Raw genomic sequence first — 69,549 nt, 5'->3', positions numbered from 1 at the left:
CAATATTTACTTCTCACTTGAACAATCCTAATGAACAAAAGACAGAGGAGCAAAAATGGGAGGAATTTTTTCCTTGGGGAGGGGGGGGGGGTATGGGGGCAATAAGAGGGAAGATGAGGAGAAAAACTAGATTGTGAATGGAAAATGATTTGAACAATGGTGAGTTGTTAATATATTACTGGTTTAAAAGTGTTCAAATCAGTAAGTTAAACATGATCTTTTATCCAATGGAAACTTCAGATTAAGAAGATATAAGAAAAACGCAAAATCAGATGGTGTGGTGGTGCTAGAACTGAGGTTGAGTATAGATGATAGGAAGGGGAATAACCGAATAAGTGCTGAAAGTTCAGCCAAATCAGGTTGTTGGAATAGTAAATAAAGGCAACTTCTAGGATTAGTGGTAAAACAGTAATTTAGCATATTGGAACTAGGGTTTGGAGATCACAATTAGAGTTCTGGTTTCGATGTTAACTAATCTTAGATCAGCAGCCTAGTTGGTTGAAGACAGAATTGAATTCATTTATCGATGAAGCAGCTTTAATGAAGGAAGGTACATTTTTTTACCAAAAAGAATTAAAGAAGATCTTTTACGAATATAAGTCTGAAGTTCTCTGTTTTTATTTTTAGTTCTAGTTAGGAAAACTTTATATTTTGTACAGCTTACTTGAACCTTCTCTCGTCTTCAATGGTAACCTCCATTAAAAGCCAAATGGAAGTTTATTTATTTTCAAAGCTATCATCCATGTTTCCATGCATTAGTTTCTTTTCTCGAAACATTGTGAATTCTTCATAGAATTTTCTCTTTATTGGCAGCTTAGAGTTATGGTACAATGCAGTGCTAGTTTTATTAGCGGGCTACATGAAAAATGCTACAGTTGAGATATCTGCCTTCTCTATCTGGTACAATTGACAAGCTATGTCTTCTCTTTTAATATTGTTTTCATTGTTCTCTAAGAATCTAGATTAACCTGGACACTGTCAAATAAATATCAACTTGCAGCCTCAACATCACTGCTTGGGAGTTCATGATACCCCTTGGTTTCTTGACTGGAGCCTGGTATGGCTTTTGTGACTATGACTGACTATATGTTGATTTCCTTGAATGCTCTTTCTTGGTTTCAAAAGTATTTCATGCATATGCTTTTGTTATTACAGTGTGCGTGTTGCAAATGAATTGGGGGGTGGAGATGCAAAAGCTGCAAAATTTGCCATTAAAGTCAACTTAAGTACTTCATTGTTTCTTGGTGTGTTATTTGCGGTTCTGTTTTTTGTATTTCGTCGCGTCTTAGCCTATGCATTTACAACCAGCACAGAGGTGGCCACAGCTATATCAAGCCTATCCATTTTAGTTGTTTTGTCTGTCTTGCTCAATAGCATACAGCCAGTACTTTCAGGCAAGCCTTACTTTCTCATTTTGCTAACTGTTGAAAATTTCTTTAATTTAGATAATTCAATGTTATGATATTCCTCCATTTTGTGTCCAGTCAATGGTTTGTATCACCAATCTATTGATACATCAAATTACCCCAAAAGAACCAACAATGACCAGTTTCAGTACTTCCATCAAATTCTGTAGCATGTGTCATGTTTGGATTATGCTTCATTTACTGCTTGGCAGACAATTGCTTTAGCTAAGAAATCAAATTGATTTGGGTTTTGAAAATGATAGTTGGCCATGTCAGGTAAGCGATTTTGCTCTATCTGATATACTTTCACTTCTTTCATAATTTTTGTGAACAGGGGTGGCTATTGGAGCTGGTTGGCAATCTGTGGTGGCATATGTCAACCTTGGTTGCTACTATCTAGTAGGGATTCCTGTTGGAGTTTTGCTTGGTTATGTTGCAAAACTTGAAGTTAGGGTAAGTAGCTATTATCTAGTTCTAAAGGTCAACAAATTTTCTTTCTGGTAATTGGTTCCGTGATGATCCAATTGAAAATCATGTTGTAATGGAGTCTCAAATACTTATTCTATCATGCTATTAATGATTTTAATAGGTTCCCCATGTTACTTCCCCTACAATAAATACCGTGGTACTCACTCACTCCTTTTTATCCTAGGGTATCTGGATTGGAATGACGTCTGGGGTTGCATTGCAAACTTTCGTGCTTCTTGTGATCACTTGGAAAACTGATTGGGATGCTCAGGTATGGAAGAACAAAGCACATGTCGAATTATAGAATGTTGAAGTTTGGGATGTGTATGCTACATACAGTATCTCAAATAGTGAGCCTCATTGCCTAGTGTACATGATGAAATGCAATCCAGTGATAAAAGATAATTTTGACATATAAACTTTACATATTCTATGTTCAGCTTGGCTTGGTCCATTACAATACTCTAATGTAGTTCTCTGTCTTCACATTTTTCTTTCTAAATATATTCATTTGCCATTCCATTTTGGTCATGCTGATTAGTGGATCCTACTCTGTATTTCTGCTGTTTGTTTTCTTTTAGTTTGTAGACAGCTAATAACATATGCTTGCAGGTGGAAAAGGCATCACAACGCATGAACAAATGGTTTTTGGCACCTTCTGATGAGAATGATGAGAACACAGGCTATGCTTGATGACAGTGAGCTTCCAATTCCCTGCATAGTGAATGCTTATTTAGCTGAGAAAAAAATTTTAAGTTAAAACTCTACTTTTCTATCCTACCATAGGCACCAACTGGAAGCTGTAGAGACACATGACTTGACATGAAGTTGTGGTATATTTGCCTAACTTAAGCATGTCTGTTTCACCCCATAAGGATTTAGCTGACTTCTGGACCATGTTCATTAGATTCTAACTCTTTTATCCACGCTATTTTGGTTCTTTAGCTGGTAGATTGATAACAACTTGTGGTTGCAGGTTGCAAACGCATCAGAATGTCTGAAGAGGCGGCTTTTTGGCACCTTCTCATGCGAATGATGAGGACACATGTCATGCTTAATGGAGATTGAGCTCCGTTTTTCTACATCATATGCAGAAAACATTTAGGTCAAAATTGTGACTCTCATTGTTTAGGTTTAATGTTTCTTTATGAAATTCTATTTTCATACTTCCACTACAAATTCAAATCCAATTCACTGCACTTGGGAATTCTATTTTTTTTCTCTCTGTCCCCCCCTTTGGGGTAGGGAGTCATTTCATAGGGTGCTAGCATACTTATCCCTCTCCTTCAAATTTAGTGTTTTTTTTTCTCCTAATTATAATACTTGTACTTGAAAAAATAAGCATTTGTTTTAAAGTTGATAAGTCATTCATACTTCATATGACAGCAAGAACAAGTCAGCCTTATCCTAACTAAATGGAGTCACCTATTAGATTCCTTCCTCTCCAATCAGCTCTATTTGAGGTCACTTGATCCAGGGTCTAAGCTATGTACTCTTTCCTCAGATCTCCTTGGGTCATTATAGGTCTGCCCTTGATTCTTTTAATTCCTTCTGTATGAATCAGATCACTCCTCTGTACTGGAGCTTCTCAAGGCCACTATTGAAAATCCAGTTGAATGAGCTGTTTTGCTGCACTGAACATGTAATCAACATGTCTGCCCACTACTTACAACCAGGAAATTTGGCATGAAGAAGGTTGATTAGACAGTTTAAATCCAAAATTATTGGCTTCCACTAGCTTGGTAGCACAACTCAGTGGACAGCCTATTTGTCTATTCATCATTATATCATAATACCTGTTACTCCATAGTTTCAGAAAGCCTTTTGGTTATCTCCTCCGTGAAGAATCCATGGAACACCATGATCAAAGAGAGTCCATATGCTGACCCAAGGTCTGTAAAGATCAGTGCTAAGCCTTACAGCTCTGGCAGCTTTCCTTATATTATTCAGCCCCATACAACCTGTACATTTCTCCACAAAATTGACAAATTCCAAGCCTTGTCTTGCGCTTCTAAACAACATTTTACCCTTTGTATTTTTGGGTGAGTAAAAAAATACATACTAAGCCCTCAAGTTGGAAGCAAGGAGAAAAAAAGGTTGGGGGGGGGGGTCGGGGGGTGGCCCGTGGGGTTGCCAGGACTAAGTTGCTGTTTCAGTTGTCAAGGAAATGTCCATGCGTTCGATGACAACAATGAGTCTATTCCTTGGGTGTTAACGAGGGCTTTTTGACAATTATATTCTTTGTTGGTTTGTGTATGGAGAAAAAAGGGGGGGGGGGGTTGCACCCTGGGGTCAAGCTAGCCTCTGAGCTATCAAGGAAATGTCCAAGACCTCCGTGATAACAATGAGCCTGTTCCTATAAGTATCAGCAAGGGTTTTCTAACAACTCCATTATTTATTGGTTTGGTTATGGAAGTGAATGGCAATGCCGGTGAGAGTCACTACAGTTGGAAGTTTTCTTGGTTATCTCATTCTACTTTTGTGGACACAGATGTTGGAAGAATTATCTTCTTCCCTTTGTTGAAAACATATTTTATATTTCATTGTTGTCAGTCTCGAGAGCACCCTTGGAAACTTCTGAAGATTTTTCTTCTAAAAGCTTGGTCATGTGTTTAGTAACTCATTTATTCACATCTCTCTAGTCTTAGCTTTCTCTTCTGAATGTAGCACATCATGAATGTGTGTGAACCAGGTAAAATTTGTGTAATATTTGCTCAGTTCCGTGTTTGATTATGTTTCGCTGATGCTTGTTTTAGCCTTCATATCCACACCTTGCATTTCATAATCAGCACCTTGATGAGAAGAACAGTAATTAAATTCAGTGAGAAACATTTGATGAGGATTTTCTTTTATTCTGGTTTTCTTTCTCCTTTTATTCATATACAAGTTAGATCGTTAAAGAATCCTTTCTCGCCTTTGGTTTTCTTCATTTTTTTTTTTGGTTTTCTTCATTTTGCAAGTAAGGTAGCGAAGAATAACATGAAATGTGATCTTCAATGCTAGGGGGAGAGTCTCATACAAAATGTTGACTCAACTCTTCCAGTTCCAGTCTTGATGAAAGAGAAACAAAGCAGTTGGATTCAATCTATTTGATTAATAATCAATCATAATCCCCGTTTATTAACGCTACTGTGGAATAAGAAATTTCTTTCCTAAGATACTTGTGAACACTTTCTCACCAGACCAATCTTTAAAAATGGCTTCTTACAGAACTCCCATGAGTTTAATTATCACTTTGGCAAAGCAGCTTTATGAAGAGGTAAAAATCGGATTTGCTCACCTAGTGATTAATGTTTGTTGGTGTTTATTTATTTATTTATAAATATATATTTTTGGGTAATTGATGTGAGTCCAAATCGCCTCTCCTGATGGCTGTTGATCACGAATTACAGGAGCTCCACAGGATTAGGGTGTTGGGGTTTATTTTTTTTAAATGTAGTTGGGACTATTACCATACGGTCAAGGTACCTCGTGAGAAATTCAAAATGCGCGGATGGGTGAAAAAAGAAAAAGAAAAAGAAAATTTGGATCTCCAACTACATGATTTGTTTGCAGAATAAAGAACGTGAGAAAAATAAACATATGATGTCTACTTGTAGTGGGAAGGAGTTCAGATCATCTCCTTGACGTTTTATGACAATGAAAATAAAATGACTTATAGGAAAAAATTATAAAAAATTTCAAAGGTGGGATCCAGAGTGTCTTCTGCCCCTCCACTATTTTTGTCCTCATAAGGCGTCGGGGAGCACTTTCGTCAGGGAGATGATCCTGACTCAGTGGGAAGGGAGGGTATTAGAAAGGGAAAAGAAAAATTTTGTGGAAAAATTGCAAATGACGTTGTACTTTTATTATAGAGCAAATTACACGGCACCTGCTATATTTGGGACAAAACTCTTGACCGCTTAAATAGCATTTACATGTAAATTATAAGTTACCCACGTTAACTTTACTGTTAAATAAATTATAAAATTAACCAAATGTCTTTATTTTCATTTCAAGCCAACCCTAGGTCACCCATCTTTTACCTATACCTCACCGGACAACCATTGCCGGAAACCACTCCCTCTCTGCCGGCGACCACTGCCCTCACCGTCCTGTCTTAAAATCCCCCCCTCTCTCTGCCATTGTACCATGCCTGGTTTAGGAGTGTGAATATAATATTCATTCAAAGTGAGTTCCAGTGGAATGCTTATTTCTGATACATAATTCATAATTTTTGTAGGAAAGCAAGCTGTCAGTGGTTTGTGAAAGAGTATTGGACAAGTGTTTGGTACCATCTACGGTTGGTGCAGACGGATGTGATAATATGACGATGTCTTGGTTCAGTTCAAGAAACCAGGTGAGCCTGTGGCACCCATAAAGGAGTCATTGCAATCTGAAGCGACATAATCGAGCCCAGCATCTGTGGAGGCTGATCCAAAGCCTGCAGAGAATGAAGCAATTTAGAGTTATGCTTACTGAACAGTTGGATGCTATTTCCAGTTGACAGGATCTCTGGTGGACTGGCGGCAAGGAAAGAAGGGTAGAGGGTGGGGAAGAGCAAGAGGAAGCTGGAGTTTTCTCTCTTGACATGTTAAGACTTTTTACTCTTACAAAGAGAGAAGGGGGGATTTTCTGGCGGGGACGGTGAGGGCGGTGGTTGCCGTCAGGGGAGGGTTGATGTAATTTTCGGCGGTAATGGTCTGGTAAGGTGTTGGTCTCCCTTCACTCATTTAAGGGATGACTTTAAATACTTCAAATAAAAATAAGAGGCATTTGATTCTCTCTTGACATATTAAGATTTTGATTTTACAAAGAAAAAGAGGGGGATTTTCTGGCAGGGACGATGAGGGCGGTGGTCGCCGTCAGGGGAGGGTTGGTGTAATTTTCTGTGGTAGTGGTCTATAAGGTGTTGGTCTCCCTTCACTCATTTAAGAATTGACTTTAAATATTTCAAATAAAAATAAGGGCATTTGATTCTCTCTTGACATGTTAAGATTTTTATTTTTACATAGAGAGAAGGGGGATTTTCTGGCAGGGATGGTGAGGGCGGTGGTTGACGTCAGGGGAGGGTTGGTGTGGTTTCGGCGGTAGTGGTTTGGTAAGGTGTTGGTCTCTCCTCACCCACTTAAGGCTGGCTTTAAATACATTAAATAAAATAAGGGCATTTAGATAATCATAATTTATTTTAACATTAAGGTTAATTGTGGGTAATTCATAATTTACATATAATTGTCATGTAATTATGAGACAATAGTGAGTGGTCTAAAATTTTGTCCTATTTTAATATAATAGGTGTGGTCTAATTTACCCTTTTATTATGCTGTTTACTTTTACAGAAAATCTAAGTAAGTGTATGGAACTTTAAAAAAAATGGAGTATGAAACCGGGGTTGAAAAAAAAAAAAAAAAAAAAAAGAAAAAAAAAAAAAAAAAAGAAAAAGAAGAAGCAAGAAAGGAGTATGGAAAATATGATATTTTTTTTGATACGAATAAAAGTAAGATATATGTTTTTTTGGTAAAGAAAAGTAAGATAACATGGCATTAGAAAAGCTTTATTCATTTATTTACTTTTTCACCCCTATTGTGTCAAATAATTTAGTTTTTAAAATTTTGTAAAAATATTTACTTATTTTTTTTTTTCACCCACCTTCTTCCCACGTCACTTCAAGTATCAAAGTGAATCAAATGTACACTGACGCACGGTTGGACTGCCGAACGCTGCCAGGTGAGTTAATAGATGTACAACAACTCCAAACCAAACAAGTGGTTCTTAGGGCTCAAACTAGTTAAAAGTCTCAAACGCAGCTGATGTGGGATTATTTCCACTTCTCTTCTCCCCCACATATAATAGATATTGCTATTTATATGTGAAAAGATATTGCTTAAAAATTAAAAAAGACAAATTTAAAAATTATGCTTTGAAAACTAGCATCAGTTGTGTGGTCTATGATTCAAAAGTTAGAGATCCACATAATAGAATACTGGCCCACCTATAGTTGATGCCATAACTCTAACAAGGCCATCAACACTATTGTTCATAGCCCGTGTGACACATGCATTAATTTGAGATATGATTTGATATGTCATAACACATTTAACACTTAGACTGCATTTATTTGCTGAAATAAAGGTGGGGTGAAAAAAAAAGGGGTGAGAAAATTCTTGAAAAGAGTGCAAATTTCTTACTTTTCCCTTAAATCCCAAAATGGTAGATTGTTTGGTTGCTTGGGGTGGAAAAGTAAAAGACAAGTTTCCTTAATTAAAATGGTTGTTGTCTGTGGCAGCCTAACTTTTCAATCCCAAGTCATTTTAAAACCCTACATATTTGGTGAGATTTTGTGAAAAAGTTGAAAAAAAATAAAAAGTATGACCCACCACTATCACTTTTCCACAAAACTCTTTCCTTTCATTTTCTTTTTCCTCACTTTACTACACATGCGTCCCACATATTTTTTTTCTTCCATTCTACCTTTATAAACTACCGCAGCCTTAAAGACCAAAAAGTGAAGTAAAATTAAAACTACAAAATCAGAACCTCTTTTTGCTTGGTCTTGTGAAATCGCAAGGTGACAATTGACTTGAAAGTTTCAATGCCCCATCTTGAAAAAGTTTCAATGCCCCCATCTTGATTAGGCTCAATCATTAATGAAATATAGCAATTATTAGATATTTATTGAGAAGAAAACCTTTCCTCCAATTTTCACGTGATCAGGAATTCAGGACCCAACTTCCTATCAACCTTTACTTTTTTTTTAGTAGCAACCAGCTTTACATTCAAGAAAAAAGGAAAGACACTAATTGCCTTTTACTGGTCATGTCAATTTCTTCCGGAAAATAAAAATTATGACTTTTGCTTACAAGAAGTGGCCAATATCCATTTCTTATGTTCATTGCTTATAACGATGACCGGGTCCTAATGTGGTGAATGTTCTACATGTATAATCATTTCTGTTTTCTTCCAAAGCAATTCTATAAACGTGTAAATTAGGACTTCCCTCTCATCTTAGTGCTGATGAGTTTGTCAGACTTAGTTCTTTTCTTCTCTAAGCGTGTATTTACTTTTTCTTTCTCCCTATCGTCTCCAGCTTGTCTTCTTAACCACAGATAACTTCCAATAATTTTCCCACAAATCACATGAAAGGTGTTTTTGACATCAATTACATGTAAAAGATAATAATCCTTTTGAAAAGAATTCAAGAGACCTATAAATGGTAAATTATCTAGAGACCCCTATATTTGCAATCAATTACATATATTATCCTAAAAAAATCAACTACAAATGGCCTTTTACTACTTCAGTAGAAATGTCCATTTATAACTTAATTTCAATTCTTAATAGTAGGACATCTGTAACTGATTTTTTCCCTAGGGATAGTAGATGTAATGGATTTTAGACACAGGAGTCTATATGTAATTTGTCCATAAATAAAAGAGTTCCTTACATGTATCCCTCTCCCATAAAACAGTTGCACTTTTTTCATTGTTCTGAAATTCTTGCTTGCCCTCAGTTCCGTTTCCCAAATAGTGGTTATGGGTGGTTTTTGGTGTGGAGTCCATTTCTTAGTGACACTGCTTGTCTTTTGAGAATTTTGAAAGCTTTTGATTAGTAATAGGGGAAAGAAAAGTAGATGATGAGTGAAGAGAAATACGGTTGGATTAGGTGTAAAGTATAAATGTAATTTCATCCTATCTTTTGTATTTCATTTTAATTAATGAAGCATTAATAGATAAGATACAATGCCAAATTTTAGTGGACCTCTTTGTAAGTGACAAGGACTTTCTTAGTCTCGGTAAAAGTCAGGCTACATATAAAAGGCTCTAAAGAAAATGAATATTTTTTCTTTTTGTGAAAAAGACTGTTTATTTAGAGCTTATGCAAATAAGCAATGTTTCTTAATCTTAAAACTTACACAATAAGTAACGTGTCCAATTCTCTTCCATACAATAATATCCAAAACGGTTTTATGTGGAAACAAATAATGTAGCAAGTTACAGAGAAGGTACCTGGCAAACCTTCCACGAAAGAAAACCTAAGCAACCGATAGTTGCCTCTTACTTAGATTGAAAGATGTAATACCCGATCGAGTTGGCAGATTAATCAATGAATCTATACAGAATGCCATACATACATCGGGGCTTTGCTTAGGAGCAGCGGCTGCTCCTGCAGCCAACGGCTGGATGGGCAGCCGTACACCCATACAACATCTGAGCCGTTGAATTAAATGGCTCGGATTAAGGTGAGAGTACCGTTGCACTTGCAGGTGCAGCCGCTGCACTGAAGCAAAAGCGCATACATTGCATATCCTACCAAGTAAATTAAATACTTCAGTTAGCTAGGTTCTTCATTTCTGTTTACCGGGCCGGTCTAATTTGTTTTTTTTCCCCTGATAATCATTTCCCAAAAAATTTCCTCACCATACATAGTCGCAACAACTTTTTCAATCATTGTATTATGTTTTTCATTACTGTTTTATTTTGAGCTTATGTGACTGATGTAGATTGTTGCCTAACAATGGTACCTTTAGTTCCCCGAATGCCTTAACCTCTCCCACATTCAACTCCACTCCATCACAAATTTATTTTTTAAATTTATCTCACCTTCAAGTAGTGAACCGAGAACTTTTTTAATGAATCTCAGCTTCAATTGTTTTTTTTTGTTATTTTCTTACTTCATCCATTCTTTTTTTACATGTTGTTTCTAGTTTTACCAATACCATGCAAATGGTGAATTTAGTAGATAAGTTCCATTGATGAGGCACAATCTTGAAGACGATTCCTCCTCGGTTGTGCCCTTCAAAAACGTGGGACTTCTTCCTCTCAGCATGCTGTGAATAAATTCTTGTAATACAATTTTCTTAACTCCAGTAGTAGTATAATACTATGAAAGTATACAATTTTGAATATCCTCTACAGAAAGGAATGAAACTGTCACAGCCTCTCTATTTAATAGGTCTGTGGAGTTCAGAGTTGAATCACACTCCATAGAGATCTCTCTCTCTCTCTCTCTCACTCTTTCACACTAGCACACAACAATGGCTTTCCACATCTTCTTATTTCTCTCACTTCTCTCACTTCTCTTGCTTCTCTTCAGTTTCACAAGAAAGATGAAAGGAGTGAAGAAAGAAGCAAAACTCCCTCCTGGGCCTCCCAAGCTTCCTATCGTTGGAAACTTGCACCAGCTGTCTAACATGCCCCATCGCTCATTCTGGCAACTCGCCATGCAATATGGGCCACTCATGCATTTGCAGTTAGGTTTTGCACCAACCCTAATAATCTCCTCTGCTAAAATGGCTGAAGAGATCTTAAAATTTCATGATCTTGAGTTTTGTAGTAGACCTTGTCTTGTCGGTCCTAAGAAACTTTCTTACAGTTTCAAGGATATTGCTTTTTCACCTTACACAGAATACTGGAGAGACATTAGGAAGACCTGTGTACTAGAGCTTTTCAGCTCTAAGAGGGTTCAAATGTTAAGGTTCATTAGAGAAGATGAGGTCTCTTCAATGATTTCTTCAATTGTTCCTAACCATGATCCTATCAATTTGAACGAGGTAATGCTTTCCTTAGTGAACAACATAATATGTAGAATTGCTTTTGGTCAGAGACATCAAGAGATATGTGAAAAAAGTAGGTTTCAAGATATTCTTCTAGAAGCACAAGCTATGTTGGGTGGCTTCTATGTTGAGGATTACTTCCCCTCAATAGGATGGATCATTGATATTCTCAGTGGGCAACACTCAAAGCTTGAGAAGAGTTTCAAGGAGCTAGATGAGGTTTTTGAACAGGTTCTTTCAGATCACCTCAACCCAAGCAGGCTAAAACCTGACCATGAAGATATTGTTGATGTCTTGCTTCGAATCCAAAAGGAACAAGGTGGTACAATTCATTTGACCAATGAACACATCAAGGCTGTTATAATGGTAAGATTTATCAACTGCATTCCTAGCTTCTTATATATGCTTGGTCCCCTCTGACCTTGAGAATACTATCTTAGATTTTCTTCAAAGTAACAGTGTCTGTTTCCAAAAACATTCTTCCTATACCCTCTCCTGTCCAAACGTATAATTCACTTTTTTATATATCTTAGTTGTTGACTAAATCTTCAGCTGATGGTTATGGTGAAGGTGGAAACTCTAGTCAATTTGTGGTTGAAAATCCTAAGATCCTTAAGGTTAATTGTTTGTTTTGTTTTGTTGCAGGATATTTTCGTTGCAGGCACTGATACAGTCACAGCAGCCTTGGTTTGGGGAATGACGGAGTTAATCAAGAACCCAAGAGTGATGAAGAAAGCACAAGATGAGGTGAGAAGTTCAATTGGAACAAAAGGGAAGGTTGAAGAGAGCGATCTGGAAGGACTTGAGTATGTGAATGCTGTGGTGAAGGAGATTCTGAGAGTGCACCCTCCAGGCCCATTGCTTGCTCCTCGAGAGACAAGGTTTCACTGCAAGATCAATGGATATGATATTTACCCTAAAACAAGGGTTATTGTGAGTCCCTGGGCAATTGGTAGAGATCCTGAAGCTTGGGAAAACCCAGATGAGTTCTTCCCAGAAAGGTTCATAGGCAACACCATTGATTACAAAGGACTACATTTCCAACTTGTACCACTCGGTGCAGGGAGGAGAGGTTGTCCTGGAATACATCTTGGTCCCCTGATAGTTCAACTTGCACTAGCTAACCTTCTTTATGCTTTCGATTGGGAACTTCCAAGTGGGATAAGAAAGGAAGACATTGATATGGAAGAAGCACCGGGTCTTACCACTCACAAGAAAACTTCTCTTCTGGTCGTACTTAAATTGTCCAAATGACACTCATGAGGGATAACAGATCGATATTGCTCCCACTTACCTATCAAGGCGACAAGCAAGCTGTCCTTGCCATTGCTATAAATTTAAAGATATTTGCTTTTTGCATTAGGTTCTTTTTCTATAATTTCTAGGTTTTGCAATAAAAATTGAAGTTGATGATCAAGTCAAGTCAACCATTAATGAAGTTCACTTCACTGGTTCTGATCAATTTGTATTGCATCGTTCTTGATCATCTTTAGGTTCCTGTAAAAGTTGTTCATGAGTGGAAATGGGATTAGACGTTCTACAGTTCTACTCATGTGATTATTATCGCAATATGTATTCTTTGGAATCTTGAACAATTAAATGAGAAAAAAATGAGAGAAGATATAAGTCACATAACTGTTGAATATATTTATTACGTACTCAGAGACGTACAAATACTAAGAATGAGATGCAGAACGCGACAATATTAAATGAGTGTAAAAGTATATAAAAACGGACCCCACCATCAGGTCGAAATTTCTTGACAGTTAATTAATATGGTCTAAAATCAAAGGTTGACGGTCATGCATGAGATGACCCAAGCAAAATTAAATATAAACATGTGAAACGTCATCACGACGAAACCATATATGATAACAAAGAAGACATGGATGGGTGACATTTGTACGGAAACAAGGAGACTTTTATTCAAATGACATGATCATCCTTTGGTCATAGCCTATTTTCCATCTCGCTATTTCTCTCTCTCCTCTTGGATTGGTGCAATTAGGTTTTCTGGCCAACTTAGTAACAGATCTTTATCTGTCGGAGTAGAAGATTGTACTCCTTTTATACCCATTCATTACACATTTAAAAGAAAAATTCACTCATAAACACTAACATACGTACATTTTGATCAACAAAATTTTTCTTCAAAATTTACAGGAAAAGGAAAATACACAATGAGATTCATATGAATTATACCTCGCACGTCAGGTCACTTTCTTTCTTTATCAGAATATGGCTTTTTCTATGCATTGGTCGCTTTCAAGTGCCTCCAGATTTGGATTAGTATAGGAATCAAATCATGTCATAAAAGATAGGTAACTGTCAGTGTAGCTGCATATGAACCACAATCAAATGAGTGTTTGAGGTCGAAATCTCAACCACTCATTATGTCAATTTTTTATATGGTTGAATTAAAAAGAAAAAAAACATATAAAACGAGTGGTTGAGATTTCGATCTTGATCATCGTTCAATCTTCACCGTACGTAGCTTAGTAACGCACATTAATTGTGTAGCATTGAAGTTCAATCCACATTTTCACGTAACACACATAGGTCCCAGCCTCTCTCACATGTACCAGCTAGGCAGGGGACCACCATGGATCCAAGACTAGTTAAGGAAGACTTTTGCTTAAAAGAAGTGGCCAAAATTTCACTCTTATCAAAGTATCTTTGAGAGAGGCTGGTAATGTATGTAGCTGTGACATTGGAAGCACGGGTGGGTAGTGGTGACAGTGATCACTGATGAGGGGACCGTAAGTGGTGACAAGGTTGGTGCAGTTATAAGGAGAAGAAATATAGTGGTTTAATTTTTATATCAATTATAATTGGGATAATTACTATTGTCCCCTGTAGTTTGATTTTATTACTAATAAAAGCCTATTCTTTACGAAATTACTATTGCTCCCCTTCCTTATAATGGTGTTAAGTAGCAGTTAAGTTTGAATATGTAATGTTTAATTTTCCCTTCATTAAAATTAAGAAATCAAAAGATGATACTACCCAATTTATAAAAACCAGCTATATAAATGTCAATTTTACCCTAAATTTCATTTATTTTGAATTAATGAAATGGGCAAAATTCAAATCCGATCGGTTTCCCAAAGGGGTGTCAACGGTTCGGGTTGGGGCGGTTTTGGGCCGGGCCTAACGGTTTCGGGCTGAAAAACACTCAGCCCAAACACGGCCCATTAAGAAAATAACGGTTTTGGGCCGGTGCGGTTTGGGTTTGGGTTGACTAAAAGTTTAGGCTAACGGTTTAGAATTGGGTTTACTAACGGTTTGGGTTCGGGTTTACTAGCGGCATGTTTTGAGTACTTTGTTAATATGTGAAATTTATCAAGAGTATATGAACATATATAAGCATTAAGTTATCTCCAAGTCTTTTTGGTTGGGTGTTTAAAATCAAAAACTTTTTTTCTACAAAGATTTATAAAATTTATAGAACTAATATACAAAAGAAAACTAGCATCATGATGAATTTTAGTGGGTTGTCTCTGCTTATTTTCCTCCCCCTTTTGACACTTGTAAAAATGGATCAAAATAAAGCATTAAAAGATTTTCAAATGATAATACATTTGCTAAATATTTACTAAGCCCATCTTCCAAATGGCGAAGGCTTTAACAAGCTTGTTGTTTGCATATTCCAAATCAAAACAATAAAGGAAAACAAATGGATACTTGGGGGTTTTCTTGTCTTTTACATTTAAATTTATTTTATTTTATTTCTTTATAACGGGTTTAATGGGCTAGTTCGGGTTCGGGCTGGTTTTCGGGGCCAAACGGTTCGGGCTAGCGGGCCACACATGGGCTGGCCCAACCCAGCCCAAACCATTGCGGGCTGAGGTTGTTCACCCCAAACACAACCCATTAAGCTTCGGTTTGGGCCGGCTTCGGGCTATAGCGGGCTGGTTCGGGTTAAGTTTTGACACCCCTAGTTTCCCACTTTCACTAAAATTCATTTATTTTGAAAATATTTTAGGTGATATTCAGTTTCCAATTTGAGTTGACTTCGATTTTCCTTCCTCTTCGGTTTCTATTTGAGTTTTATTCAATCATTCTTTCTTTATCTGGTGGATTTTTTTTTGAGAATAAAACGAATTATAGTTTTTTCCCCTCCATAGTTAATTAAGGGTACCACTGTAACTTGACAAAAAGGGTAAATAAGTAAAGAGATAATTATAAGGGTATTTTGGGGTTTTTGAGAAAATATAAAGATGCCACATCATCAGTAAACTAACAGAACTTAACGGTAGAAGGACTAGGACAATAGTAATTGTAGGCAAAGTTAAAGGTTAGATTAGTAATTTTGAAAAGTGCAGGGGATATAGTAGTAATAAAATCAAAGTACACCGGGACAATAATAATTATCCCATTATAATTTTACCCATCATGTTAATATTATGTTTATAAAAAAACAATACAAATCAAAATTAAATAAATTCATTTTATATCTCTATCTACATATGCAAGTGTGGAGCTCAATACTAAAGAGATCTTGTTCTCCCCTTATACTTGTTTGAGATAACCTAAGAAAGAATCTAGAGATGCATCTTTGGTCTTGATTACTTGAATTAGAAATAAGTTTAGGGCACTTAATGAATAATGCAATTGAAATCTTGGAAATGTTCAAAACTGTTGCGTTTATTTTTTTATTTTATTTATTTGAAACAAGCAAGAAAGCAGGGCGTTGCCTTTAGTCCGGAGGGGATTCAAATTCTGACCTTTTACTTGGAAGCATCGATTTTTACCATCCAAGCCACCCCTCCGAATTGACTGTTGTGTTTCTTCATGATAGGAAAGACATGATTTTACATATCTACTCTAACTGATCAACGGAAAGTTTCCAGATCAAAATAGAGAGAACAAGCTCATAAATAGCGTAAGAGGATCTAGTCAGAAATAGCAAAAAATCACTTTTTTTTCTTTCTCCCTTGGGTATAAGAGGTTGCTAAATCGATGATGAATCATTCTCTTGCTCATCTGGAGATGATGGGAGGAGCCACTTATTCACCCTTGCCTCTGCTATAGATACCTGCATCAACAAAGCAAATATATCATTTCAAGGTATTTTTCCTTCTTTGCAGTTTGATCACTTTGAATGTAAAATCAATGGCCAGCTCGATTCTCCAGCTTAAACTTTGGTAGCACAATTTACCTGCTTATCCCAATCAGTTCTGTAAACATAATAAAGAAGCACTAAAGTTTGAATAACAGTGCCTCCAATCATTCCCATCCACATCCCCTGTAACAATACATAGCCAACCAATATTAATTATCATTTTTTTTTTTTGGAAAAGAAGTGAGCCTTAATGCAACCATTAGTGTATTATTTCTCTGCTTGTACGAAAAAATTTGCTGTTGTGTGTTCATCCTTTTTATTTTGAAGAATGAAGAAAACTTACCTTCACACCAAGTTTGGCAACATAGTACAGCAACAGCCCAAGGGGAAGTCCTATGCAATAATAGCAAATGATGTTGATATATGCTACTATGCTTTGCCAACCAGCACCAACAGCCACTCCTGTTTCTCAAAAAAGAAAAAGAATGAAAATTTAAAAACAACCCTTAAGAAATCAAAGAGAGAACTGTTCACATTTATCACTCAAATTTGTAGGGATATATACAATGAAATGGGGGGAAAATATCAGTGGTGAAGGACATTTTCCCATGCTCTCTCACATTATGATCGTATGGGTGTAATACTAATATTTATTTCTTGATTTTGATATGTTGGCCTTTATTGATTAATATGACATGAATGATCATAGTGGTGAAATCATTATCCAACTGCATCATGGTAGGAATAGACATCACTCTATGTGAATTTTGGTCTATCTTACACTATTAGTATTCTAGCAGTTTCCTTGATCGATGAAAGATATTGAAATTCATTTACTAATGGTCTCTATAAATATAACCCACTGAGTATTTTGCTTCGAAAAACACTAGAAGCAGTTTTAATCATTTATGTATTTTTTTTAGGTTTTGATACAATTTGTAAAATACTATTAGTGGGGTTTTAATAAAGTTTTTAGAATGTCAAATTCCATAAATACCTCTTTGTAAACTCTTTCTTTTAAACATGTCTTGCAATCAACTGAGAAACAGAAAAATTGCAACAATAATGAGTTGATGCACAAAATTGTTTTTTGAAGCAGAAATTTTCATAAATTTTGGTATATGTTTTAAAAAATCACATGAACAAAATAGTTTTATTAAATGCTTTTCTATCAATTTTTCTATTCGAAACAAAAACACAAAAAACTGTAAAATTTTAATACATGGAGTGAATTTCTTAATAATACATAAATGTAAAATTCGAGATAGAATGCCAAGAAGCTTACCAGAGAGAACAGGTTGAATGCTATTCAACATGAGTTGTATTGTCAACAAGATAGAAAGATCTGAAAATTCCTCAGCTACATCCTCGCTAGTGGAAAATATATAAGAAACTTTCTTTCTGAAGACCAACACTGAGATCCATAGCACAGCTTCAACGGCTATGGAAGTTACTAGAACCACTTTGATCGCAAATTTTGCTGCTTTGGCACTTCCTCTCCCAAGCTCGTTGGAAACCCTAACACTATTTTCATCAAGGAAAAGCTTAATTAGTTTTTTTTGGTTTTAAAGATCTGAGAAAATTTTACTCTCTTTTCAGTTCTGGTTTTTTAAAGCTTGGTCTGATGTTTAGGGCACGGAATAGTGGAGTGACAATCGTACCTTGCAGCTGCTAGGAAGCCAAAGGAAAGCATCAACTCAAAACCATTGATGTTAAGACTGCAAATTAAGTAAGTGAACGAAGTTAGACTCGATGAGAATGAGATTAAAATCTAAAATTGCAGCTTTTTTGATATGGTATGTTCTTACCCAATGGAGAGAGCGTCAATTATAACCTCAGCATTTTTCGAGTCACCAGTGAATAGGATCAGTGCTGAGTTGTACCACAACTCCAGGCTATTGATAATTATAGAAAACTACATATTAGAGAGCTGTAACAAATTAATTAACAACTAAAGTTCTCAGTTTCTCACTGTATTATAATTAAGATAACATAAGGAATTGGGTTGTAATTAATGAGAAATGTTATCCTCTAAAAATAACAAAATTTTCATATGTTTACAGTGCTTAATAAGCATAGAGGTTTTGTTTTAAATAATTTTGATGAGTTTGATATTATCTTTGTGAGTGGAGGTCAGCATTATCTTCAAGTTTCTCCACCACATATTTAAGAGGGAGACCCACCTTTAGATACTAACAGCGTAGACTTTCTTCTTAATAAATAGTGGTCTAAAGTAATATAACGGGACTCGATTTTTATGTCACTAGGGGTTAAATGGTCCTTTTGCATGTTTCTGTTCTTACTTCTTAGTTGGAACAAATTTACAACCTACTCTTTTTACCAATTTTCTTGTATTAAAAAGTCTTATAGTATATTTAATGCAATATGAAATATCATTTTTATCCATATGTTTTGTAACTTTAATAACTCCTGCATAAGCAACAGGGATACAGTTAGGTTGAGTTAGGTTGGGTTTCTTTTACGAGTCCGGATCATCTCCCTGTCGGGGAGCACTACAACCACAAAATATATATAGTGAAGCTCACAGGTGAAAAATAACAAAAAAAAAAAAAAAAAAAAAAAAATCTCATCACCTAATCCTGGGGGTTCCCTATATTTTGTGGTTGTAAAGCCTGTGCTCCCCCGGAGAGATGATCCGGACTCTTCTTTTACCCTATAAAATTTCATTAACTTAACCACATCGTTAGTAAGGTAACCATCTTCCCAAATTTTTGGAGAAAAAGAGCATAATTTGCTCCCCTACTTAGAGACATAAAAGTAAGGTTTAAAAGAAAAAACTTCGAAAATGATTTTAGCCTGCAAAATTGAAACAGTCTCTTAGTTTGAAGCTTGAAATAGTCTTAATTAGACTCTTAGTTTACACTCCAGCCATAAAATTGAAATGAAAGGATAAAATTTGCAATGAATGGATTCTTGAGTTTTAGAAAGGTGGAAACAAGTAAAATTTCCGAAGAACAGTGAAGAAGATGGAATAAGAAGACAGACTTACCAAAGCATCACGCCTGATGATAGTGATAATTTAAGCACCGGGCATAACTCGGAAAATGCATGCATAGAGAATCCAGTCCATGTTTCTGGACAACCTCTGCAAAAAATGAAGGCCAACTGACCAATTATCGGTACCCAACTCGCAATATTCATGGAGATCATAACACCAGCAATGCCCAGCCCAATCTTTTGTACCAAGATCCAAGAACACAAACCATGAAAGATAAGGGTAACACCAGATAACCATATGATGATAGTGTTCTTGCTCTGAGTTTGAAGATACATTTGGAGGGTATAGAGGAAGACATAGGAGAAGATTATGGGAATGTACCAAAGGGAAATGAGGTTTGCCATTTGTGAGACCTCATTTCCTTCTCCAAGTAATCTGAAAATGGGAGCACTGAAGACGAAGAAAGGAACAAGAAGCAGGAAGAACGCTGATTCTACTACCCATGATCTCTGCAAATATATACCCAACATGTGATATTGTTTTGCTCCATATGCTTGCCCGCACAGAGTCTCTAATCCACTGGCCATCCCCATCTGCAGAGATTGCATGCATTACTTAATAATTATAGAAATTAATATATAAGAGTTGGGAGAGAAAGGAGAAGGTATTTAGCAGTCAATTAATTACCAGTATTCCAATGGAGAAACGAGTCAGTATTTGGAAAACAAGGGAGAGTGCTGCTAATTCAGTGTTTCCAAGGTGACCCATGAGCACTTGAGATATAATGAACACCCCAAACATGGCTACTCTTGTTAGGCAGGCAGGAACTGCTACTATCCATAGCTTCTTTGACTCTATCCAAAATCTTTTCCATAACTTCTCCTCCTCCTCCTCTTCTTCCTCTTCCTTGCCTGACTCAGGAAGTAGCTTCTCCTTTTCTAATCTATCCATTACTCTTCTGAGCTTTACAACTTCTCCCCAGAGCAATATATGAAGGAAAGAACCAAACACCGAGCAACAGCCAAGCTCTATCTGTTGTTGAGAGGTCTTCCTCAGTATCTCTTTTGAAGACTAAAATGTCCCCTCTTTATGGAAGGCCCCCAACTCATACTCAGAAATTGGAGACAGAACAGACACAGTGGTAGTTTAAGGTTTATGGGTTGTGGTAGTGGGGAAACTCGGATCCATGGGTTAAGAAGTGAAAAATACATAGAAGTTCTCAACTTGAAAGAGAGAATTTTGAGCTGAATTGTATCAATATCGATCCGAAATGGGGTGTGAAAGATACTAATAAGCACTTGCTCTTTCTGTTTCATAGTAATTGGTGAGTAGTGAATGTAGATAAATTATATTCTACCTGTCTAGTGTCAATGCTTTTATGGTTGAGGGTTTGGTTGAAACGTTGAACTCTTCCCCACCACAATGTCTGGAAAAGCAAAGCTCCCTTTTTAATGATAATGGTGGTTGGTCTGCTGTCTAGCATGTGATTGCAGGAAATTAAGCTTTTGATTTTTCACAAATGCTGTTTAAATGAGGTTATGCAACACAAATTCTTCATTTTTTTGGTTCTTGGAGAGCAAACATCATAAGCCTCTCCTCAACTAAGATGTTTCCTACACAACTATAAGTCTCCTTTCCAACTAACACTCTCAGCTTTGTTAGGTATGAACAATTTCTTGCAACTACCAAATGGGCCTTGACAAAGCCATGCACGTATGATACAGAAGACATCGTTTTCCCCAAAAAAAAACGAAAGACGGGTCTTTTTAGGGTATCATCTTATTACATCTGGAACGTGTTTCACTATTGCGCAATTAATACACGGCGGTGCAGTCAGTGGCGCATATTGAAACTTGTATATATAATCTTTTGTTACAGCTCGATATAATCCAAACAGTAAAAAGTAAAACAGAAAAAGCAAAATGAGCGGTCCACATCCAAATTGATCTCGACCAAAATTTTTGATCCTCATCGTTAACTACACTTACGGTGCTGCATTAATGCACAACACTGAACTAATTTACCTATATAACCAATATCAAAGAAATAATGCAACGAAAAAAAAAAAAAAAAAAAAACAGATTAAAACAATATAAAGTTCTCACAATAACATATATGATCTGCTATGTCAATTAAGGAAGCTGAAACAGTTTTCTACTTTTTTAGTTTTATGAAAGAATAGTTTTTTACCTTTAGTTTATTTTGAAATGTCATATATGCTGGAATATTATTGTCATCTTAATTAAACACGTTTGTCTTTTTACTAACCATCATAATTAGTTTTTGTCATTTTTTTTGATGTAGAACCAAAATAATGCTCTACTACAAACGGGGAGCACAGATGCAACTTTGGTTTTTTAAATTATTGAATAGTCACATGGGAGTGTTGTTGTCACCAAATTTAATTGGGACCATTACCATAGATAGAGATATTAACTTAGTCAACAAATTAAATAAAATTTTCTTTATAAAATCCAAATTTCTTTTCAAACAATCCACAAAACAAATTTATTAATATAATAATAAGGCAAAAACATAATTAATCTTTTACATTAAAGTGTTAACTACTTTCTGAAGCATATATTATTGTCATGGACCAACCGATGATCTGGATGTGGAGTAGTCAATTTGTTCATCCATGCCTTTGTTAGAAACACCTACATCAATCAAGAGAAAGGACAATTTTTAATGATTTGATTTTTTTCTACCCAGTAATAATATTACTAGGTCCTTTTAGTTGTTACCATGCCTTAGTGAAAAAATTGTTTAACTTTTAATCCAAAGTAAACTAACGAGCTTTCAAAGTTCAAATGAAATCTCATCAATGAATTCAATTTTGACATGATTTACCTGATTATCCCAATTAGTCTTGTAAGTGAAGTAAGAGAGAACCAGAGTCTGAACAAGCGTTCCTCCTATCATTCCCATCCATATTCCCTGTAATTAATTAGTGATAATTCATGGTTAATCATATTGATTTATCACCTTGCATGTAAATATACATATGATTAATGTTTATTGAGTGCAACCCATCTCGTAGATTATATATGATTAAGAAGAAAATTAATTAAGATAAAAATGTAGATAATTTTAGTTTACCTTCACACCCAGTTTAGCAACATAATTAAGGTAGACACCAAGAGGAAGCCCAATGAAGTAATAACATATAATGTTGATATAAACCACCTTGCTTTGCCATCCAGCACCAACTGCCACCCCTGCAGGTATAAGAAAGGATTTTTGTGTATGTGTTAATAATGTTTTTATAATTTAAAGAAAGAGGTTTTCTTATTACAAGATTATGAATTGATGAGAACCTAGCTAGCTAAACTCACCAGATAGAACAGGTTGGATGCTATTTAGGAGAAGTGAAAAGGCCAACAAAACAGAAAGGTCTGAAAAGGCCTTGGCTACCTTGAAACTGTTAGAAAATATGTAGGGAATTTTATCTCTAAAAGCCAAAACCAAGGTTAATAGCAGAAGCCCAGTTATCACAGCAGTTGATATCACCAACAAAATCGCAAATTTTGCTGCTTTGGCACTTCCTCTCCCCAGCTCATTTGAAACCCTAACACTGTTTCCATGAAATGGTTTTGCAACATTAAGCTCCTTAGTTGGAACTTGGAAATTAATCAAAGGGGGAATATTTAGAAAAAATGAATGAAAAATTCATACCTTGTTGCTGCTAGGAAGCCAAGGGAGATAACCAGTGCCCAACCATTGACATTAAGGCTGCTTACAAAAACAAGAGTCTCAGCATCAGAAAAATCAAATTTAATTTCCTCTGCATGTTTACATTAATTCTACTGGGAGTCAATATTACTCGGTAACAAAAATATTGACATATCTCTTAAGGAAGTTGTAAAAGTAAAATGACCATAGACTCCAATGCTTCTTTAAGAAGTTCTCTTACCAAATAGAGATAGCATCAATTGCAACCTCAGCTTCTTTGCTTTTCCCAGTGAGTAGAATCAAGATTGAGTTGTACCATATCTCCAAGCTGTATTTGACAAATTCTTTTTATTTTTATTTTATTATCGTAAGCTTCATGAATTAGAAAGCCATTAAAAGAAGATAAAACGAAAATATATCACACAGGATTTTTACTGGAGGACAGAATTCTATTTTTCATGCATAGACGAGATGAGAAATTGTATACATGCAATACAAAAGGAAAAATCAGGGGCAAATCAGTCATTATATGTGTATAGCTATGTCTTTAGTGAGTAAATGATCAATTCTTGTCCATTTCCCCTAATAATATGATCTATTCCTAGTCTTCAATTTTCCCACCAAACCATCCTTAATTAATCTTTAATTTGTTGTTTGACTTCTCTGGTCAATGTATTAGGATAAATAAATAAATAATCCACAGTTATTGATTTGCATAGGAATTTGAATATTAATTTTCCAGTAACATTCGAATTGTCTTTTTAAACATATGACATCATTTGAATGATCAACAACAAAACAAAACTGTACGAAATAATATAAAACAACAAATGCGATTCATCTTGGAAAGAGGCTGGGTAGGTTGCATGAGAGAATCCTGTTACCACATAAATATATATTAGCATTAAGTATAGCACTTAATTCATATGGTTTGTTTTCCTTTGATTCCCCACCAAAAAAAAAAAAAAAAAAAAAAATAGTGTTTGTTTTCAAACGTTATGATTAAGAGTGAATTAATTAATTGCATGAGAGAATGAAGTGGTCATATATATGAGTGCTTTTGATCTTACCAAAGCATTGCACCAGAAGACAGAGAGAGTTTCACCGTGGGCCATAGATCAGAAAATGCATGCATAGAGAATCCAGACCATGTTAGAGAACAACCACCACAGAACACGTAGGCCAAGAGTCCTATTACAGGGATTATACTGGCAATATTCATGGAAAGCATTACACCTGCAACACCTAATCCCATATCTTCAACAAGAACCCAACAACATATCATTTGAAGGATCAAAGTAACAATCCCAGACCAACTCACAATCATGTTCTTTCCATGGGATTGAAGGTACATTCTGATGGTGTAACGGAAGACATGAGAGATCATAATAGGTATGTACCAAAGAGAAATGATGTTTGCTACTTTTGTTATTTTCTCAGTCTGCCCAACTAGTTGCAGAACTGGAGAGCTGAAGATGAAGAGAGGTAGAAGAAGAAGAAAACAAAAGAAGAACTCTATTAACCAGAACCTCTGCAAATAAATACCCAACATGTGATACTGTTTTGCTCCGTATGGTTGGCCGCATAGGGTTCCCAATCCGTTTGACATGCCCGTCTGAATAGAACACAAGTAAAAGACACGTTAGGTGGGCTCTCTCCTTCTTTTGCTGGGGGAGAGAGAGAGAGAGAGAGAGAGAGAGAAACTTACCATTACTCCAATAGAAAAACGAACAAGGACATGATAATTGATGGAGAGAGCAGCCATTTCTGTGTTTCCAACGTGACCTATAAATGCTTGAGCTATGATGAAGGTTCCAAACATTGACAGTCGGGTTAAGATGGCAGGTCCTGCAATTACCCAAAGCTTCTTTGATTCTTCCCATAACCTCCTCCATAACTGAACTTGATCATGATCTTCTTCTTCTTCTTCTTCTTCTTCTTCTTGTTTCTCGGCTGCTGATGGGTTTGGAAGAAGCTTAATCCTGGTGTCATTACCGATGACAACCAGGCTCCTCGATCGTTTCTTCCTGCTTTCACCACGAGAGAGAGAGAGAGAGAGAGAGAGAGAGGGGGGATGAAATAGAAGGTTTTGGTTTTTCAAATTAATATATAAAAAGAGTCAAAAAGTTTTCACATGCTTCTGTACGCTGCAGAGATGGACATTTATGCTCAACTGAATGAAGGGTGAGAAATCTGTCGTGCATGCATGAAACCCTAACCCTTTTCCCGTAAAAGAAATCTCAGAAATCCAGGAAAAAGTAGTATTATCTTTCTCAAACGAATCATATATACTTGGAATCTAATGTTACGTTTACGTTTACGTTTATAATCCAAGTATCAATCATGACTAAAATGATCAATCGCTCTCGTCTCAAAGCAAGAAGTGTAAACACCAAACCAAGTCACGAGTCTCTTCTATTTTGCATAAAAGCCAACAACTGTACTGGACTGCAGAACCAAAAGACTGCTAGTTATTTTGTCTGACTTCGTCTTTTCATTCCTGCAGAATGTTTCGTATGGTTCTGTTGTTGCCTACTTGTCGATCATGCATAACAACGAAAATAAATGCTCTTTTGGTCGCATAGTTATTTTACTGTTTATTTTTGGGGTGCAACTACTTCAATGCGCAGCACTAGTATACTCACCATCGAATCGATTGGTCCCGGTTGAAATCTCGTTACATGTATTTACTTTTTGGATACAAATAGGTATAATTCCATAAATAAATAAATAAATAAAAACAACATACAAAATGAGTGGTTGAGATTTTGACCTCAACCACTTATTCCATCATCACCGTACACAGCTTAATATTGCTTAATATTGTGTGTTCATTGCACAATATCTATGTTATGAATGTAACTTATTAGTCTCCAAACTCTATAAGGAGACTAGCAGAGAGGGAGAATTATATTAGAATTTAACTTCTTGTGGAAATATTATTTTTTTCTATTTAAAAATAATGAAACTTCACCTCAGAAGTATGTTGATTGAGGTTTTCTTGTTGTGGATGTAGGCTTCACAATGAATGCCGAATCACGTTAATTCTTAGGGTTCTCATGCGTGAATGTTTATGGTAAATTTAACATGGTATCAGAGCTCACCTAGATTTGTTTGGTGTGCACTCACTTTTAGATTCGCTACTGTTTCTTTTGGCATTCACGTTGACGATTTTGTTTAAGCTTTCAACCCATGTGTTTTTGCTTATCTAAGGAAACAATAGAAGAGAATCAGCGACAACGATTGGTGGACGGTGAATTTTTTTTTGGGTCTCACGGGTCCCCCCCCCCCCCCCCCCCCCCGCCCCCCCCCTGGGGTTGTTTGTCCCCCCCTTCCCCCCCCCCCCCCCCCCCCCTCGCGGTTGGGGTCCCCCCGTCTTTCCGGTTCTTAGGTTTTTTCTTTTAAATAAATACATTCTATTACAAAAAAAAAAAGTGGTGAAGTCAAGGCTTCAGAACAAATATCCTTAAGCCAAGGAATGGAAATATGCTTCCCCCGTAGAGCAAGCAAAAACTTATAGAATTGGGAGACAACAAAGATAATTTCTCTTTTATAATCTCGATCTAGGGGTGTTAACGGTGCGGTTTCGGGCTGAGCCTAACGGTTTCGAGTTGAAAAACACCTAGCCCAAACATGACCCATTAGCAAAATAACCGTTTCGAGCCGGTTTCGGTTTGGCGCGGTTTGGGTTCGGGCTAACTAACGATTTGGACTAACGGTTTAGATTCGGGTTGACTAACGGTTTATGGTGTGTAAAAAAAAAAAAAAACAAGAATAAACAATTGAACATCCTACAACAAAAGCGAAAATTATATGGAAAATAAAGTTGTTATTGATCAATTTCCATTAAAAAAAACCCACCCATTCTATAGAAATCAAGAACCTAGATATTAATTAGTAAAATGACTATTTGATCTTTGAAATCATGCTTAATTTTTTTATTTGTCTATACCAACTACCTAATGGTAATATAATGATTCAAATACTATTTAATTTAAATTACAAAACGAGTTGTAAACGGGTTGCGGTTTGGTTTCAGGTTGATGCGGGCTCAACAACCTTCAGCCCAATTATGGCCCATTAAGGTTCGGTTCAGACTATAATGGGCCGGTGCGGTTCGGTTTTAAATTGACACCCCTATCTCGACCTATAAAGCCTAGTTCCCCACATGAAACCATTATGCATTTAATGTCCAATGCATGGAACCTTTTGCATTTTTTCTCTTAATCATTTTAAAAAGATTATCATAATGACTTCTAGGTCTATTTTTTTAAAAATTTTCATTCTCACAAATGGGGACAAAAATATCGGAGAAGACTTTTTTTTATCCTCATCATGAATTTTTATTTTCGTATTACCTTTTTAACAATTCTTAGAACAATAATATTATCTCATCTAATGATTGATTTTTCTTGGTTAATCAAAACTCATCAAATGATTCATTATAAAGTTCAACCATTTAAGTTTCATAACTTTCTTTTCAGTTGACAATATTATCTTTTTTATTTTTATATAAATAATATATTTTTTTAGTGAAGAGCGATGAGATAAAATTTTATTGGTACAGTTGATCAGAAGAACTGTCTCCGAAGAATCAAAGAAGGCATTTTTTTTTGCTCTGATTTACTAACGTTGTGATCCACAATAATTAAGAATAAAGTTATTGCAGAACTTTAATTATAGTGAATCAAAAGGCGAGAGGAAGACCTAGAATTCTGTGTAGGTATTGGGATGATTGGAAGGGTGTGTGTGGTTCAAATAGAATGCTTTTTTGAGTTTAAGGGCTTCAATGCAGAAACAAGAGGGAGTTTCCATTACTCAAAATAACCAAAATAAAGAGAGAAGTTTCAAGCCAATCAGTTCAATTGTGATATAATAGGGGAATTCAGTGTTTGATAAAAATGTGATGGTTGAAGGAAAAAAAATTGTTCCAAAATAGTTTAAAATTATTTTGAAAATTAAAGCAAAGTTCATTTAACAAAAGACCTTGAAATGACAACATCATCTTATTTATGTGGGGGTTTTAGTGGAAAGCAAAACAAAACATGATTGATGAGATAAACTGTGGGCGGTAAATAATATGAAGACAAAATTTACATTTATTTCTTTTCATAAGGAAAAGGTGGGTAGATAGAATAATATTTATAAATTCTTTATACATATTCTCTATTATTGTGAACTATAGGTTCTTCTCAAAGAGATGAAACTTCAAAGGATCTTGCAATTATCATTGGAATTTTGTGTAATTAGTAGAGCCATTGAAAGGAATAAAGATATTGCCTTTTACTTTCAAAACATTTGTTTATTTTCTCTTCTCTTGTTTCCGTTACAATTTTTTTCTTTCTAGGTGTCGGTGTCGGTGGGGGTGGTAAATAATTATCAAAGTGGAAACTCTGAAAGCAACACACCACCCTAAACTTTTCGAGTAGCTTTCTTCTGGTGGTACCTGATCTTTATGCTTCATTTTTATTAAATGTTTCTACTTTTTTTGCTCTTGATCTTTTTCTAATTTTCCCCCCTCTTTTTAAAAGGAGAGCAAGAAAGTAAAGTAGCGAAGGATCAGTGGGTGGAGAACTCCTTTGATACAAGAGAAAGGAAGAAGAAGATAAAGAAGAAGAAGAAGAGACCTAAGAATTTTCCACACTCCAAGGCTCCCAGTCCACTTTACAAAGCTATGTTTTGCAATAACTTTAAAGATATTGCAAATTCTTTTGTATGTGAAGGCGTAAGATCATACTTTTCCATGTCTTTGCAACTTTGTTTATTATTATTAACTTTTGTATGCTTTATTTCATAAGAATGTGACTGCATCTTGGCTAAATTGTTCTTTTGTTTGTTCTATGCATGATTATGGAATGGATTTTGTAGCATCTCTCTAACAATCCTTTGGATTTGTGTTTATTCTTTTTCAATACCTTTAGCTCTAGCAATAAAAAATTTGGTTTTTCTCATCTCATATGTAATCTTATTAATAAAGTTGGGAGACTTGTAACAAGTCCATTTTCAAACCCAAGAAAGCAGATCCAAAAGAAACCTTAAGAGTGATTAATTATTGGACGACAATATCACACTTTTTTGATGAAGCATACATTGATGATCCAACTCTTTGGATTGCAGGCGTATGTTTCTTCTTGTCACTCAAGTGTATGTTTCTTCTTGCTTAGGATCGATAATAATTTTTTTAATTAAAAAAAAAAGCTATTTTTGGCTACGGTTTTATTTACACATTGTTAAAAATAAATATTTATATGTACAAAAAGTGTTTTTGGGTGACGAATACCACCGTCGCCAAAAATCCAATTGTTTTTTGCTACGGTTGTATAGACGACAGTAGGTAAGCATATCCCTTTATCTTTTGCTACGATTTTTTGTTTTATTACACTTATAAACCGTCGCCAAAACGATTTTTTTAATATATATATATATTATTTATTTTTTGTTTTTTTGTTTTTTGTAGTGAGTTTGAACTAATGGCCCCCTGTAATAATATGGTATGAATGTTTTATTGATTGAACTACCCAAAATAAAAATAAATAAAAATGTTTTATTGATTTGAGTATTTACCATACAAATTGGATCCTTTTAAATTGAAATTTGCTGAAAGGAAGTCCAGTGCAACTTGAGCTCTTATCTCTTGCTCCAGATTTTTCACTCCTTATTTTCATGAGAGGCAGAAAGAGAGAGAGGATCAAATTGAAATCTTAATTGTTAGTGGAGTTTGGAATTGAGCCCAACCATGCTGGTGGTAGCATTCCAGTTTGTTCATGCACTGTTTTAAATAAGGGAGGCAACATCTTGTAAACCCCAGCCACCTCCTTCATGGCTGTGCTACTGTTGTTCGCACCTACACCCTCGCCCATCTGATCACTCCCACTGGCTCCATTGCTCCAAATGCTGATTTTGGGTTGTAAATCTTTCAAACCTTCTGCATTAATCCTTGCAATCTCTTGATACATTCCTCCATTGATCATCAAGTAGTCTCTTAGTGCACCATAACTACCTCCCAAGGCTTCAAGGAGAGTGCGCAGATAGATCCCTTGTGCCTGTGCAAGTGCTACTAGCCCTTCTGCCTCCTTGGTCTTTGTATACAGTTCTGCATCTGCAACTTGTTGTCGGGCATAAAAGCTTGCTTCTGCCATTGCTTTCTGTGCCTCTGCTTCTTTCTCCTTCTCATACAAAATTGCTTCTGCCGCCTTCTGTTTCCTATACAGCTCCCAGTTCGCTTCTTGCACCTAGTGTTATCAAGTGAAGGAAAAAAAAAAAAAATGCAAATCAAGGACAGTTCACGTTGTCCTATTGATGTGCATATCATATACATAGCAATTTCTCAAATCTAAAGAGCATAATTGATCAACTTAACTTTTGAATATTGCTATGTTGTGACCCAAATTCTTATACATAGCTTTGAAGATGGACTTGTATCGACATATTAATGATCCTAATCTGGCCCGATGGATTAAGCCATTTACCCCATTAAAAGCTATTATTGTGAGATTTGAGATTTTTGTTTTAGGATTTTGGGTGAAAGTTTTTGTAAATGCTGTTTTGGTTATTGGTTAAGAGATGTTAGACCACCTCAAATCTCTGGTGTATTTTCATTTTTTTCTGATTTCTTGGTCTTGGTTTTTGGTTATATATATATATCATATATATATCATATAAGCAATATAGAAGTTTGCATACCTTTGTTTCATACTCGACGCTGGCCTTACTGAGTAACTCGGCCTTGAGTTTCTCCGTGCGAGTCAACGCATTCATCCGCTCCACTTCTCTCTGCAACTCGGCTTCTCGGATTGCCACAGCCTTGGCAGCCTCCACCTCTGCTAATTGCGATTGCTGAGCCCAAGCAGCCTTTTTGGTGGCCAATTCAGCGTTGGCTTCAGCCACCTCGGCCTCCTTCCGATTCTCAAAAACCTTGACTTCTGTTTTCACCTTGATCTCCTCCTTCTTCCCATCTCCTTGTCTTTGGGTCGAAATGATCTTCGTCTCTGCATCAATCTTGGCAGCATTCTGCATCGTCTGCCCCTCACGGGACTTGGCACCAACTTCTCCCTTCATTCTGGCCTCTGCAACATCAACTTTGGCTTGATTTGCAGCCTCCATTTGGGTCTTCTGGCCAAGATAGGAGAAATACTCGTGACCGGGAACATCTACCAGCTGCTTTACATTAGCGTTGTAAATCAAGAGCCCAAATTGATTGAGTTCGAGCTGAACTTTCTCAAATACTTCTTGTTTGAAATCTTTGGTGCCTCTAAAGACCTCTTCCATGGTCATTGATGCAGCAAGAACTCGAGTCTCTCCCTCAATGATGCCTTGCACGAGCTCCTTGACATGGTTGGAGAGCTTGTCATGAGGGGAGATGAGCTTGGCATACTTGAGGAGACTGAGATTATCATCTACACGAGGGCCGATGGTGAAGACAGCAGGAAGGATGAAAGGGAGCTTCTCTGCACTCATGGCTTGGACTTCGAAGGTGTAGTTCACAGGAGAAACGTCGAATTTGGTGCAGGATTGGCCAGGAAGAACCCATGCCTTCTTTGCGAGTTTTATGTCTTTAATTCCGACGCCAGTGATCACAAGATATTCAGACGCACTTGCTACCTTGTACATGGCTTCTGGTTAAACACACACAGAGTAGAACACGAGAGATTCAAACTTAAACACACACAGTGAACACGAGAGATTCAAACTTAAACACACACAGTGAACACGAGAGATTGAAACCAATTAAAGAGAGATCTTTTGACTTTGGATATCAAAACCAGTTAGGCCTTTCGTTATTTATAGTAAATGATCGAGGTGGTCTTTCTTTTCTAATTATATGTATTTGCACAAATTCAAGGTTCCCTCCAAGAAACCACAACGTTCCTTCCACATTGTTGAAATGACCCAACTCACACCTAATTTTTTATTTTTTTTTTAAAATATTAATAATAACAATAATATCTCATTGGGGGTTGCCCACCAATAATTCTTAATAAAGATTGTAAGTTTAATGTATATTATATAATACTTTCATTCTTAATATATAAAAAATTATTTATTTAAAAAAATATAATATATATGGAGCCTAAAATTATTCTGTGAAAAGTCAAAAGTAATTCAAATGCAAGAAAAATTCAATTCAATTCACTGATTGCTCCAACAAAGAAAAATTCAGTAGTTGCTGCTTCTAAGAAATGACAACAGGAAAATGCAAGGAAGATGCAAATTTCATTGGGATAAAATTATATTTTTCTTTTTAGGGTTTGAAGTCAGTTTTTTTGCGAATCCAAATCAAGCATTGAATATTGTATTTGTTTATATGATTTTAAAATCTATATTGTCTTGTATCAAGTACGTAATCAACTCATTTTAATGTAATTCAATACGCGCCCTAGGAAAAGAAAAAAAGACATTGATATCTATCATATCAACTAACATCATATCTTATTATGAAATATTTTAAACTATGAATACAATTGAATTAAGTGAGATCTTGAGTTGTTACATTTTAATTTTGTTTTGAATTTGCTCTTCCATTCATGGTAAAGACGCGTTTGTAAATACATATATTTTATATTATTTAAATATATCTTAAATTTAAATATTCTCATTGACTTTGATATCAAGTTATATTGACATTAACTTTTTAGCCACTTCTATCTTAATTCTTGGGATATTTTCTTTTCATGTTGAATTAGTCATAAGTAATTGTAGTTCGTTTTACCCACTACAAGCATCAACCTAGACATAGATAGAACCAATGTCCGACATGTCGGCCTGTGTCGCCGTGTCAGACCCTGGCGACACGGCGACTCGGGCGACATGTTGCCAAAAGTCGACCGACTTTTGGCAAGGGTTCGATTTTTCAAAGGGTATTTCAGGTCATTTTGACCTGAAATTTGACGTGTAATCTAATTTGAGGTCAATAAACACATTGGAAGTGTTATTTTGACCTAAAACATCACCTAACCTAAAGTTTATAATTAGCACATGTCCGGCTATATGTGGGCAAAACTGGAAGTTTGGAAAAATCATATAAACTAATGTAAATATGCAAAGAGAACACAAATACACAATTAGTAAATAGATGTACTAAAGTTTACAATTCATTATACAATTATGTTGAGTATGGCTCATGCTTCACATATTGTTGCCGACGGACATAGGGGCAGTGCCCCTGGAACTTTTAGAGGTCCTATGTCACTTTGGCAAATAAGCGAACGAAAAATCGGCGAAAAACAAACGAAAGGCTGTTATATATGGCGAATGTAGCAATATATCGCTGACACAGGGCGATATGTTGCCGATATTTGGTATATATCGTGTCGCTGGGGGAGTCGTGTCGCCCCCCAGCGACATGGCGACATATCGCCCTGTGTCGGCGATATATTGCCAACACAGTGAACCATGGATAGAACATGATAATTAAGATCTTATAGTATCAAATAAATAATAATAAAATGATAAAAATAGTATAGTTAGTGGTGGTATATTTTAAAGAGAATGAGTCAAAGGACATTTGAGATATTGGAATGTCATCAGGTATTTGGTCATTCTTATCTGTGACATGATTAATTTTAATTATTTTTTATTTTTTAAAATGGTTTGGGTTATAAGAGAGAAGAGAAAGATAGACATGAGATAACACTAACATAATTAAATGTTTCATAATAGTTAACATCAATTACTAATAAATTTTTGCCCTAATAACTAAATTGAGGGATCTTCTATCTGTTCTTCTGGGGATGGAATGACCCACTTATTCATCCTTGCCTTTGCTATGGATACCTACATCAACCAAATAAAGTATATTAAAAATCTGTTGATAAACTTCTGATTATAAAATTTTTGAATATTTCCTTAGCAATGTATAGTAAAACGACTTAATTAATATCATTTGACTGCAACTCCTTCTAAACAAGCGAAAAATAAAATAAAACAAAAATAAAAAAATCAATAAAATTGTAGTTGATGAAGAGCAATATTTTCTATACTAATAAGTAAGTAATCTACCTGTTTATCCCAATCAGTGTTGTAAACGTAATAAAAAAGCACTAGAGTAGGAATACAAGTACCACCAATCATTCCCATCCACATTCCCTACAACAACACATAGATAACCCAAAAACCCAAGTAAATAGTAAGAAAATTTTAGCATTAAAAGAAATTAAATTGCATATAAAATTAAATTAATAATTTTTATTTGAACATAATTACCTTTAAATTATGATTGGTAACATAGTAAAGGCACAACCCAAGAGGAAGCCCAATGCATTAATAACAAATGATGTTGACATAGGCTACTATGCTTTGCCATCCAGCACCAACAGCCACTCCTATTCAATAAACCGAAGAAAAACAATTAGAAAACAAATATAGCTTATCCACACATATGCACTGTAGAAGTCTCTTTCCATATTTTCTTATTGATACTAATGATATTTTTTCTCTCCTTAACCATGGAAGTCTTCATTGATTGAATCATCTTTGTATTATAATAGATGTGATGTATGAAACTATTCTCATTCGAATAGCATGAGGAACCATTGCCTGATAAAATTTTAAGGCTTAAAAGGAAATGAAGAAAAAAAACTCACCAGAGAAAACAGGTTGGACACTGTTGAGTAAGAGTGTAAAGGCCAACAAGGTGGAGAGGTCTGAAAATGCCTGCGCTACCTCTTCACTGTCTGAAAATATGTAAGAAACTTCATGTCTGAAGACATCACTGAGGCCCATAGCACAATCCCTATTACTAGAGAAGTTGCTACTACCACTTTGATGGCGAATTTCGCCATTTCGGCACTTCCTCTCCCGAGCTCATTAGAAACTCTTACACTATTTTCAACAAGATCGATCATAAGCTAATTAAATCTTCATTCTTTTCGATGAATGATTCGAAACAAATAGAGTAGAGAAAAGGAATTTGGATTATGTAGTTGTACAAGGACGTCCAAAACTCTCAGAAACCATTATCTGGTATTCATATGTTGAGTAATAATTCTTACCTTGCAGCTGCTAAGAAGCCAAATGAGAGCATCAATTCCCAACCATTGATATTTAGACTGCAATTATAAGTTAAACATGATTGAATAAGAGAAAAAAAAAATTAGAATCCATAAATTATTATGACTACCATCTGGGGTATATCTTACCAAATAGAGAGAGCATCAATTGTAACCTCAGAATTTTTAGTGTTTCCACTGAACAGAATCAATGCCGAGTTGTACCATATCTCCAAGCTGATATTTGAAATAAATAAGGTCCAAATTGTATCAAATTGAACCCTCCCTTGTTGGTTTTGAAATGTTTTTCCAAGAACAGTAAGATTGACAACACTTACCAAAGCATCACACCTGATGAAAGTGACAACTTGAACACTGGCCATAAGATTGAAAATGCATGGATGGAGAATCCAGTCCATGTTTGTGGGCAACCTCCGTAGAAGACGAAGATTAACTGACCGATTATCGGAACCCAACTGGCGATATTCATTGAGATCATGACTCCAACCAAGCCCAACCCAACCTTTTCAACGAAGAACCAAGTGCAGAAACCATGAAAGATCAAACTGAGGGTCCCCAACCACATAATGATAGTGTTCTTGCTCTGGGTTTGAAGATACATTTGGAGTGTATAGAGGAAGACATAGGAGAAGATTATTGGGATATACCAGAGAGAAATGATATTTGCCGTATGTGATACCTCCTCTGTTTGGCCAAGTAATCTGAGAATGGGAGCAGTGAAGACGAAAATAGGGACAAGGAGTAGAAAGAAGCCTGTTTCAACCAACCATGATCTCTGCAAATAGATACCCAACATGTGAAACTGTTTTGCTCCAAATGCTTGACCACATAGTGTTTCCAGTCCACTAGACATGCCCATCTGCAACTTGTGCATATATGGCACTTGTTAATTAACTACATCATTAACAAAGATAATTCAACTTATGCAGAACTAGTCAGCTTAACTATATTTTCTTTAAACAGTGTGAAATTAATTTACCAGTATTCCAATGGAGAAACGAGCAAGAACATGGAATACCAAAGAGAGAGCTGCCAATTGAGTGTTCCCAATGTGGCCAATGAACACTTGAGCTATAATGAAAATCCCAAACATTGAGATTCTTGTCAAGATAGCAGGTAATGCTACTATCCAGAGCTTCTTTGATTCTATCCACACCATTTTCCATAGCTGCTGTTCTTCCCTTTTGCCTGAGTTAGGAAGTAGCTTATCCTCAGCTGTACTCTCCATCACACTTCTCAACTTCACCATATCTTGAATTCCTATGTATAGCAATACAGGTAAAGGAAAACAAACACACACTTTGAGACACACAGAGACCAAACTCTTCTTCTTTCTTTTTACATTTTTTTTTTTAATTTCTTAGTAAATTATACTCCCAACTTTATGGAAATGGTCCTCAAAATTCCCACTCGTGGCAACATATGAAGGAAAACTGAACTAAATATTTTCCTAACAACCTCTTTTCTTTTTTTGAATGTCTCATTTTTATGGTATGGTCCTCGGGAAAGACTTGAAATGAATACATTTTATCCTTCTACTGTTCCCAGTACTGATGTGATAAAGGACTCTATCAACACGAGGCAGGCTTGGATGTTACGCATTTAATGCAACATTGAAGTTGAACCCTACCGACAAATGTGATAAAGGACTCTATCGACACGAGGCAGGCTTGGATGTTACGCATTTAATGCAACATTGAAGTTGAACCCTACCGACACCATGACTACCCACTTCATCACTATATTTAAGAAAGTAAGTAAATTAGAAATGAAAACTACCCCTATTTGTGGTATTTTGATAGTATGTGAAGACCATGTCCATAGGTGAAGCCAACAAAATTTCACTACAAATATCGGGGGAAGGAGGTTCCATTTATCGATATTCAAGCCTTGGAGCACCCTTTCCCCCTTTTTTTTTCTCCCTATAGTCAAGCGTAATAAATGCGCTTGACGGTTAAGCGCACCGTCCGATCTAATCGGACGGTGCGCTTTATCCCTCGTATAAAAAATTGTAAACATCATTAAAGCGTGGGTTTTGGTGCTGACGGTTCGGTCTAACATAACCCAACGGTTCAAGTTGGTTTGTTTTGTTGGGTTCTGTAGTGGTATTGCATACAGTTTGTTGAATACGTTTTAATAATACAGTCAAACCAAATACGTATCCAAAAATGAAATCAAGCAATGTACAGATCGGGGCTCAAATTCAAATTTGAAAATCACACAAAATGTGCAGCAGCTTTCACACAAACCTTTCGAGCTCTGACGATCGAAGGAGAGAAGAAGAAGCACCGTTGAAATCACCAGTTTTCACCCCGCCCACTGTCATCTATGACCGATTCCGTCTGAAGATCGAAGGAGAAGAAGAAGAACAGCAAGCACAACCAACTCGCTGTTCCATCTGAAGATCGAAGGAGAAGAAGAAGAGGAAGCAGAGGAGAAGACGAGTTGAACTCGTGTTTTGTTTCATTTTGAACGGTGTGTATCAGGTAAGACTTACAGTCCAAGGTCGTTCATTTAATCCCTTTCCCCAGGCTTCTTCGCATATCTCCTGGTTTGTTTTTAGGGTTTACGGTCGCATATCTCCTGGTTTCCCATGTGAAAGAGTTAGTCGTTTTCTGCATCAGCTTTAAAGTAGCTAATAGGTCTGTTTAATACCTTTAATCAAAAGTTGCTGCAAGTATTATACTAGTGTAATGCCTTTGTTTTTCCTTGAAACGATTTAATCATCCATAAGTTTTTACTGTTATTGCGGGAAGAAAATAATGTTATTTGAAACGCTTCTGAAGCATGACTGGTTGTTTCATTTGATGTGATTTATGACCAAATGGCTGACTTCTCTTTGCCAACCCTGTTTGGCAACCCAATCCAAAAACCAGCAAACAATACAATACTGAAATACAAAAAGAAAAAGAAAAATAAGACTTGCCAGTTGTAGTGCCTCCTATAGAATTTGAAGTAAGGAATACGGGATTGTTCATCGCCAATGGTTTGGGATTGATATTTGATAGTGCAGTTGCATTAGACATTAATCCTGTATGAGCATGGGAGACCCCTAAGTTCTGGTGGCAGTCCAATGGGCTGAGATTGATGTGCCTAGTTATATTATAGGCTGGGAACTTTTGTTGCATGGTGAACCTAATTTGTGAACTCATAAAATGAGGATACTTAACACATGGGCTTAGTGGTTCAGTGGCTGAGTTAGATTAAGTTATTTAATAGTTTGTTGGAGTTCTATCTTGAGTTTACTTGCTTTATTGAGTGTATTAGAATGATCAGGGATCTTTTTTATGAGTCGATTAGAAGGTATTTATATGTGCCATACAAACCCTCATCGATTAGAGATGATTTGCGTAGAATAAATGAGCCTTTTTTTGAGGTTTTATGGGGGGGGGGGGGGGGGTGGGTAGAATTTTCTAAGAGTTTTGATGCTGTGGAGTTGTGCAGGCAAATTGTTTCCTTAAAAATGCAGATTGATCTTTTCTCTTTTTGGTTCTTTTTCATTCATCTGATTTCTTCCCTTAACAACACAGTTGCTTCTGTAATTCAAATTTTACCACCGATTATCGGGCCTATTTACATTTAAGATGCATAGTCTGAATTTTGAGATTGCATTAATTAGTGGTTTGGTTGTCCAGTTCCAACGTTCTAATTTCCAGTTGATCATTTTGGACTGAATTATCCACATTGTCCTAGTTCCACTACCCTTATAAGTTGATTTTTTTCCCTTTAATTTTGGTTGTCTTGGTTTTTTATACTCATCTGAATTGGCAGAGGTTTTTTTTTCTTCTAATTACCATTTGATAATTGGACTAAATGATGCACATTGTCCTAGTTCCAACATCCTTGTAAGTTGATTTTTTACTTTTTCTTTTGGGTTTTTGTTTTGTTTTTTTATACACATCTGAATTGGGCTGAGGGGCTTATTTCTCCATGCAACATATTGTTTTTGGGCTTCAACTTTCATGAAGTAGAGTGAGACGTGGGTTCCTGGTACCACCTAACTTGTAATATGCTAGACCCTGCTTGATTTTCTATATATGTTGATTTTCCTTTTGTTGGATACTTGATTGGTTTAGGTGTATTTTGCCCTTTTTATCCATGTCTGGGTATTTCATTTTCTTTAATTTCCCCCTTCTAATATTGAACCTCACTTCAACATGCACCTATTGAAGTCCTTAGATATGTTGATTTTGTGCGTGATGCAATATCAGTCCTAATACATTTGACTTACATGTTGGCTAAATTGCATTGACCTTGATTTAGAGAACAATAAGACAGAAATACTGAACACAATAACTAAAGAACCAACCAGCTGAAGAGGCTAAAAAACTGGTAAAAAGTTTGCCTACACTGTTAGACAAGAACCAGAATAGGTCTAAGCCCCTTCAGGTTCAAATTTAAATATTCAAAGAACAAGAAAGACAGAAATGAAATCCCAAATAGATCAATGGGACTCAAATTAGATAGAAGAGAATGATGACATCTCAAATTAATAATCATGAGCGAACCAGAGAAATACATAATATAATCCTTAGGATCAGTGTCTTTGGTTTCAAAACCCTAACTTAATTCAGAAGTAGCCCACAAAGAACCAGTGTACATTAGTATCATTAATAGTTGCTATACATCATCAATAACATAAGTAAATTAGAAGTTGACGGTAAACAACAAAACAGAAGGCTGACCTCGAATTTGAAGGTAAGTGCTGCAGTTTAATCCAGTTGGATCGATCGGGCTCTTGGAGGATTTAATCAACCCTCCAAATATCGCTGTTGATTTAGGGTTTCTGCTCCTTTTCCAGCTCTCAATCCAGATGAGTGGGTTGAATTTAAGCTACAGGAAAGTGCAAGGGTCAGCTACAACACAAAGTTGTTCAGGTTAATCTTCATTTCTTGATCTTACTTCTCAATTCCTATAAAAGGAGTTTTATTATGTCTTATAAACTTGGGAACCCAAGGCTTTTGCAACTTGATTGACGGATTTACTTCCAAAGCTTATACCAAGTGTAAAGGTCTATGTGCTCTTTGAAGTACAAAAGATGGATGCATTTGGCTGAATAATTCAATAGTGATTGCGTTGGGTAAAATTGACTGGCTTGAATCATTTCTTCACTGTACATTAGTAATACTTCCTGCACTTTTTGATTCTTTTTCTGCTATCAACATAGGATAATTGGTGATCATGTAAGGAGAGAAGAGGATGAAGGAAAAGCCAAGAGTTACTCAAATTGTTGTGCAAAGAAAATATTTAGTGCTCATATGTGGTTGGCAAAATCTTTAAATGCAGCTGATGTCTAAGTAGGATTTGTGCAACTGAGTATAAGTTATTAGGTCAGGGATTTGTCATTGGGTTGTAAAGGAGTGGATATTTGTTGGATGTAGCAAATCACTACAAGAAAAAATAGCATTGATTGTCGTTTAATTAGGGTTTGTTCTTCTCTTTCGGTCTATATACTTTTTCTACCTTGAGAGAATAGTTTATCCAATGGCGTCAAGCACTTGAAGGTTCATCAAATGTGTTACTGGAAGGTATGCAATTGGCCTGTTTTAATAATCATTTTGACTTCATGTCCCATCTCAATTATAATCACATTTTGTTATCTGGGCAGGGGTTGGGTACTAGCACATCAAAAGAAGGCAAGGAATATTTCAAAGATCTTCAGAAGAACAAGAAGGATTTTTTATGGGCAGATGAGCAAGATGGAGAAGCCATCGAGCTTGCATTCAGCAAGAAGAAGATTGAAGCAAGGAAGAGCTGGCTCAGGCAATTTGAGGTTTAATCATCTCAGTGATCCACATTGACGACATTGAAAAAGTAAAGATATTAATTAACAGCATTTGGAAGTTAGGAATTGTATATCCACCAAATTATGATGTTGCCGTTCTTTCTCGTTTTGCAGCCTGGTACTTACCTTGATCAGAAAGAGAAGCTAATAAAGTACAGTGATTTTGTCAACAAGGAGCTGATATTGTTTTCCATGGCTGATCTGCAAAGATCAATCCCGTCTATGGTGGATGGTCTGAAACCAGGCCAACGGAAGATTCTGTTTTGATTTGTAGGCCTGAATAAAAAAAAGGAAAAACTGTGCAGAAGAAAAGGTGTGCCTTATGGACCGTAGAAGAGTGATTTACTTACGAAGATGGTTTGATTTGCAGAAATTTTCTGCAGAATACGAATCCAGGAATGGTTGTTTGTGTTAGTTTTTCCGGCAAGGATCTGATGCAATGCCTATAAAGCAGGAAGAAGACCAGGTGATGGGAGATATGGCTAGTGTTGCAGGTATGTTGAAGAGTTTAGGGGTTCTGTGTGTTTTTCTCATACATTATAGGCTATTGACTAGGGATGATGTTGAAGTTAAGGGTTGAAATCTTTGGGAGAAGTTGGATTCGTTTGTATTAGAGTGCTTGTATTAGTTCTGTCAATATATTGATCGAACTCTTTTCTTGAGTATGCTTATTATCAAATTGCCTTATTTGAACCACCACTATAATTAAGAGGTAAGTTTTGTAAATTCATGTAATTTTTTTAATATACTTGGAATCCAGATTTTTTTTTTTAATCCTATTCATGATGTTTGATCATTAAGAAGAAATATATGATGAGATTTGGTCATCATCCTTGATGAGTTATAAGTCTGCCATCATCCTTGATTTCCTGTATGGAAGGCATAGGATCAATAGATCCTCCAATTCACCCAATCCTAGAGCTGGGGTCATTGTATGATTAGGTTGGTGTTCACAAAACTCCATATGTTGTTAGGTTCTTAGAGTCTTGCTTATTAGGCTTGGTGCAATTCCTTGCTGATGTGTCTCTCATGATTATTGATGTCATGTTCTATGCTTTGTGTTTTTTTTTTCTTTTTCCTGGATGAATACTCATTTCTGTGTTTATTTTGTGAACAATTTATATATCTTCATGAGGGATTTAGAACTCTCAAAACCCCAAGTTTAGATAGGAACATCACAGCTGCAAAACATAATTTATGGCTGGACAGCAGTGGTAGTGTGGCATTGGCAATGACAGAGGCAGCTATAGTACTGATGGGTATAGTTGGAACTATTGAACTAGCTTTCACAAATTTAATTTACAATAATGATTGGAGTTCAATATACAAATTTTTAAAATGTTGGGTATCTCAATTATTACCCTGTTATTTTCTCAATTTAAGTAGTTGATTTCTGATTATGTTAAGAGTGAGGATGTAATAAAATATTTCAGTTAGCATCATAGGGAAGTTTTATGGAGGACTGGACTGTTGATTATTCTCTCCAACTGCGCTTCATTCATTCTCAGTAGTCTGTCAGTGCCCTTGTTTTTAATTAGTTGCTTTGTTAGATATCAGATGTAATGGCTTGGTATAAAGTATTCAGTCTACATTATGGCTATTATAAAATTCAAATGGTTTTGGTATAGTTCAATAGGTTTACAACAGAATGCAGTCTGTTCCATTTTTAGTTTTGTTTCTTTTCAGCTACCAAGTTGGGTGTGGGATCATGGAATGCTTGTACGATTATCTCATGCTTCAAAGTTGTTATGGAATTTAAAGAAGGTGTTTCGTTGAAATTTTGTTGGGTATATTTTGATTTGATTATTATCACACCAGTCCATTGATGTATTTATGCACTGAAGATATCTACCTTACTATTACTCTTTGAACTTGCTACTTTAGCAATGCTGCTAATTAATGCACATAAATGTATATCTGGGTGTCTTGGTAATAACATATCTTGGTGGCTTGTTTTATAGGTAGCTTTTAATAGGAAAACCTCCACCCCAAGTGTAACTCTTGAAGGTGATATATTTCACCTAAGTGGTCTTTTGACTGGTGGTAGTCTCAAGTAAGTTCTCAACCTACTGTTCTTCATCTGCCTTATTTATGCGACGCTCTTCCTTGTATTTTCCCTCTTAATGGTAGCTTAAATATCACAGATGATTGTCTTTTAATTTTACTTTGATGAAGTAGTTGAAATGATCTTGTTGCTTTAGTCTTCCCTAAATGTCTGATTTTGGTATGAATGAATGCTATACTTGGTCAACAGATGTTTTCTTCAAATTGTTACCGTCTTATCTAACTTTAAATCAACAACTTTGTAGAGGTGGAGGTGAATTGTTGAGGCAACTACATACATTGGCAGCATATAATCTTGAATCCTCACCAGAACTGTCAACAGGTACCACATTGATTCTAGAATTCAGTAGAATAATTTTGGTTCCTCCCATAATCACAGACTCCCATTATAACTTCTCCTTTATTCTTCTTTTCACAGAAATGGAGACAGAAGCAACCAAAGCACCCCCGGCACAGGGGAAGAAAAAAACCAGGAAAGAGGGGTGCCGGTGAAAACCAATGCCACCACAAAGAAGCGTGGACAGGCCAACAAACCACCTACTCTGTTAAATCCGAAGCTAATAACAGAGATTCTGAAGCCTGCTGAAAATGCAGGGGTGTCACCTGAGAAGAAAGTAAGGAAAATGAGAGCCTCCCCATTTAACAAGAAGAGTGGTTCTGTCATGGGCAGGGTTGGAGGAATAAGCACGACTGAAGAATTGAGTCCTGCTTCTGAAGATTCCAATGGGGAGAGTGAGGTTCAGGTTGATGTTGTGCCACCTCCATCTAGGCCAACACCACAAAGGGCTACCCGGGGTAAGAGCATGTATGTGATCAGTGATTCAGAGAGCGAGGAAGAACCTGCTGGTGATTTTGATTTTGAGGATAATGAAGAAGATTCTGATTAATTCTTAATTTCATTGGTCACCTCAGAAAGACTAAAGCAGGTTTCAAATCTTATTGGTTGTGAAACTAGTTTAAAACCTGCTTATCTTGTAATCTACATTCTTATCTAGTGGATCTAAAAAAACTTCTCCCTTCAACTAATTACCATGAAAAATAAGATTTTGAATAATAACAATGGCAGGTTGTATGTGGTACTTGTTATTGTACCTTGCCCTAGAGGTGTATGGGTTCAAAATGGTGTGTTGGAAAGAAACAAAACTCATTTGTAATAAGTTGTTTATGCTTTAATTTTTGCGTGTAATGTCCCATTTCAATATTAGAGCGAATGAGTGATATGGTTCTCACCACTGCCTATCTAACAAATTATGTGGTTGTAGTTGTTTGCCATGGACCTACATTGCCTTCATACACTTTCATACACTTTCGATTGTAAAAAATTATGAAATCCCACAAATTTATCATTTTAGATGTTTGGGGTCAAATGTACATGAGAAATGTGATGTAGAGGAAGATCACCTGTAGAGTATGAAAATTGGATTAGCCGACTGAAAGATGCCTCCTATGTTCTATGTGATCCGCAGTTCCTATAAAGCTTAAATCAATTCATTTAACATTTTAAATATTTTGTTTCAAATACAGTTTAAATTTAACTTGTCTCCAATGAACAAAGTGAGTAAAGCCGTCGAATGTGATGTCTTTTTGTTTAGAACACACTTTGGAGGAAATGGACATACTTTGAAATTACGTTCCTTTTTAAACGGAATGATGACACGAAGTCGTTCCGTTTAAATAGAAACCATTCCGTTTCGTCTATTGGTCTTATGAAACGGAGTAGTTCCGTTTAAACAGAAACCATTCCGTATTATCTATAGAGGATGACGAAACGGAGTCGTTCCGTATAAAAAGGCACGATTCCGTTTCGTCTATGGGTCTTATAAAATGGAGTGGTTCCTTATAAAACGGAATAATTTCGTTTCGTCTATTTTAAAACGGATTGGTTCCGTTTAAAAAGGAACCACTTCGTTTGGTAAATTAGTCTTCCGAAACGGAGTGGTTTTGTTTAAAAAGGAACCAGCCTGTTTCGTATGTGAGTCTTATGAAACGGGGTGGTTCCTTTTAAAACGGACTCATTCCGTTTCGTCTATGTTAAAACGGATTGGTTCCGTTTAAAAAGGAACCACTCCGTTTGGTAAATGAGTCTTCTGAAACGGAGTGATTCCGTTTAAAAAGGAACCATTCCGTTTTATCACTGGGTCTTATGAAACGGGGTGGTTCCTTTTAAAACGGACTCATTCCGTTTCGTCTATGTTAAAACGGATTGGTTCCGTTTAAAAAGGAACCACTCCGTTTGGTAAATGAGTCTTCTGAAACGGAGTGATTCCGTTTAAAAAGGAACCATTCCGTTTTATCACCGGGTCTTATGAAGCGGGTTGGTTCCTTTTAAAACGGACTCATTCCGTTTCGTCTATGTTAAAACGGATTGGTTCCGTTTAAAAAGGAACCACTCCGCTTAGTAAATGAGTCTTCAAAACGGAGTGATTCCGTTTAAAAAGGAACCATTCCGTTTTATCACTGGGTCTTATGAAACGGGGTGGTTCCTTTTAAAACGGACTCATTCCGTTTCGTCTATGTTAAAACGGATTGGTTCCGTTTAAAAAGGAACCATTCCGTTTGGTAAATGAGTCTTCTGAAACGGAGTGATTCCGTTTAAAAAGGAACCATTCCGTTTTATCACTGGGTCTTATGAAACGGGTTGGTTCCTTTTAAAACGAACTCATTCCGTTTCGTCTATGTTAAAACGGATTGGTTCCGTTTAAAAAGGAACCACTCCGCTTGGTAAATGAGTCTTCAAACGGAGTGATTCCGCTTAAAAAGGAACCATTCCGTTTTATCACCGGGTCTTATGAAACGGGGTGGTTCCTTTTAAAACGGACTCATTCCGTTTTTGCATGTTAAAACGGTTGGTTCCGTTTAAAAAGGAACCACTCCGTTTGGTAAATGAGTCTTCCGAAACGGAGTGATTCCGTTTAAAAAGGAACCATTCCGTTTTATCACTGGGTCTTATGAAACGGAATGGTTCCTTTTAAAAGGGACCCATTCCGTTTCGTCTATGTTAAAACGGGTTGGTTCCATTTAAAAAGGAACCATTCCGTTTGGTAAATGAGTCTTCTGAAACGGAGTGATTCCGTTTAAAAAGGAACCATTCCGTTTCGTCTGTGCGTCTTAAGAAACGGAGTGGTTCCTTTTAAAAGGGACCCATTCCGTTTCGTCTATGTTAAAACGGGTTGGTTCCGTTTAAAAAGGAACCATTCCGTTTGGTAAATGAGTCTTCTGAAACGGAGTGATTCCGTTTAAAAGGGAACCATTCCGCTTCGATCCGTAAGTCTTATGAAACGGAGTGGTTCCTTTTAAAACGGAACCATTCCGTTTCGTCTATGTTAAAACGGGTTGGTTCCGTTTAAAAAGGAACCAGTTGGTTTTCTGATTTTATATTTCAAACACCAGTAGGGCAGACGGAAATTCTGTCTGGACTACTAAATCCAGACGGTCTTCCGTCTGGGTAGACGATCAACCGTCTGGGTCTGAAATGCATTACCAACTTTAAACACAAATTCCATTTTCTCCAAAATGCGGTTGAAACAATAACACATGGCATTCTTGAATTCCCTGGTTGTACGGCCATTGACGGCTTTACTAACTTGGTTAAAATAAAAGTTATATTTTAACTGTATTTCAAATTGGGGTCAATTTATAATGTTCTAATATTTACGTTTGATTCACAAGATTGGTGCTTTAACTGCCACCATACAACATGGGCGTTCATAACTACCACCATACATGATCAGTGAAGCTAGTAGGTTCGGGCTCTTGCAGATTGAAAATATAATAACTAATCGAGAGTTGGACCAATCATGGAATGCAACCCATTTCTATTACATTTTCAAATCTAACAGTTGGACCGCATTAATGGCGAATGACAGTAGCAAAATTGCAATCCAACCAATACTGAATGATATTCAAAGCTCCATAGCATTGATGGGGGGCATCATAAGTTTCATTGAGGTCCATAGGCAGTGTAAATTGACAATGTTGAGAACTCGGTTCTTGAATAATTGAATTTGTTTTCTTTAAATGTGATTGGGCAAGTGAATTTTTAAAATGAAGTTCTATTATCCAGAAACTGCCCGATTCACTTACATGCCATGCAAAGTTGATAGCTTAAACATGATTTTTTTGTTTTTTTTGATAAGCTTTTCTTATGTTGTAGCTATCTATGGGATGCCAGCACAAGAGGACTGAACTTGAAAAGTTAGAATCTTATGAGGACAGGAAGCTTTGGAGCAACAAGGTTTGCAACTTCTACTTTCTTTTCACCGATCCATTTCATAAAATTCATATACCAAACGGAATGGTTTCTTTTTAAACGAAACTACTCCGTTTCATAAGACTCATAGACAAAACGGAATGGTTTCAGTTTAAACGGAAGGACTCCGTTTCATCATTCCGTTTAAAAAGAAACGTAATTTCAAAGTATGTCAATTTCCTCCAAAGTGTATTTTAAACTAAAAGACATCACTACTCCGTTTTGATTGGCCAAGGGGAATTTCTCAAGTAGATCCAGAGCAGCTGGTGCAAAAGCCATTACATATATAGGTCATTGTCCACATTATAAAATGATAGAGGTGGGAAGACGACCAAAACAGACAAATGTTCAATTTTATAAATCTTAGTCGTATGGAAATCACCACAGAAGAAGACACTGACAAAGCATAATAGTACATAGTAGAATAAGTTGTTTTACAATACAGACTCCAGGTAGCTTTTTGTGTAGCAGATCAACAAGAAAAATGATAGTAAAATTGTCATCCCAGTTTACATCTCAGAGCACTCCTCAACCCAAAACCCCAAAAGAGAAATCCCAAACCCAAAAACAAGAAGCCAAAATTGTTCTCACACACTGCATCAAAAAAAGAAGCCAAAATTGTTTCCTCACACATTGTATCGGCCTCTAGTTGATTTTTGACTCCTTGAATCATCCTGCAATACGCAAATGGGTGACTCATGGGTTAGAAAGAGGACAATCAATAAGCATGAGATGGAGATGGTATCAAATAAGGATGTAATGTTAGCATTCATCACCAAACTCCACTCACATGGAAGCTGTATGTTATCTTATCAGTAACGTCAATAATCTCCTTCCATTTCTCCCAATGCTCATCTGTAGAAAGAAAAAGAACCAACAGAGATGGAAGTCAAAGATGTATACATAACTAGCGCAAAGCTTTTCTCTTTCAGGTTATCTGCACATAAAAATGATTAGAACACTGATAGTTAAGAGGGAGGCATCAACTTTATGCTGTCATTAATTCCCAACAGATGTTACAACTACATACTACTAAATAAGCATCCTCGTGTGGTTGTTAGGAATGTGGGGAAGGAAAATAAAAATTAGGTCTTCAAAGTGAGGTGAATGAAAGTGAAAACAAATAAATGTTTAATGAGTGATCAGTCCCCCCCCCCCCCCAAAGAAGAAAAAATGCAGACCACAATAAACATTCAAGAAATACTTTATTTATTGATGCATGTAACAATTAGAAAATCATGAATGATTTGATACTTACTACTGACTTATTCTCACACCGTTATGAACTAATATATCTAGCCAAAGCTATTTTTTTTTGGATGAATGAATAATTATATTAAAGAACAGAAAAAAGAATACAAGGTCTTTAATAGGAAGACCGAAATAAGGAGTTAAGACCCAAATACAACAATGAATCTGTTCCTTGGGATATCATCAACATGGGGATGGAGGTAAGCTAACAATCTAAAAGAAACGTCAAAATAGATGACATTCCAAATCATGTCTGAAGAGCAGGATTTGAAAGTCCATCTTTGGAGATTGCACTATCACCAAAGATGATGAATGGAGGCACAAAAAACTAGCTTATCAATCCGATCACAAATGGAAGACCTGAAAAGTTTCACACAATCCAAGACCAATCATGAGCAAACCCAAAAGAATGCCTCGAACGATCCAAAAAAAGCCCAAAAACCCATAAATCCACTGTGTTCAGTTCAACCATGAACTATACATAAGCTGCCATATGCGTGTAGACCTTCATTTAAATTCACTGGAGCAGAAAAATACCACTTAGTTTTGATGGAATATTGAAGAGGAACCAACTCACCACTTGACAACATGGATTAGATCAACTACTTGTCATCCACAAGATAAATCAAAGCATTTCAATCAGCCACATCCCAGCAGCAAACTGCAAAAAACGCATGATCAAAAAAGTAAGCAATTCAAAAGGAAAATCGTTCAGTGGACAATGTTTATAAGAAAATACCAGTATATAACACTAGAATAAATCTTAAATGATGATGCACCATTAACATTACTTGAGGTCTCAAGGCAATATCAAAACTAACTGAATCCTCTTACTACAAAACTTCAAAGTAAAAAAATTCTGAAGGTAGCTGCAAGGATATATGAAAAACAAGAATATGTATGCATTTCCAGCCTTGAGCATGGGTTTCTCAGTTGCCTCCAACTGCAACTTGCCCAATCATAGCTCTGCACCCGGTTGGTACAATCTTTTTGGAACCAGAGGGAAGCTTGATCCTACCAATAAATACAAAAGCAGACCAAGAGTGTCAAAAATAATTTTATATCAGTAACAACATTTCAAATGTGGAGTTTTTATCACAATGTAGCATCCAATCACAAAGACTTTGCTAGATAGATGAGGCTTATAATTTAAAGAAGCAAAGTACTCAAACACATATTACTCTCTAATTAAATAAGAGATATAAAAGCTTTCAGCAAGTATGATTTAGAAATAACTTAAAGGTACACAAATCATACAAATTAACAGCTCATGACATAAATGGCAATCGTACACTTGCACATATTAAGCAATGAATACTAGGAGAATTTTAATGAACCCATGCAAAAATGGGAATGATCAGATAAAGCAGTTAAGGATCAAATTGGGTTAGAGTGATCTCATGTCGTTGTATGTGTATGTTTGCCTGAAAGAGATGACTCATGGGTGTGAAGCCAAATCGAAACCCCTTCAACAGAAAACCAGAGATCTCATACCTAGGCAAATGCTTCAGGAAACCAGAGGTCTCATACCATTGCAGTTAAGGCATCGAATAGAAATGTTACCTTTTTTGCAAAAATGGGTGTGAAGCCAAATCGAAGCTCAACAAACCACCAGAACTCGACAACGATGGTCTGCAAAATAGGAAGCCAAATCGAAGTTACTGGCTGAAAGAAGACGACAGTCTACAAAATACAAACCAAATAGTGCAGCATTATTATCAATATGAGCTGAATCTTGTCCTTGTCCCACACTTTGTTTCTTAGTTGTTGGATTTGGGTCCTCTTCTGACTGGCTTTTTCCGTAGAAAATTAAGTAACAGGTGGCATGATGCTCCAATGCAGTAACTAAGACACAAATCATAATCTGAATTTAGAGGTGAGGAAAGTCATACCTTCAAGAGAATGCTACATCGCACCTGGACTGCTAGTATTGTATAAACATCAAAGAAATGAGGATTGAATGTTATAGCCTGATAAGCAGACCGTGATGAGTTGAGTGTGTAGAAGGCAAGCTGCACAACACAAAAGACATTTTATGATAAGAATAGTGTACTCTGCAATTCAGGAAACAAAAGAAATCATCAGATGATTCGGTACCTTCGCATTTTCAACACACACAAAATCCTTGTAGCAGTGTTCCATCGTTAAATGAGGGTTCCACAAAACACAATCTGACCAACTGCACAGAAAACAGAAGTGTACAAAAAGAATAAGATACATGATTGTTCCCCCATTTTCCTTTCAGGAAAACATTAAATGTTGAAAATGCAAGAACATTATGGGTTGTATTCATGTACTTGGTATTCTTAAGGGTAATTGTTTCTCCCAATCCATTGTTAAGTTCTATCTGACTAGGAGTGTTGAGGTACACACAATCTACAAAACCTGGAAAAGTGATCACATCCCTGAATTGTGGGGAAAAAAGAGAGTCAGAATTTAGGAAGTAATAAAATGTATACTGCTCATACTTCATATTAAAACAGAAGTTGGTGCCTCTAAAATGAGTTCTTTATCCATCAAAATGGTAACTTCCTTTATAAAGTATGTAAGTTGTACAACAGAGGGAAGATTTCAGTTAAGGAAATGCCAACTACCACATAGAAAGTATGTACGCATTTAGTCACAGACTAATGGAAAAGGTTAGCTCCCCAGCTCAACTAGCCAAGCTTAACTGTAATTGATCAGCACAGACAGATGAAAAAGACCATTTTAACTGCTGCATGGATAAGAGATCCCCATGGCTAATCACATGTCAAATTTTTAGGCACCTTCCCAAAACCATTTCCAGCTGCAAAAATCACCTTTCACATGTTGACTTTTCAGGAAAATTTTCAAGGCTTTATTTACTTTCTGATGATGGGCTGATTGGTACTTCTATGAGTTGCTATGCACTAAGGGGCAGGCCTTGGCACAACGGTCAGTGGACTACAGTTGTGGCCTGAAGTCAAGGTATCGGAGCAGCATCTCAGCAAAAAATTGTTTGGGTAAGGCTGCATCACCACCCTTACACCCACCCCCCGCCCAAACCCAAATTAAACTGCTTGTGAGGAAGCCTTTTGCACTGGGTTTGCCCTTTCCTGTCATGCACACTGAGTCCCTTCAGTTTATTTTTTTTTTTTTTTTAAGGAATGAATGGACTATGATTAATAATTGAGATGTTTCTATTGCAAGGTACCAAGTAAATTCAGCCATAAGTGTTTTCCAAATTGTATAAAATGTGATCAATGTAGATTCACCCAACAACCTTTTACAAAACAACGGGGCATGCATTTATTAGAGAAAACTGTATAGTTACGACAAAGAGAATACAAACCTATCCTCAATGCTCTCCACAGGAATTTTAGGGTCTGGATCCTTGTTCAATGTTTTGCAACCCTTGAGAGATTTTATTGATGCCCCTGTTACGGATCCCTGTAGAATTCTACATATGCATCATGAATCACTTATTTGTTTAACAAACAATCCAGCGACTAAGACAAAACAAAAAGGCTACAACTAAATGATCCATTCTGATTTATATCTGTATATCTATCTTGGATCTGAAGATTATATATATATTATATATCTGTGCTAAAGTCAGATCCAGACATAGGTTAGTAGTTTTTTTCACATTTTCCCCAAACAATGGAATGAAGCAAAACTATCAAGATCCAACCCATATCCAATTGATATTTTTGACAGTTTAAGTTACAATCGATGTGCATTAGCTAGTATGGGTTACATTGGATCTAGATCCAGACACTATATGGCTTGAAATAGATCAGAATCTAAATTTGGATCTGCATTAAACTAATCCACATTCAACCCGATTCATGCCTTAACAGAAAACATGAATTTAGCAACTCCCTCTGGCCCCCTATTAGCACCTCCGAATGGAATTAGGAGTCTTACACTGAAGTAAGTGTGCAACGCAGTATTAAACGAGAAGGGCTTAGAATCTGTATTTTTTATTGTCAGCTCTGTTGAAAGGCTCTTTGGGTTCAACCTGACCTGCAAAGGAATTGAAATTGCAAACCATAAAGATAAAAACTCTAAGTTAGGTTTCAAAGCAGAACAAAAAATAAAGAAAATTAGAGAACTACTGAATTCATGTAAATACTGACCATGTATAAAGCTTGGAAACTGAAATCCCACATGGAATGGCTGTAAGGAGCATCCCTTAGTTCCGGAGTTACGATGGGATTTCCATCCGCATTTGAAAAATCAACAATAGACCAATTCATGTTCCTTGCAAACCCATGCTGTTACAAAAAATGAATAATACATCAGAATAAAAGGAGTATCACTAGAAATCAAGACAAAAATTAGACATTGACTAAAAACTGAAAGCATCGCACTTGAACCAGTTTTCCAGATGCAAAAACCAGGATCAACCAATTCTTTGCTAAAGAAAATCAGCATTGGCAAATTGTAGAACAATAATTCAAGTTCTCTATCATTATAACATAAGAGAACATTTAAAAATAGTTTATCCAACAGAAGGAAGGACAATCTTTCCCAGAGATGCATGCTTTCATCTGGTAGGAATCTGCGATATCATGAAAGGTACAAACTAACCCCTACTATATCACATGCAATGATATAGATCCTTAAGTCCACACTATGTTGATAATATCTTCATTATCTAGAGCTATTTATTAATGACCTTTGCTTTTGGCTTAGGTATCAATACAACTAGAGATGGAAACCGTGAAAACTTATTTGATTTCGTGCCTTCATGGAGTGCAGACCCACTCAATACTCATGACAGCACATAAAGTCCAATTATTGTAAAACAAGAAAATAAGAGGAATGATAAATTGACCAGTAGCAAAGACTGAAAAGACGAAATGGAAGTGAGCCACACCTGCTAAATTGGACCGGGTTCGAACTGTGGGAAATAATGTGGGATGCCTCCACTAATTTCATAAAAATGTGGTTAGTATTGTGAAAAAGAAGACTAGGAAAAAGCAATAATGAAAATTCAGCCTTCAAAGTCATCCTGCTCAAATGCATCCTACATTGGATTGAAAACCAAAAACCAAAAGGCAGCAAACTAATTCAAATTTTCAAGGTTCTCATCAAATAAGCTAAACCTATTAAGCTGGAGAGCATGGACAGTTGGCAGTTGATATCATTGTCCTCAGTTGACAGTCATTAGTGCACTTGGTAGTATGTGAGCAACATGAAGAACAGATAACATTCACACACCTGTATACCACTGAATCCCGTAATTTAGTGGGAAATAAACTCCACACACACAGAGAAAGAATCCATTGAATGGGGGAAAAAATCCTTCATGAACTTGATCATTTTTTCTTTCTTGCTATGGACAAATTAGAGACTACGATCTGATCCCCTCCACCACAGGGAACAAGTTAGAGAATCCAAATTAAATTGTTGTATTACCACAAAACCTTTTATTTTTCCCCCTACAGTAAGGAAAATAAAATAAGAGGCAGGCCACAAACTAGATTTACAGAGCCATGGCGATTTTCTTTAAAAATAAAACCTGGAGACGAGAAGAACGAGCGTACGTGAAAAAGGGAAACAAGGGTTTCACAAGAGACGCTTGATCCTCGTCAATAACCGTCGCCGCTGGCAGAGATGCAATTTTGCTTGGGTCCTACGCCATTAATGCGCTCACTTCCCAAACGCATGTTAACAAGGGGTGACATTTCCTCATCAACAACAATCTCAGTATGTTGATTGTCATACAGTTGAGCTTGTAGTGACCCAACATTCTCTGTGGAGTAGTCAGACTCAAAACCTGCACTGATCGTAGGCATTCTCTCAGCGGAGCTAACCATAAGGGATGACTCTGCATCTACAATCCCGTCATCTGTCTGTCGAGGCCGAAGATTTGCAGCATCGACCACTCCAAGACGATTTTCGTTGGCGGTTCAACTTCAACAGAACCTGACTTCGACGACCTAGCGACTATAAGTCCTAGACAGCAGCCGTCGACGATCCACGACTCCCATGGTTCGACTATACGGTAGTGCGAGCTTCATACACCAGAGCCGGAAGTTCTTCCTCCCTGCTCGAAGCAAGCTCAACCAAGAGCTTCAATGGCCCGCCAGGGGCCAAGACGGCAACCAAATTGTACACAGTCAGGGCCACAAGCAGAACCCAGATCGTCCATTCAGGTAATCTGGAAAACCAAGCAGCAAGATTATTGTTCAACCTCCTGCTTCCTCCTCTTCTTCTTCTTCTCCAGATTCGTCGGACCTCGAAATCGAAATCACGAAATGAGGGTTGGGCGGTTTCGTTTTGTGTTTTTCAAAACATTTTGAATATTTGAGTGGTTTTTGAATTCGTATATACGTATTTGACACAGGTATAAAACGTTTGATCGAACCGCCCAAGTTGAACCGCATTCATGCATTAGACCGAACCGAATACCAAAACCCATGCTTTAAGAGATTTTTTGATTATTTTAATGAAAAGATAAAGCGCACCGTCCGATTAGATCGGACGGTGCGCTTAACCGTCAAGCGCATTAATTGCGCTTGACTATAGCAAAAAACACTGGACCCCCTGGGGGCGAAAAAAAATTTTTTTTTTTTTTTTTAATTTTTTTTTTGTTTTCCCCCCCCCCCCCCCCCCCCCCCCCCCCAAAAAAAGAAAAAAAGGGTGCCGGGGGCCCCCCCCGTGGGGGTTTTTTAAAAATTTTTGCCGAGGGAAAACAAACCAGGACAAGGAATCTCACAGCAAAGTAGACAGAGGACGATTCATCTCTTCATTTTAAGGTCTTCTCTGCAGTCTTCTGCTTGGTGTACATGAGATGCCGATCACACAATTAGAGGAAGGAAAGAAGAAATTCAAATGGGTATCTATCCAGAATTGTGAATCCAGACTTTCCACTCACATTAAGAGAAAATTGATCAATTCCCATTTATGATATGTGTGCAATCTAAAACTACAATCTTTATTTGTAAGTAATTAATTTAAAATAAAACCTAACACCATTAATAACAGACTACTGAGATACAGGGTTAAATTTATGATTCGATGTTGTTGGTTCTTCGAAGCGTTGTGGACCTGGGCAATTCAACAAGCCTCAATTGCAACACATTCTTGGAGAAGATAAGTACTGGATGCTTTTGAATTTCTGAACCCAAGGAAAAACATAATAATCCCCACTGATGCAACCACATAGAACTCAAAACAGATTTTGCCGATGAACTGTTTGATACAATGTCTAAGATTCTCAAATAAAGAATGCGTTTTCGTTGAATATGTAATTAAACAATAATTTCCTTCTCAATCGAATGTCAACTGTGTTGAGAGTGAGAATTCATGCCCTAATAATGGAAGCTGCCTCTGCATAAGAAATTGAGCACCATATGTAATGAAACAATAACACTTTGTTTACTGTCTCTGCATAAAAAGTTGTGCCACTAATGCTAGAAGCACATTCAAGGCCTAATAGACAACATCTCCTACGTTCCTTCATCTTGCATAATTTGAAAAGTCACTTTTGAGATTTTTCTCTCCTAGCACAAATTGGGACTGATTCTATGGCCTCTGAAGAGTCCAGCCTCTTTTTAACAGATCTTCAATTGTTACTTGTCCTAACTTCTCAACCAAATTTTTGCTCTCTGCTGAAGTAAGACACCAGCAAGATACACAGCCCAAAAAAAAGGGGATAAAAAAAGAGAGAATAGCATTCCCTCACAGCAAGCAAACCAATCGATTGGGATCTGAAGAAAGATCATGCTACAGGTTTGGCAGCAGTCCTACCCAATTACAGTAAACCCCTGCTCAACCAACCAAGACTAGCTGGTTGACATCCTGGTACTAGTTCCCAAACTGATGATCAATCAAGGAGGGGAAAAAAATTCTTCATTTGTAGCTTTCAATGAGGTCTGGATTTCGGGGGAGGAAAACATAACTGGGTTTACCTGGGTTGTCCTCCAGCCTCATTGAGACACCAATGACCTAACTTCTGTTCCCAAAGCCATCTCATATTCCAAGTAAAATCGGCAATGGAGTAAACATTTTCCCCCCACCCTCTGAAGAGTTTCGTTTCAGATATGCTATCATCTACTACCATGGCAAGGGGCTGTGTTTCACAACCAAGATTCTGATACATTTTCTCTTACTTTAAATGGGTCAGCCAAACCATTACTCAAACACAATTCTAAACTCCCATGCAAGTGGTTAATTTACAAATCACATTCTTTCCTCTGTCGAAAAAGAAAAACATGAAAACCAAAAACAAACATATCACCTTCTTTCACCACAATAATCATGACCCTGGGGCATCATCTCATGGACGATTTTAAAGTCCATGAAGTGAAAATCTTTCTCAAATTCTATTCTTGGGAGGGAGGGAATCCAACCGCAATGATCCATCACAGAAAGGTAATGCACAAATCTCTTTCCTTTGATTTTTCACGAGTTCTTGCTAGCTCACTTCTAATGACGACTTCAACCCCCCAAGGAAAAAAGACACTACAACAACAATACAATGACGACTGAGAATAAGAAAAATTGGTGCAATTTCCAGAATACCTGATGCTATGGACTATGCTAAATACATTTTCATCAAATTTGAACTCCTAATAGACTTCACCATGGTTGTTGTAAAGGGTTTGGTAAGAAAAAATCACATCCAGAGAATAAGAAAAAATATAGCACCACCAAAGAAAAAGAGTCACCACATGCAATGAGCACCTTATTGGCTGCTGCAGCATCTAATAAGTTGATCTCTGCACACACTCAAAAACTTAAAAGATATGTATACAAAAAATAAAACAAAAACAGAATATCTCCTAATGTCAAATGTTATAAATATTAGATGAATGATTTAAACGGGTCTATTTCATGCTTCAACTTTCAACTCCTTCCTCCTCCTCTATCCCAGGAGGTTTATACCATGCCTTCTCCAAACAACTAAAACAAAAAACTCTCATTGTGACCATCTAGGGCTGGAGTAAATCCACCAACCACAATTGCATAAACCCATATATTTCTCTGTAGACAATTGACACAATTTGCACTTCATTAACAAAACTAAAGTAATTCAAAATTGGGGAGACACTATAACTGAGTATTATTCCATATGCTAGATAAGTTAGCAGCCAAATCATGGAAAGGATTCATCCCCATGAGAGTTTAGTAAAAGAGAAAAACTATACTTGAAACTCAAATACCAAGCTGATAAAATAAAGATGCAAAGACCAGATCAACTTAAAAGGAGAGTTTGGTATGCTACATGACTAATATGAAGTATTTGTGCACACAAAGGAAAAATGACCCTGACTTACTAAGCTTTCAACTTCCCACAACCCCCACGCCTTGAGTGCCAGACTCTTCTATCACCATTGATTTGGTTCTTCTTGGCGGCAACTGAACATTGATCACCCCGGCCTCCCTTGGTGTTCATTTCCGTTTGGATTTTCCGCCGCCTCATCCGATTTTCTAACCGAATACCCTTTAACGCCCTTACCCTCTGTTCAATCTCCAAAGCTTGTGAGAAGTTCCACATTCTGACCACGCCTTCTTCACCACCACATACTATGCGATCAGCACCTATGTCCACTGAAAACAGATTGCATCCAAAACCATGTAACATCCTCTGTGGAGCCTCCACATTTCCAGCAGCTGACTTGCTAATTTTTCTAGGGTTCCCCAACCAAGAGCTTTTGCTTCCCTTTAGTAACTTTCTCACATCAATCAAAGAAAGTTTTCCATCACTTGAAGCTGAAACAAGCCAAGGGAACTCGAAGGAGAGGGACTGGACAGGACCAGAATGAGGGATCCAAGTTGCAACTTTGGTAGCATTAGTGTCCATGCAGTGACTTTTGATCTCAAACATGTGTATGGCTCCATCATCTCCTCCAGTGAACAGAAGCTCCCCCATGTTACTACGTGCCAATGCACAAGTGTTACCAGTGTGAACATTCTGGATTATGTCAAGCTGATTGGCTCCATCACTGTCCCAGATGTAAACATCCCTCCCTGCGGCACTGGCAACACTGGATCCACGTGGTACAAGGCTCCAAACCCAATCCCCATGACTCATGACTTTTATACACTTCAAGAGAGATCGATCCCAGACACGAACAGTCATGTCCCACGAACCACTGTAAATCCTTTTAGAATCTAAAGCAAGGCAAGTTATAGGCCCTTCATGTTCCCAAAGACGAAACTCAGAATCAGGATTCTGAGAGCCCGTAATGTCAAACAAATGAGGAAGACCCTCTACTGCTCTCCAACACTGGAGGAAGCCATCAGTTCCTCCTGCCACCAAAAGTTTAGTATCAGCTGCAACTGCCCGGATTGTGCAACCCAGGGGACGTGAAGATGCAATTGACAACCCATCTTCCATATCCCACATGCGGATAACGGCATCATAACCTCCAGTAAATATAAGATTCACAGAGGTCAAGAGAAAAACTGCACGGACTGCTTCCGTGTGGCCATAAAGAACATCAATACTGTAACGACCCATGAAGATCCTGCTCCTGTACTCCCTCTCTACAAAAAACTCCTTCCAAGATTTTTCATTTGGATATCCTGAACCTGAGGTCTCTGAACCCACCGGCAGACCCCATCTTTCACAATATAACTCTTTCCACCCAAAGTGGTTAGACACAAGCTGGTACAGGGATGTCGACACACAGGAAACAATACCAAGCTCTTTAGCATCAAGGCAGTGAAGGATTTCTGATAACAAGGCCGGAGGAAGATCGGTAATATTACGAAGTCCATTAGAAGTAGAGTCATCTGGTAATGTAACTTTCTGACTGCAAGAAAATGCAATTCCCTCCTTGGGCTGAGATTCAGAACTGAGTTTGGGAATCACAGATTCATGGTTTTCTTTTCTGGAAACAAATCCTGATATACAACAAGGAATAGAGGATCTGAACTGGGTCGGTGCAACCTCCTCCTCCCAAGGATTATTATCAATACAATCCAAAGACTCCTTCGAATTTCCACTCCCCTGGCATTTTAATGCCATAAAAAGAAAAACTGAACAGGTAGAATACACCAGGAGAGATAACCACTCCTTTGATATAAGAGATCAACGCCCCAACTTCTAACAAATTTTTATAGGTGAAAACTGAAATTCCTAAGCTCCCTACGTGAAAAGATAAGAACCCAGAAATCAAAGCCCCTCAATTTGCCTCTGCTTAATAGTTTTAACTATGATGAACTTCCTCAAAGTGATTGCGTTAAGACTTAAGAGTCTCGACGGAAATATGCAAACCCTAATACATTACAACTAACAAAGGGAATAAATCTAAATCCAAAACACCCCGCAATGAATTATTCTCAAAAAGAATGTCGAAGAGGGGAAAAATTATGTACAACGGAAAAAAGGAACGGAAATTTGCTCCTTCGAAGACCAATTGAAAGAATGATTTCGATTCAGGAAAGGAAACCTAGAAATCAAACCTCACTATTCAAAGGAACGATCATGGAAGAGAAGCGAAACACTTAGCGTACCTACGAAGCTTCCCAGCGATCTTGAAGATGGCAACTCGGAGCAAAGTTTCCCTACCCTTCCAGCTGTTGTAACTTAGAACACAAAAATGAAAAACACAGGAATTCACAAACGATAGGTACAAAGAACATCGGTGAAGCGACGTCGGAGCTGCTGTTTCAGGCCGTGTTAAGTAGGAAATTTCTAAAGTTCAGATTAAGCTTCAGATCCCAAATAGGCGGTCTAGATGTGCTACACTCTCTCTACCGTCGTTAACAGATTAACGGTTAATATGCCGGTGGTGCCTGCGTGAAATGAATCCGGACCGTTAGAAATGGATACAACACGGAAATTCTTTTTTTTTTTTTGGTAATATACGACACGAGAATTGAAAATGCAGTTTCCTTGCATAGTTCCATGCCGTCTCGGAAGTCAAAGCTGATCAAACCTGTTAGACCGGATCGGGTTGAACCTGGAAGAGATAGACTTGGTTGATCCGGTTTTAGCGGTGCTTTGATATAAAGTGGCTAGGGGCTGTCACGTGGGCGTTAGAATCGAGCGGTCTTTCGACGTGAGGGCAGCGTAGCTGCATGAGGCGGTAGACTAGTGACTAGCGCTGGCAGCTGGCTTGGTGGCTCGACCAAGGTTTAAAATATTCGACCATTGCACTAATCGATATCTAGCATATTAGACACAATTGATACAATACATCTTGATATGTCTCTTTGATTGAGTTTAGTAAAATATATCGATTAATATGATATAATGCTCAATACGATAAAATGCATCTCTTAAAATACCTGACCGATACAATGTATCTCTTAAAATACCTGACCGATACAATACTCGACACCGATACTTTAAACCTTGGACTAAATCCCAATAATTCGTAGAGACCCAATACGCTTTTTCATCGGACGTATTGTGCCCTAGAAATCTCACGTCTGAATTAATTTATTAATATTCGTATGAGGGTCTTAAATATTGGTGCCCCTTTCACGGAGAAGTGATCCGAACCCATCCAAACCCATCCACTACGGCCCAAAGTACAGGTTTGGTTAAAAATCAACCTATGCCAAGCCCGTCCAAATACCCAATTAATATTGACATGACCATGCCTCGGGGTTTCTTCCTTTTGGGATTGAAAATATTAAGATTACAATGGCTATAAGATATATATATAGAGGAGTAATCTTCGTGTATAAATGTAATAGGGAAAAGGCATTTTGAAAAGCAATGAAGAATATTATACCATTTTCCTGTTACTCTCCTCTTCTATCTGGGTCTCTTCTCTATTCCCCATTCTTCTAAATTAATACCCCAAATAGCCCAAAATTCTTCCTCTGCCTCTATCAGCAGATGTTGTGGGATTTTTTGTTTCTTATGGCAACATAAAATGCAAAACGTGGAGGGGCTTTAATTCAATGATAATAATGTAAGTTATAATCATGGTTTGCTTCTACTGGATTAAAACCCTTTCATATTCGTGTTTTTGTTGTCACATGCATACAAAAACCTTTGGAGTGTGAAGAGGGAAAAGAAAAAGAAAGATAAACAAACTTACTTACTCCTTGCTAGTGTAGACTAAAACAAATTTGAGGGAGACAAAGTTGGCTGTGGAGATAGAACAAATTAGAGAGGTGATCAAAATAGTGTTTGAGGTTGATGGTATGATAATTGCTCTAATAAGGTCAAGCCACAATGGTTTGACAGGGCCGGGGTAGTTTGGGTGAAGACTTTATAGTATCATAGATTTTGTAACTGGACTATTGAATTTCAAAATAAAACACCATTACATATGAGAAACAAGTGCAACATAGGGTGTCAAGAAATAGAAGACCACCCCTCCACTGGGGTGCCGGTCGGGGGCGGCCTAACGGTTTGGGTGGGCCGGTGCGGTTTGGGTTCGGGCTCGGTTTGGGCCGGTTTGTTGGGTTCTCGGTTTGGGTGGGTGCGGGTGTTGTGGGATTTAGAGGGTTGGGGGGGGTGGCATAGGGCGTTAGGAAATAGAGGACCACCCCTCCACTTAGATTTTCTGTTGGGGTAGAAATCTCCTATTAGGTGACTTGTTTGTTTAATTGTATCCCCCTTCTTTTTATTAATTATAATAATTTAGATAGAATAACATTTGTTTCATTCAGAAGTCTAGAAAGAATAAGACTTATATTATGAAAAAATGGGGACCGCTTAGATTTTCAGTTGGGGTATAAATCTCCTATTGAAGTTGGACTTCTCATGTAGGAGGTGTGGGGGAGTAGATTGAGTCAACCCATCATATTCTTTTCAAATGTTCCTATGCAAAGACAATTTGGTTTGATCTTAACAATGATTTTCTTGTAAGTAGAGGACAACATGAAAATCTGCATGGGCTTATAGAGAAATGGGGAAAGATAAAAATTTCATTAAAAGTAAGAAGGAGAGAGCTATTAGCAAAGGTGACATTCACTTGTTGGGCTATATGGTTAGCAAGGACTGAATTGCTATTTAATGGAAAGGTCCATTGGTTGAAGATGCAATAGCTAGAAGTTCTAGCCACTTATCTGAATTTTGGGCAGCAAGGGACTTTTTTGGAGAAGAGAAGAAAGAGATGGAGAAAGCTCGACAGACCATGGAGGGGCTAAACATCCAAAGAGAAGAAACGATGCTCTGTTGTGATTACTCTTTGGAGGATGGGAAGAGTGAAATTGGGTTTGTAGCTAGGGACTACTGTGGAGCAGTGATATATGTAATATCGATCTCAATGGAATTCCATGAAGTATTATGTGGTGAAGCATTGGTTGTAAGGGAAGCAATGCTATGGGCTCGGGAGAATGACTTTTCCAAGATACTTGTGTATATGGACTCTATGGTTTTGGTTTCAGTTGTTGAAGATGATCGATCCGTCAGAAACGTCACTGGCAGTGGAGACAGTAGCATATGATATATATCTGGGTCCTAACTACAGATTTTCTGAATTGTATGTTAATTTTTTTCTAGAGAGGGGAATATAAATGTGTTCATCCACTCTCTAGCAAGGAAGGCTTTGTCCATTTTCAATAGGACATTTTGGCCGTATTCCACACCTTAGATCACTGAGCTTCATGCCAAGAATCCTTTGTGTTTTTCTGATTCTTCTCAATAAAATTTGGTTTACCAAAAAAAAAAAATCTCCTATTAGGTGACTTGTCTGTTTATTTGTTTATTTATTTTTTCTTCTGTATTATAATATTTTATAATTATTTAGATAGAATAACATTTGTTTCGTACAGAAGTCTAGAAAGAAAATTTAAAGTTGCCTAGGCTCATAATTTGGAATAAGATAAACACTACGAAAAAAATGCCGTTAGTAAACGCGTTTCTAAATTGAATTGTTGGAATATTTCTAAACTACTAATCCAATGATAATGCCTTCATTTTAATTTTTTGGCGGGAATGAATAGTCTAGAACTGCTTTAGACTGTCACTATTATCCGTTAGGATTTAAAAAAAAAAAGAAACGTAACAATTTAATTTTATAAGGAAATTGAGATCCTAAGTCCTAACTGAATCGGGAGACATTTCGATCTTCTTTAAGTAGAGTGAGCTTGGTAGTTAAGTTATCCAAAACAACTCTTATAAAGAATTTCTTTATTTTTATGCTTTCTGGCGGGAACATACAGATAAGGTTTACGCGTTTCATATGGGAGTTCAAATCATAATCGAAATAGAAGAACGTCCGAACAAATCATAATTGAAATGGAAGACGTTTCCGTTTTTCTTTTTAAGTAGTAGAGTGAGCTATTTGGATGTTTTACTAGTTTTGAGCTTTTGCGTTCTGTTGCAGGCAGTGTTGTGTGCTTTGGCTGGCGATTCAGCATTCAACTGCCATGAAGAGTGGCGAATTTGAGTTGGGTTGGAGCGATTCTGGTGATCAAGACAAACAAAACGTCATAGCAGACATTTACAGAATCAACCGGGAGGGAGAGACAATGATCGCTCGAGAGGTTCTGAGGATTAAAGATGAAATCGAAGCAAACGCCGATAAACCGTTTGAGGTTTTACTGGAACCTCTAAGGAGACTTCAGTTGTTGGTTATTTCTGTCGAAACACTCAAGGCCACCCTAATTGGATTTTCTGTGAAGCTTCTGACGAAACATAGCTCGAAGAGAGTTCGTCGAATGGCAAGATTTCAAACTCGTATGTGGAGAGAACGGGTAGACGAATGGTTGATTGAATCAGAAAAAGAAAAAAAGGCAGATACCTCAACGTCTGCTGTTGCTGCTGTGGTTGCTAAAGATGTTACTGCTGCTGATATTGCTAGGGTGGTGGTTAAAGATGATAAACTTACAGATAAAAGAAAAGGTGCAATCAGAATAAAGATACTATACAAAGGTACCTCACCATCTGCTGCAGCTGTGGTTGCTAAAGACGAAAAACTTACAGAGAAAATAAAAGGTGCAACCACAGAGGTAATGAAATGTGCCTTAACATCTGCCACTGCTGTGGCTGCTGAAGAAGAAAAAATTGAAGAAAAAATAGAAGCTTCAAAGAGGAAATTGAAAGAAGAGTATAAAATAAATGAAGATGCTCGGAAACCACGTAAGATACAAGTCTTAGAATTGAAAGATCTTCCTTGCAGCGGAAAGCCCAACAAACCTAAAGCTCATTGGAACAGAAGAAATTGTAAGAGGTTTTAGTGTGGCACAACAACAGGTCGCCCTAGATTGTAGTTTTATTAGTTGTTTATGAGGAGTCTTCTTGTTTAAACAAATGATGTCAATCAGATTTGTAGTTTTTGTAAGTTAGTTGCATACACATATTGTAAAGATTCTTGAAATGGAATAAAACGACAATTTGGTCTTAATAAAACGTTTCTATTGCTTTTGTATATTTTTTTTTTGTTCCTAATCACCCTTGATCTTTTGGGATAAATTTTGCATAAATTCCAATTGAACTGAAGTTTATTTTTTAACAGGATTTGTAATGATGCTTTATGATTGAATTTTCAAGTTCTTCCTTTCCATCCAATGCAATAGCAATTCTGCTTGAAACCAACATATAGGGCATTGAAGTCTCTAATGTTTAAGCTTCATTCAAGAGTTCATTCAGTAGCAATTGCAACTTGAATTAATAAAGTGGCTGAATTGATTGACCCTCTAACTCAATTGTTTTCAGCAATAGAGGCAAAGGAGGTCCTAAGTATTCGATTGTGCTCAAGGGAAGGAGAGGACAAGCTGCAATGGAGTGGCTCAAAAAATGATGTCTTTACTTTAAGAGTGCTTATCATTTCCTTACAAACACTAGAGATGCTCACTCCCAACAGCAACCATCCACTTCAAGAATACATGCATGGGAAGCAGTCACTCAAGCGAACTAGAAATCAATTTAGAATATCAAATCCTTTCCCAAGATTAATACCTTTCTATGGAAATGCACAACCACGAACAGAGAAGAACACAAACAAAACACACAAGGGGAATTTAACATGATTCGGCAAAACCCTGCCTACGTCCACCAGAGAGAAAAAAGAGTTTCACTATTTCCAAGAAACTACACACCACTCTCACATCCACAAAGTGTTACCTTTGCTTGTGTTATTCTCTGTTCATGGTTGTGCATCCATTATCCCTAAGAAGTGGTATTAGAGCGGCAGTGGTGGAGTTCGCCGTCGCCCCCAAGGTGTACGAAGATCCAGAAAAGAGAGATAGGTGCCAAGAGAACTGAGAAGCCTTCGACGAATTGATCGAAGGTACGATTCTAGATTTAGAATCATGAAGATTTTTTTTTATCTCTTTTTTCTTGTAGATTGATCGGATTAGATTTGTTAAAAAACAAAGAGGAGGGAGCGATCCGATTTTTGGATCGCTAGGAACAAAAAACGGTGAGTTTTTTTTTTAAGTAAAAAAAAAAAAAAAACTTTATGCCTTTGATATAATTGTTATTACATTGTTTTAAAGAAGAAGAAAAAAAAATTGGAAAAGTTGAGAGGTGGAACGGAAGAAAAAAAGAAAAAAAATTTGGTGGGGAAAAGACAAAGAATTTTCTTTTGTTTTTTTTTGTATTACCGGATCGTATCATACAGATTAGGTCCACAGGTTTTTCTGGGAAGGGTTTTTGTATGGAGTTAAGCGTTTCTAAGACTTTTGGATGTTTCGGACTCAGTGGAAGTGACGGATCGAATAAATTTCACTCCGTTGGTATTGATTTTGTGAGTTCGTATGGAAATCAATGGTGAGGTTTTTTTAGTTGACCATGGAGGGGCTAAACCTCCAAAGAGAAGAAACGATGCTCAGTTGCGATTGCTCTTTGGAGGATGGGAAGAGTGAAATTGAGTTTGTAGCTAGGGACTATTGTGGAGCAGTGATATATGCAATATCAATCACAATGGAATTCGATGAAGTATTATGTGGTGAAGCATTGGTTGTAAGGGAAGCAATGCTATGGGCTCGTCAGAATGACTTTTCCAAGATACTTTTGTATATGGACTCTACTGGTTTGGTTTCAGTTGTTGAAGATGATCGATCAGTCATAAATGTCACTAGCAGTGGAGACAGTAGCATATGATATCTGGGTCCTAACTGCAGATTTTGTGAATTGTAAGTTAATTTTTTTCTAGAGAGGGGAATGTAAATGTGTTCGCCCACTCTCTAGCAAGGAAGGCTTTGTCCATTTCCAATAGGACATTTTGGTCGTATTCCACACCTTAGATCACTGAACTTCATGCCAAGAATCCTTTGTGTTTTTTAGTTCCTATCAATGAAATTTGGTTTACCAAAAAAAAAGAAATCTCCTATTAGGTGACTTGTCTGTTTATTTGTTTTTTTTTTTCTTCTCTTTTTTTTCTCCCTTCTGTATTATAATATTTTATAATTATTTAGATAGAATAACATTTGTTTTGTACATAAGTCTAGAAAGAACATTTAAAGTTGCCTAGGCTCATAATTTGGAATAAGATAAACACTATGTAAAAAATGCCGTTAGAAAACGCGTTTTTAAATTGAATTGTTGGAATATTTCTAAACTACTAATCCAATGATAATGCCTTCAATTTAATTTTTTGGCGGGAATGAACAGTGTAGAAGAGGTTAACTGCTTTAGACTGTCACTATTATCCGTTACGATTTAAAAAAAAGAAAAAGAAACGTAAACAATTTAATTTTATAAGGAAATTGAGATCCTAAGTCCTAACTGAATCGAGAGACATTTCGATCTTCTTTTAAGTAGAGTGAGCTTGGTAGTTAAGTTATCCAAAACAACTCTTATAAGGAATTTCCATTACTAACGGAGCAGGGAGACCTTTTTACCCAGTTTGATTTCTTTATTTTGATGGTTTCTGGCGGGAACATATAGATAAGGTTTAAACGTTTCATATGGGAGTTCCAATCATAATCGAAATAGAAGAACGTTCAGACGTTTCCGTTTTTTCTTTTCAAGTAGTAGAGTGAGCTATTTGGATTTTTTACTAGTTTTTAGCTTTCGCGTTCTGTTGCAGCGGTGTTGTGTGCTTTGGTTGGCGATTGAGCATTCAACTGTTGCAGGGTATTGTGTGCTTTGGTTGGCGATTGAGCATTCAACTGTTGCAGGGTATTGTGTGCTTTGGTTGGCGATTGAGTATTCAACTGTTTCAGCGGTGTTGTGTGCTTTGGCTGGCGATTCAGCATTCAACTGCCATGAAGAGTGGCGAATTTGAGTTGGGTTGGAGCGATTCTGGTGATCAAGACAAACAAAACGTCATAGCAGACATTTACAGAATCAACCGGGAGGGAGAGACAATGATCGCTCGAGAGGTTCTGAGGATTAAAGATGAAATCGAAGCAAACGCCGATAAACCGTTTGAGGTTTTACTGGAACCTCTAAGGAGACTTCAGTTGTTGGTTATTTCTGTCGAAACACTCAAGGCCACCCTAATTGGATTTTCTGTGAAGCTTCTGACGAAACATAGCTCGAAGAGAGTTCGTCAAATGGCAAGATTTCAAACTCGTATGTGGAGAGAACGGGTAGACGAATGGTTGATTGAATCAGAAAAAGAAAAAAAGGCAGATACCTCAACGTCTGCTGTTGCTGCTGTGGTTGCTAAAGATGTTACTGCTGCTGATATTGCTAGGGTGGTGGTTAAAGATGATAAACTTACAGATAAAAGAAAAGGTGCAATCAGAATAAAGATATTATACAAAGGTATCTCACCATCTGCTGCTGCTGTGGTTGCTAAAGACGAAAAACTTACAGAGAAAATAAAAGGTGCAACCACAGAGGTAATGAAATGTGCCTTAACATCTGCCACTGCTGTGGCTGCTGAAAAAGAAAAAATTGAAGAAAAAATAGAAGCTTCAAAGAGGAAATTGAAAGAAGGGTATAAAATAGATGAAGATGCTCGGAAACGACGTAAGATACAAGTCTTAGAATTGAAAGATCTTCCTTGCAGCGAAAAGCCCAACAAACCTAAAGCTCATTGGAACAGAAGGAATTTTAAGAGGTTTTAGTGTGGCACAACAACAGGTCGCCCTAGATTGTAGTTTTATTAGTTGTTTATGAGGAGTCTTCTTGTTTAAGCAAATGATGTAATCAGATTTGTAGTTTTTGTAAGTTAGTTGCATACACATATTGTAAAGATTATTGAAATAATATAGAACGACAATTTGGTCTTAATAAAACGTTTCTATTGCTTCTGTATATTTTTTCTCTCTGTTCACGATCACCCTTGATCTTTTGGGATAAATTTTGCATAAATTCCCATTGAACTAAAGTTTATTTTTTAACAGGATTTGTAATGATGCTTTAGGATTGAATTTTCAAGTTCTTCCTTTCCATCCAATGCAGTAGCAATTTTGTTGGACGTTCTTTTCTGCTTGAAACCAACATATATAGGGCACTGAAGTCTCTAATGTTTAAGCTTCATTCAGGAGTTTTTTCTCTCTATTGGGCAGTTGTTTTCCATCACGAGCGACCCCAATTTTTTGTTGGTACTAATGGTTCATACTTGAGCTAATGATTGAATTTTCAAGTTCTTCCTTTCCATCCAATGCAATAGCAATTTTGTTGAACGTTGTTTTCTCCTTGAAATCAACATAGGGCACTGAAGTCTCTAATGTTTAAGCTTCACTTAAGGAGTTTTTTTCCTTCCTCTATTGGGTAGTTGTTTTCCTTCATGAGTGACCCCAACTTTTTGCTGGCACTAATGGTTCATACTGGAGCTAATTGAAGTCCCACAATTCTTGTTGTTTTTCACAACTTTGCCAATGGATAGGCATATCACAACAATATTGGAATTTAGAGTTCATGGGGGATTCTTGTGGTAGTTCAATTGTTTTAACCTCAAAGATGAATTATGGTAAACTAGTAGTGTATATTGTAGTTCTGTTTTTATTTGTGGTTAAGAACACATTTTCCTTTGTATTACTTTTTTTTTTTTTTTTTTTTGGAAAGGTAGTTGATTGTTACTATGGGCTGGGAATTAAATTACTAATATAGGCCGCCAGTGGGTGCTAACTCAGGACCTCCCCGTGGAAGGGTGCGTCTTTATTTCCTCTGTAATACTTGTAATGCAAACTTTATATAAGAAAATAAGATGGATTTTTAATTAAGATGAAGTAACCCTGAAACCAAAACTTCATTTTTGACATTTGGTTGATTGAGATGATCGTCGTCAAATGTTGTTAGTTGTGGCAAATAAGGGCGAAGGGCGGTTTAAAATTTCTCCGTTGCTGTTATTGTTATTT

The 69,549-nt window shown here is 36.8% G+C and overlaps 8 protein-coding genes and 1 pseudogene across 23 annotated transcripts in view; 3 read left to right on the top strand and 6 right to left on the bottom strand.

Moving 5' to 3' along the window:
• The window catches only part of LOC149027865 (protein DETOXIFICATION 20-like), an 11,858-nt gene extending 7,909 nt beyond the window's left edge, over positions 1-3,949 (top strand). For 4 of the 6 annotated variants that reach the window (XM_089166633.1, XM_089166617.1, XM_089166610.1 and 1 more), the window contains exons 4-10: positions 814-900; positions 1,001-1,057; positions 1,156-1,394; positions 1,741-1,859; positions 2,059-2,145; positions 2,487-2,572; positions 2,851-3,947. In XM_089166633.1, the coding sequence (XP_089022759.1) occupies positions 814-900; positions 1,001-1,057; positions 1,156-1,394; positions 1,741-1,859; positions 2,059-2,145; positions 2,487-2,567 (670 nt within the window). In that variant the 3' untranslated portion in view covers positions 2,568-2,572; positions 2,851-3,947. Of the gene's footprint in view, positions 1-813; positions 901-1,000; positions 1,058-1,155; positions 1,395-1,740; positions 1,860-2,058; positions 2,146-2,486; positions 2,573-2,660; positions 2,708-2,850 lie in introns of all 6 variants that reach the window. The other 2 variants (XR_016175213.1, XM_089166645.1) reach the window with 2 other exon arrangements.
• Positions 3,950-10,844: 6,895 nt separating this feature from the next.
• Positions 10,845-13,002, top strand: LOC149027864 (cytochrome P450 71A9-like). The gene is made up of 2 exons (XM_089147486.1): positions 10,845-11,772; positions 12,052-13,002. The coding sequence occupies exons 1-2, from the start codon at positions 10,888-10,890 to the stop codon at positions 12,658-12,660; spliced, it is 1,494 nt and encodes a 497-aa protein (XP_089003612.1). The 5' UTR covers positions 10,845-10,887; the 3' UTR covers positions 12,661-13,002.
• Positions 13,003-15,863: 2,861 nt separating this feature from the next.
• On the bottom strand, positions 15,864-20,761 carry LOC149027863 (protein DETOXIFICATION 21-like). The gene is made up of 8 exons (XM_089166597.1): positions 20,118-20,761; positions 19,482-20,023; positions 18,280-18,366; positions 18,133-18,189; positions 17,757-17,995; positions 16,815-16,933; positions 16,568-16,654; positions 15,864-16,444 (listed from the first exon to the last, which is right to left on the bottom strand). Exons 1-8 carry the CDS (start codon positions 20,379-20,381, stop codon positions 16,361-16,363), a joined length of 1,479 nt encoding a protein of 492 aa, XP_089022723.1. The 5' UTR covers positions 20,382-20,761; the 3' UTR covers positions 15,864-16,360.
• Positions 20,762-21,994: 1,233 nt separating this feature from the next.
• Positions 21,995-25,038, bottom strand: LOC149027862 (protein DETOXIFICATION 20-like). The gene is made up of 8 exons (XM_089143719.1): positions 24,811-25,038; positions 24,173-24,717; positions 23,344-23,430; positions 23,106-23,162; positions 22,766-23,004; positions 22,530-22,648; positions 22,281-22,367; positions 21,995-22,087 (listed from the first exon to the last, which is right to left on the bottom strand). The coding sequence occupies exons 1-8, from the start codon at positions 24,922-24,924 to the stop codon at positions 21,995-21,997; spliced, it is 1,341 nt and encodes a 446-aa protein (XP_088999845.1). The 5' UTR covers positions 24,925-25,038.
• Positions 25,039-29,559: 4,521 nt separating this feature from the next.
• LOC149027861 (flotillin-like protein 4) lies at positions 29,560-31,786 on the bottom strand. The gene is made up of 2 exons (XM_089147478.1): positions 30,786-31,786; positions 29,560-30,334 (listed from the first exon to the last, which is right to left on the bottom strand). The coding sequence occupies exons 1-2, from the start codon at positions 31,710-31,712 to the stop codon at positions 29,804-29,806; spliced, it is 1,458 nt and encodes a 485-aa protein (XP_089003604.1). The 5' UTR covers positions 31,713-31,786; the 3' UTR covers positions 29,560-29,803.
• Positions 31,787-33,667: 1,881 nt separating this feature from the next.
• LOC149027860 (protein DETOXIFICATION 21-like) lies at positions 33,668-36,458 on the bottom strand (annotated as a pseudogene). The gene is made up of 8 exons (XR_016172057.1): positions 36,090-36,458; positions 35,428-35,969; positions 35,240-35,326; positions 35,093-35,149; positions 34,685-34,922; positions 34,305-34,423; positions 34,101-34,187; positions 33,668-33,875 (listed from the first exon to the last, which is right to left on the bottom strand). The product of XR_016172057.1 is annotated as a protein DETOXIFICATION 21-like (transcript).
• A 732-nt stretch (positions 36,459-37,190) lies between these two features.
• LOC149027859 (DNA topoisomerase 2-like) lies at positions 37,191-44,199 on the top strand. Of its 7 annotated transcripts, XR_016175206.1 has the most exons (7): positions 37,191-37,596; positions 39,912-39,987; positions 40,278-40,924; positions 41,010-41,389; positions 42,857-42,948; positions 43,205-43,281; positions 43,378-44,198. XR_016175206.1 is itself a non-coding variant. In XM_089166565.1 (6 exons), exons 1-3 carry the CDS (start codon positions 40,624-40,626, stop codon positions 41,160-41,162), a joined length of 333 nt encoding a protein of 110 aa, XP_089022691.1. In that variant the 5' UTR covers positions 38,924-40,623; the 3' UTR covers positions 41,163-41,389; positions 42,857-42,948; positions 43,205-43,281; positions 43,378-44,199. The 7 variants fall into 7 exon arrangements, 1 of the variants encoding a protein (XP_089022691.1); XR_016175203.1 differs by having other exon boundaries at positions 37,192-37,596; positions 39,912-40,924; XR_016175205.1 differs by lacking the exon at positions 39,912-39,987 and having other exon boundaries at positions 37,193-37,596.
• Positions 44,200-47,430: 3,231 nt separating this feature from the next.
• On the bottom strand, positions 47,431-54,731 carry LOC149027858 (putative glucose-6-phosphate 1-epimerase). 4 transcript variants are annotated; one of them, XR_016175192.1, is made up of 12 exons: positions 53,976-54,731; positions 53,306-53,357; positions 52,563-52,700; positions 52,351-52,449; positions 51,773-51,870; positions 50,757-50,864; positions 50,557-50,638; positions 50,352-50,471; positions 50,023-50,091; positions 49,037-49,473; positions 47,999-48,063; positions 47,431-47,882 (listed from the first exon to the last, which is right to left on the bottom strand). XR_016175192.1 is itself a non-coding variant. In XM_089166555.1 (9 exons), the coding sequence occupies exons 2-9, from the start codon at positions 52,680-52,682 to the stop codon at positions 49,303-49,305; spliced, it is 867 nt and encodes a 288-aa protein (XP_089022681.1). In that variant the 5' UTR covers positions 52,683-52,700; positions 53,306-53,967; the 3' UTR covers positions 48,622-49,302. The 4 variants fall into 4 exon arrangements, 1 of the variants encoding a protein (XP_089022681.1); XR_016175193.1 differs by lacking the exon at positions 53,306-53,357; XR_016175189.1 differs by lacking the exon at positions 53,976-54,731 and having other exon boundaries at positions 52,563-53,967.
• Positions 54,732-55,171: 440 nt separating this feature from the next.
• Positions 55,172-60,050, bottom strand: FBX2 (F-box protein 2). The gene has a single exon (XM_089166533.1). It carries the CDS (start codon positions 59,408-59,410, stop codon positions 57,713-57,715), a length of 1,698 nt encoding a protein of 565 aa, XP_089022659.1. The 5' UTR covers positions 59,411-60,050; the 3' UTR covers positions 55,172-57,712.
• Positions 60,051-69,549: the final 9,499 nt, after the last annotated feature.

The sequence above is a fragment of the Hakea prostrata genome, chromosome 1 (genome assembly GCF_041222555.1).
Source record: "Hakea prostrata isolate BN-2017 chromosome 1, UWA_Hpros_2, whole genome shotgun sequence".
NCBI lineage: Eukaryota > Viridiplantae > Streptophyta > Magnoliopsida > Proteales > Proteaceae > Hakea > Hakea prostrata.
The sequence above is the reverse complement of the archived record's forward strand: the minus strand, read 5'-3'. Positions and strand labels throughout refer to the sequence as shown.

Coding starts and splice junctions, on each gene's coding strand:
- LOC149027864 (XM_089147486.1), top strand. CDS start 10,888: ATGGCTTTCCACATCTTCTTATTTCTCTCACTTCTCTCACTTCTCTTG. Junction 11,773..12,051: donor ACATCAAGGCTGTTATAATG/GTAAGATTTATC, acceptor GTTTTGTTGCAG/GATATTTTCGTTGCAGGCAC.
- LOC149027863 (XM_089166597.1), bottom strand. CDS start 20,381: ATGGATAGATTAGAAAAGGAGAAGCTACTTCCTGAGTCAGGCAAGGAA. Junction 16,655..16,814: donor TTGCCAAACTTGGTGTGAAG/GTAAGTTTTCTT, acceptor GTATTGTTACAG/GGGATGTGGATGGGAATGAT. Junction 16,445..16,567: donor GAACTGATTGGGATAAGCAG/GTAAATTGTGCT, acceptor TTGTTGATGCAG/GTATCTATAGCAGAGGCAAG.
- LOC149027862 (XM_089143719.1), bottom strand. CDS start 24,924: ATGTTTGGAACCTTCATCATAGCTCAAGCATTTATAGGTCACGTTGGA. Junction 23,005..23,105: donor GGCTTCCTAGCAGCAACAAG/GTATGAATTTTT, acceptor TCATGGAAACAG/TGTTAGGGTTTCAAATGAGC. Junction 22,368..22,529: donor TTGCTAAACTGGGTGTGAAG/GTAAACTAAAAT, acceptor AATTAATTACAG/GGAATATGGATGGGAATGAT.
- LOC149027861 (XM_089147478.1), bottom strand. CDS start 31,712: ATGTACAAGGTAGCAAGTGCGTCTGAATATCTTGTGATCACTGGCGTC. Junction 30,335..30,785: donor GCGTCGAGTATGAAACAAAG/GTATGCAAACTT, acceptor TGATAACACTAG/GTGCAAGAAGCGAACTGGGA.
- LOC149027859 (XM_089166565.1), top strand. Junction 40,884..41,009: donor GCTGGCTCAGGCAATTTGAG/GTTTAATCATCT, acceptor CTCGTTTTGCAG/CCTGGTACTTACCTTGATCA.
- LOC149027858 (XM_089166555.1), bottom strand. CDS start 52,682: ATGAATTGGTCTATTGTTGATTTTTCAAATGCGGATGGAAATCCCATC. Junction 51,871..52,350: donor CGTTGCACACTTACTTCAGT/GTAAGACTCCTA, acceptor AGAATTCTACAG/GGATCCGTAACAGGGGCATC. Junction 50,472..50,556: donor TGTGTGTTGAAAATGCGAAG/GTACCGAATCAT, acceptor TGTGTTGTGCAG/CTTGCCTTCTACACACTCAA.
- FBX2 (XM_089166533.1), bottom strand. CDS start 59,410: ATGGCATTAAAATGCCAGGGGAGTGGAAATTCGAAGGAGTCTTTGGAT.